Below are 72,089 nucleotides of genomic sequence, written 5' to 3'. Positions count from 1 at the left end.
TTGGCAGTCCCTTAAAAAGTTAAATAGTGTTTCCATATGACTCAGACATCCTATCCCTAGATACTTACCCAAGAGAATTGAAGACATATGTCCACACAAAAACCTGTACACAAATGTTCATAACACCACTACTGATAATAAATCATATCCACACAATGGAATATTATTCACCCATAAAAAGGACTGCAATATTAATAAATGCTATCAGTATTTCTATAAAGAACACTGAACACATAGTGCTAAGTGAAAAAAGCCAATTGCAAAAGGCTATATATTGTATGATTTCAATTTTTATTAAATGGTAATAATAGGCAAATTCACCAGGAAAGAAAGCATATTAGTAGTTGTCTGAAGCTGGGGAAAATAGGGAGTTATTATTAATGAGGTTTCTTATCAAGGGGATAAAAATATTCTGTAATTAGATGGCAGTGACAGTCGCACAATCTACAAACACAATAATAAACCACTGAATTGTACGTTAAAAAAGAACACTTCCATATAGTTTATCATATGTCATGACATATGTTAAAATTTATTTGGAGATTATGGGAAGATAGCAATATGTTGTGTCAGTAAAGACAAAATAATTACTATGTGTAATAAGTTTCTTAATAACATAAATTTCCTTTATCAAAATTATCATAAAATCGTTTTAACCTAAAACACTACTGATGCTGAATTTGCCTTATTGAATGATTTGTTTCATTTTTACCATCTAGACCTCTTCAGAGAACATTTTGGAAAGAATAATTTTCATCTTGAGTTTATCCTTGTTAATTATCTAAGTGCATGTTTGTGTCTATAAGTGTGTATGCTGGCACAGAACTAAAAGAGAGAGAGAGAGAGAAATTCACTCTATTAATATCATCTTTCTATCTTAAAACTTGTCATGTTCACCATTTTTCAGGTATTTATTGAAGTAACTAGCTTGACTTTTAAAAGAAATGCAATCCTTAGACACAGGGTTCCAGGGTTTCCTTTTTCTCAAATAGTTCTACATCACAGAAGAACAATGCTGAGGGTACAGTCTACATCTGGATAGTTTCCTACGTTTAATGCATTCTAACATTTTCATTGATACCCCCTTTTAATCTTGATTATTGTCTGAATTTGAAAACTAAATCTAAGCATATCAGCGCTTTCCCAAAACTCTTGGCAATGAGTTTAGATTCAATATACACTGCCTGAAAGAAGAAAAGAATAGAAAGGAAATGCAGCAATCAGCATTCTTACAGTTAAATGATAAAGAGGAGACAAAATTTATGATTGAGAGGAATAAAGAGAAAGGTACTACTGATGGTCATCAAGTGGTTGTCATTCTCAAATGCTGGCCCACTGAATGACGTTCAATCTACATTGAAAATCTTGAGGGTTTGGGTTCCTCTTCAAAACAATGACATCATCCCACAAGAAGCAAAACGGAAATATCTCCCATGGAATTACAGCCTTTATTGAATAGCCTTAAACAACTCAATATTACTGTGATTATTTTGTTGTAGTTACTAGTATTGCATTTTGACCATGGTGTGTCCAAAACACTTATACATTTATTTAATTTTATGATCACAGTATTATTATTAGGTATTATTAGTATCACTGTCCACATAAATAAATTGAAATACAGACCTAACTTCTTCGTTTTGCAACCTTTCATAGGTTCCCATACCTTTCTTTTCTACAGCCATTTCTTTGTAAAACACCACAGAAACATAAACCAGTGACATGATCTAACCTAGTCCTTAATAAACATTTACCTAATTTCAGACTAACTCCTAAGAACATTTTATACCTATTTGAAATAACAAGAAGAATGCAACAAAACTTTCAGTCCAAATATATTCTGTCACATGCAGTGCCTTGAACATTCAATACCTAATGCTTAAGAAAGTTCAAAAGAAAAGAGTCAGTATTCAGCTCCAGATATGAAAAGTATTTTCTTCAGTTTGTGTGTACACCCACCTCAGAGAATACTGACTGTGTCAGCCATTCTGTACCAGAGATTCCTTGTGCATTTCCTCATGAAAGGGGTCTAAGAAGTGACTAAATGTTGTTGATGCATTTAATAAATTTATAAAGAAATTATTCTAAGGGATCCCTGGGTGGCTCAGTGGTTTGGCGCCTACCTTCAGCCCAGGGTGTGATCCTGGAGTCCCAGGATCGAGTCCCACGTCAGGCTCCCTGCATGGAGCCTGCTTGTCCCTCTGCCTGTGTCTCTGCCTCTCTCTCTCTCTCTCTCTCATAAATAAATAAATAAAATCTTTTTTTAAAAAAAAGAAATTATTCTAAAAATTTTGGAGGATGAGAATAAGAGGGTAATGTTTCAAGTCTCCTTTTAGGATGAATTTTATTAAGGGAACAAATAAACTGTGAATGCATATCATTTTTTTGCAGTTATTATTGTTCACTAAATATTTAATATTGATCTCTATGTATGTATCAAGTTTATCCTTGGCACTGAAGATACAGCTTTAAACAAGAACTTGAAGGTCTTTTCCCTAAAGGAGCTTACATTACAGTAGATGGAAATGGATAATAAGCAAATACAAAAAGTAAAAGACTAATGGAGAATGGACACTTATAGAGAAATAGAACTATTACAGGACAATGCAAGGAAATATTTAAGTAGATATTTTTGATTGGATAGTCAGGGAAGGCTTCTGCTGAAGGTGTTATTTAAGCTAATATTTAAATGTTCAGAAGAAACAAACTGAACAAAGATATGGAAAGAAAACCAAAGTGTCCTAAAATGAAATGAGCTTGTAGCTTTTCTAGAATTAGTCTTTGAGTTACTTTTTTAAGTTAATCTCCTCCCTATCATCTTTTTATGTTTCAACTTTTGTTGAAAGTAATCTATGGCAAAGTTGTACAATTTAAAGATAAATAGGTAAGTTTTTTTTTAAATGGAATAAGCCTGACTTGGTGAAAAACAAAAAGAAGTCCATTGTGGCTAGATAATAGGGGTTACCAGATGGTGTTGGAGAGTAGGTAGGAGCCAGATTACATGGATATTTAAGGATTTATTCATGTACTGAAAGGAAAGGTCTAGCATAGAGGCAGAAATTGATGATGGGCAGAGGAGCATCATAACCTAAAAATATAATACTACTTTTTACTTGCTCCTCTTTTGCTTTATGTGCTGTTTGGGGGTGACTTAAGGGGAGTACGAGTATAATAACCCTATAAAAAAAAAAGTGGTGAAGTCTCCCAGTAAAGATAGCTCCATTAGTTTTGACTTTGATGCAACCTCTCTGCTCTGGACAAAGAGAAATTATACATAAAGATGAAAATAGAAAACAGAAATACACAAACATTTTATCTCAAAATCAAGATGAATATCTCTTGGATGACAAGGGAGAAAAATATAAAGTGGTCAGCTCAGCTGAAGCCATGAGATGTAGACCTCTAGGTTTGAAAAAGACAGTTACAGTCAGCTAGAAAAAAAGAGCCCAGAACTAAGTTATTACTTGGAGCAAGAGGCTTTGATGAAGCTCTCTCCCTTTTTGGACAAAGGACTGAAATAGATTTCCATCAATTGTCTAGAGTAGTGGTTCTACACTGGCGGTACTTTTGTCCCCCAGGGGACATTTAGTAATGTCAGGAAACATTTTGATTGTCAGAATTGGAGATTTAAAGATGCTACTAATGGAGGACTTGAGTGGCTCAGCCAGTTGAGCAGCTGACTCTTGGTTTTGGTGCAGGCCATGATCTTGTGGTCACGAAATCAAGGCCCACATAGGGCTCTGTACTTAGTATGGAGTCTGCTTCAGATTCTCTCTCCCTCTCCCTCCAGCTCATGGTCTCTCTCAAATAAATAGTTAAATTTTTAAAAGAGAAAAAAAAAAAAGATGTTACTCATATGTAATATACAGAGACCAGGGATTTTGTAAAACACTTTACAATTAATACACACACACACACACACACACACAAAGCCCCCCCCCCCCCAAAAAAAAGACAAAGAATTGTTTGGTGCAAAATTTCAATAGTTCCAGTATATAAATAGTGTACTACTGAGTACAGTGAGAAACGTTGGTCTAAAGACCCACTTTTAGTCACTTAAAGTGTGGAGGCAGCAGAAAACACAGGCAAAGTCTTTCAAACAAAAACTAAGCCAAGCTGTCTACTGGCTCAGGGATTGGATCTGTCAGTTGCCCTATATCACTTAGAAGCAGGAGCCACACAATAAATAATGAGGCCTGATTACAAACTGCAGTCCTGAAAAGCAAGCACTAAGCCCACAGTAACAGAAGAGTGGGAACAGAGGAGTGAAGAAACACCAAATCAAAATGACCTTTCCCATGAAAACACCAAAACATGTGAAGAAATACTAAGAAAGACAGAAAACAAAACAACTAGAACATAAATACACTTAGGGTGCCCAGGTGGCTCAGTGGTTGAACATTTGCTTTTGGCTCAGGTCGTGGTCCTGGGGTCCTGGGACTGAGTCCTGCATTGAGCTCCCCACAGGGAGCCTGCTTCTCCCTCTGCTTATGTCCCTGTCTCTCTGTGTCTTCCATGAATAAATAAATAAAATCTTAAAAAAAAAGAATATAAATACACTTAAGATATAATTAGTTTTTAGGAAAACTGATAAAGATTTTTAAAGAGTACTTACAATCATTAACAGGAAATACAAGTATAAATATCAAAAAAGAAACAAAGACAAAATAAAACAAGAAGTTGAAATACAACAAAAATTCCTGAAGTAGATTTTATATGAAACTAGACATAGTCAAAGAGAATTGGGCTAAAAAGGTTGTGGAATTCATTTAGAGCACAGAGAAAGGGAGATAAAAAGAATTAAAAAAATATGAGAAATCACTAAGGAACATAAAGAATAATCTTCAACTTCCAATGTTCATTGTAAAGAATTTCAGAAAAAGATAAAAAGGAAATAGCTGAAAACCAGTATTTATAAAAAAGAGCTAAGAATTTTCCAAGATTGGAGAAAGACACAAATCCTCTAATCAAAACATATTTAAAAATTTCAAGTGAGATAGATAAATATAAACCTATCCATAACTATACAATAGCATATCAAACCTAGAAGGGATATAAAATCTTAAAACCAACAAGATAGTGTACAAAGTAGGTAAATTCATCTATAGCCAATAAAGATAAAATGATGTCTTTCAAATATTTGAGGAAAATGCCTGATAATTTAGAATTTTATACCCACCTGCACTATCTTTTAAGAGCAGAAGTGAAATAAGAGTTTTTTATACATACAAAGACTATAAGAGTTTATCTCCTGTAGATCCTCCCTAAAATAAATACTAAAGGATAGTTTTCTGGAAGAAGAACAAGGAGGAAGATCCTTGAGATCCAGAATGAATGTGGAGTAAAAGTAGAAAGTGCATAATTTTTAAAATAAAAAATGTGGCATTTGTACACATTCATCCCTGCATGATAAATAGGATAGCAGTAAATTGGTACAAGACTGTAGTCTTGTAAACAAATCTAATAACGTAATCAGGGTGAATAATAAGTAGAAAAGTACCATCACAATATCTACCAAAGAATATTATAAGGCAATAAACAAACAAATTCAGGGAAAACATTGAGGGAGGGGAAGAGATGGAAAATGCTCACCGAAGTCTTAAGATCATGTATTTTATGAGTTTTAAATTTATAAATGAGTTCTTCAAATCTACAGCACAAAAGAGATCTATGAGAGTATGAAGAAACTATGACAAGACAACAAAAAGTGAAAATCTGAATTTGCAAAGATCCAAAAATAAGTGGAAGAATAATCATCATACAGTGGCAGTCACATAAAACCACTTGGAAGTAGCTCAAGAATAATATCCATTGCTTAAAACATAGAGAGAGAGAGACATAGAAACATAGAAAACATAGAGTACAGAGAGAACATGACTGAGCCAAGTAGAGAGAATGAAAATAAAACAGAGATAGGCAAATAATATCCAGGATATGGTTAATTGACACTGGGAAGAGGAAGACAAGGAAGATAAGGACACCCAAGATAGAGGAACAAAATACTAGAAGAAAAAATTTTAAAGAAAAAGTTTCACAAATAAAAGACTTCAGTCATAAATTAATGCCTTAGGAAATATTAATCTATAGCAATCAACAGAAAGATATAATCTAGTAAACTGTTGGATTTCAAAAATGAATAATTTTTTCCTTGACCAACAAAAAGTCAAGTCATAAAAAGAGAGATGACAATTTAGATAGGCCTCAGACTTTTTTCCCATAGCAAGTCTTAATATGAGTAGACTACAAAGCAATACCTAAAAGTCTGAAGAAAGTGTGACATAAGACATAACCACACCCACTGTGGCCCAAATATAAAGGCAAGAAACAATTTTTAAAATGAAAAATTAAAATATAGTTCCCAAGAGTAATTTCTATAGAAATTATCAGAGAATGAACAGGAAATCTATGGCACAAGAATGAATGCTGAGTATTGGATCCATTTTATCATAAAAGTAAGACTAACATAATGTGAAGACTATAGTTACAAAAGAGAGTATAATTGTATAACCTTCACTAATAAAGCTCATAGGAGAAGAGGAGAGGCAGTGAATGTGGGTGGATTTCTTCAACTGTTATCACCAAGTATCAAAAGACATTTAGATAAAATAATTCAGCTAACAATGGTATAAATATATTTAAAGATATCAGATAACATTAATAAAAATGAAATATTCAACAAAAATGAGTGGCAAAATAGAGATAAAAATGGAAAATTTAAAATTGTACTAATTCCATCATTGCTTATAGGAAGGAATCAATAAATATAGTTGTTGGTTCACTAACTGGACACAGAGGGTCAGGAGAGATGGAACATAGAGGCAGGCCACTGCAGATTGGCAGGTGGAGGTTTCAGCAAGCAAGGGAACTTATGAGGCTTGTCTACCTTGGGCATCAAGCAATGAGTAGATATGCACATCCACTGCCAGAATCTTCAGAGTTTATACTGAGAGGCCTTAACAGGGTTCAGATGTTCTCAAGGACACATGATTTCCCAAGGCTGTGACCTTGAAAGCGGCTCCCTGCTATAGGAATGGTGGGCAGAGCATGCATCCAAGGAATGGGAGGATTGAAGAGCCTCCAACTGCCAGATTGCCCAGATCTAGTTTGAGGGTCAACCATTGGTCAGGATTTCCTCTATAGCTCATAAATATAAAAAAGAATTATTAAAACAAAAATATAATCCCTGGAAATATATAGACACAGAAACACAAATCTTATCATGAAAGAAAGACTATGGGAACAATAAAATATAACCAAATTAAGGACAAATATATTTCATATCAATAAATATACCACATGTTTTTACACATAGTAAAACATAAGAGTATGTTAAAAGATGGGTATAAAGCAAGATTTAATTCACTGCAAATTGAAAAGACACACTGTCTTAATCTAGGTTTCCCCAAAAAAGGAGCTGATATAGGTAGCTAATTTGGGGAAATAATCCCAAGGATCAGGATGGAGGGTTGGGAGAGGTGAATCAAGGAAAGGGTGTGTCATGGAATCCATTACCACGAGGACCTTCATACATCCCTGTGAATATACCAACCGTCCCTCCAAAACACAGAAAAGGTGAATATTTATTCGTAGTCTCCTGTCTTCCATTAGTCATGCATTTTTGCTGGTATGCAGATGCTTAGCTTCAAGTCACAGAGGAGGCCAGAGGCTTTCAGAACACCCACACACAGAGCCAGCTGCAGCAACAGCTGGGGTAAAAAGTGGGCTCAGGGAATATGACACAGGGCACAAGCCATACATGACACACACCTAGAGGCAGTGGCTCAGATAGGTTGAAAATAAAACAACTCAGCAAAGGCTTATGGAGTATTTACATGGAGGGAAAATTCAGGTAAGATTGAATTTAAGGTAAATATTATTAAAAGGGTACAATTTACAGGGAACACCTAAAAATTACAAATATCTTTGAATCAAACGACACACAGCCATTATCATAAAGCAAAAACTACAGAAAACACAGAAGAAAGAGACTAAAAACAAAATCAAAATAAAATTTCAGGAACAATAGGGAGTCCAAGAAATCAAAGTAAAATAGGAAGAAATTATAGAACATAAAAATTAAATTGAACAAAAGGGAAAAAAAGTGAAGAGTTACTTCAAAAAAATAAGTGGCCCAGGTGCTTTCATCAAGATATTCTACCAAACTTTTTCTTGAGATATAATTGATATATAACATTTTATTACTTTCAGCTGTATAACATAATGATTTGATATGTGTAATTATTGCAAAATGATCACCACAGTAAGTTTATTTAACATCCACAAAACACACATAGTTACAAATTTTTTCTTGTGATAAGAACTTTAAAGATCTACTCCTGGGCAGCCCAGGTGGCTCAGCAGTTTAGCGCTTCCTTCAGCCCAGGGCCTGATCCTGGAGACCCAGGATTGAGTCTCACATCGGGCTCCCTGCAGGGAGCCTGCTTCTCCCTCTACCTGTGTCTGCCTCTCTCTCTCTCTCTCTCTCCCTCTCTCTCTCTCTCCTCTCTGTGTCTCTCATGAATAAATAAAATCTTTAAAAAAAATTTACTCCCTTAGCAACTTTCAAATACAGAATTACTATAACTAAAACTAGTACAATACAGTATTATTAACTATAATCACCATGATATACCTTACATTCCCATGACTTATTTACTAAGAAACAGATAGTCCTAGTACTATTTCAACTCTTCCAAGAAAAAAAGATTTCAAATAATTTTTATGAAAAAAATATAACCACCCTACCAAACCCTAATAAAAACTGAACCCACAAAAAAGGAAACTATAAGCCAATTACCATTACAATTATTGATGTAAATGTCACAAAAATATTGACAAACAGGATACAGGAGAATTTTCTAAAATAATTTATTCAAAGACTATAAAAATAGTTTAAAATTAGGAATCTCTTCATATAATTCACCATATTTATCTTCTACTTCATGAATAGAAAAATCATACAAAACTACACAATTGTTGAAAAGGCATTCCAAATTTTAACAACTATTCTTCAGAAAAAAATTAAAATAAAATACATGGACACTTCTGTGTATGTGGGTCTATATGCATATGTATATTTGACAGGGAAATACAACTAGAAAATCTCTCATTAAAGTCTTAGAGCAGGGCAGCCCCGGTGGCCCAGCGGTTTAGCACTGCCTTCAGCTCAGGGAGTGATCCTGGAGACCCGGGATCAAGTCCCACGTCGGGCTCCCTGCATGGAGCCTGCTTGTCTGTCTGTCTGTCTGTCTCTCTCTCTCTCTCTCTCTTTCTCTCTGTCATGAATAAATAAATAAATAAATAAATAAATAAATAAATAAATAATCTAAAAAAAAGAGTCTTAGAGCAAAACAAGATGCCTTCTTGCATTTATGTTTAATATTGTTCTATAAGAAATAGCAAAAAAAAGAAAAGAAAAGAGGTATAAAAACAGAAAAAATGAAGGTAAGATTTATCCGTATTTGAATGAATTGCTTATTCATGACTGTTATTATTAACTGGAAACTCCAAAAAGAATCAAGTGAAGAGATTTTCAAATAGCAATATAAATTACTAATTTCACTACATAAAAAATAATATATAGAAATCAAGTTTTCATATATAAAAATAAGTTAGCAGACATAATGAAAGAAAAATCAATAGCATCAAAAAAGATAAAATACATAGGAAATGAATTTAACAAGAATTATAGGAAATCCATAGGAAGAAATCTTTAAACTAGTACTAAGGAATCACAAAAAGACAAATATATAAAATTATGTTCTTGAATACATATCAAGATGTCAGTTTTCCCTGTGTTGATCTATATTTAATGGAACTCCCCCTGAAGAATACCAACCATTTATTTTTCACAAGACAAGCTGAATCTGATATTCATATGAAAACATTAACAAACAAGAAAATCCAGAAAAAGTCTGAAAGAGTGATAAAAGGAAAATTGCTCTAGCCTACACTAAACCTCATTATAAAATTACAGTCCTTAGCAATACTGACACTGAGTAGACAGAAAGTTCAAATAGAATTGAAAGTCCAGAAATGAACCCAAAAATAGCCTAATATAAGATAAATGTGATATTTTATTTCAATGAAAAAAAAGATAGATTATTCAATAAATTATTTTGAGATACATGGTTTGATTCCTGGATTCCTACCTCAACCTTACATTAAAAAAAATAAATTTCAGATAGATCAAAGACTCAAATATCAACCTTGTAAGAAAGTACTATCTGAAATTATGGGAGAACTATTTTTCTATATAATTTTGGAAGAATATCTTTCTAGGTAAGACACAAAGCTCAGAAACCCTAGATGTAGAAATCAATAAATTCGACTAATCAAAAGTTTTTTTTTAATTATCTGCTTGGCAAAAATATCATGAATTATTATCAAAAAGATAACTACAGGTTCAGAGAAATATTTGAGTCTCATCTCATTTTACAAAGGCCTAATTTCTAATTTCTTTAATATAACTTGCATGCCTACAATTCCAAAAGAAAATAATTAATAGGGGCACCTGGATGGTTCAGTCAATTAAGCATCTGCCTTGGACTCAAGTCATGATACCAGGGTCTTGGGATCCAACCCTATATCAGGCTCCCTGCTCAGTAGAGTCTGCTTCTCCCTCTCCCTCAGCCCCTCCCCCTGCTCCTGCTATTTCTTTCTTTCTCTCAAATAAATAAATAGAATCTTTTTTTTTTAAAGAAAATAGGTAATGAAAAGGGGAATATATAAAAAATTAAATAGACAAAACATAAAAACAGCTCTTAAATATAAGAAAAATTTCTCAACTCCACTGAAGGGGATCAGAATATGCCATCCTCAAACATGCCACTTTGGCATACTGATTATTTTGGGCTGAAGACAAGTTAGAAATAGCAGGCACAGGAAGAACTTTATGCCCTCTACCTAAAAAGCAGGGTATGAATTTCCTGTATGAAAGGTACCCTCCTTGTTACCAGGAAGAGGACAGTTCTTTTATCACCAGAGACGAGGAGTGGATGATGCTGAGATGAGTTCGCGCAAACAGTCCTCACCAGAATAATCCTGATCTGTGTATTTTCTCCTCATATTTTCCTCATTTATTTCCTGGTCTCCCTCATAGATTTCCCAGTCTTTCCTACAATTCATAGGCCGTAGAAGTACAAACCCTCTTTCTTTCTTTTTTATTTTTAAAAAGATTTTATTTATTTATTCATGAGAGATATAGATCTGTCTCTCATGACACAGGCAGAAGGAGAAGCAGGCTCCACGCAGAGAGCCCGACATGGGACTCAATCCCAGGACCCCAGGATCATGCCCTGGGCCAAAAGCAGGCGCTAAACTGCTGAGCCACCCAGGGATCGCCAACAAAGCTTCTTTCTTTTGTCTACTCACTTCTCCACAGTTTATTGTCCTTTGTTAAAATGATACATCAGCTCCCAAATCTAACTGTTTTTTGGGGGTTTTCATCTCTTTCCTGTAAACCCTCAAACATGTAAAAATATTAACATCAATAAAAACTGTATGATTTTTCTTCTGTTAATCTGTTGTCAGTTTAGTTTGCAGCACCTAGCAACTTAACCTAAGAAAGTAGATGAAAAGGTTTTTTTCCCCTATACCACTCATAAGAAAAAAAATTAATTACAAGGTGCCATTTTTACTTATCATATTGACCAAGATTAAAAATAAAATAAGTTGATAACACAGTGAATTAGTGAAAAAGTAGTAAGTGGGCAGGTCCACGTATTGTTGTTGGTAGGGGTGAATAACTTCAACAAAAATAATTTGGCCATCTCTCTTGAAATTAAAAATGAGAATACCAATTTTCCCAGAAACAATACTCCTAGAAACTGCCCCTATATATGAACATGTACATAATGTAATTAATCATTTGCAAGAAGATTTGCTGAAGTATTTTTTTGCAACAGAATGTTCACTAAGACAGCAAACTAAGTAATTGGAAATCTTCTCATACAATGGAATAAGATAGTCATTTAAAGTTAGCTCAAAATGGACTGATAAGGAGAGATTCTTAGGATAGATTTTAAATGAAAAAAAAAACATCAAAGTTCTGAGTAAGCAAAGAAAGGGATGTAGATATGCGTGCTCGTATATGCACAGGCACAGAGTATCACTGGAAGAGTCCACCAGAACTAGTACAAGTGGTTGCTGCCAATGAGGAAATTGAGTTCCTGGGGATATAGGTGAGATATTTTAAAATTTGAATCATATTTATGCATTTCCTATTTAGAATATATCACATATGCTAATGTGTATTATAAATCTTTATGTGGTGGTTTTGAAATATACTCAGCCATGGAGCCATTTTTTAGTGAATATATAGTGGAAACAGTCACTTTTTCTCCATGTCTTCCCCAGTAAGAAATGATGTCTCTTTTTCTTTGCATTCATCATATAGTATGTGCTCTGGCAGCATTAGAAAGTAGGACTTGTAATTATACTCACCTGTATTCATGTCTGCTTGACCCCCTTTAAATCATAAGTTCCTTGAGTCCATTCCTAGTGCCTTACTCATCTCTGTATTACCAGCATTCATCACAGTGACAACATAGAGGAATTTGTTGAAGCAACACATCCCTCGCCCTTACACTTTGCATTAGAAGAAACACTTCTGTGAGGGAGGGGAAGGGTGCCACAGACAGGGACATATGGTGCAGCCCAGTTAGGCATGAGCTGCCCATCCATCCAGAAGGGATCTAACTGCCCTGTCCCCTTGGTTACCCTGACTGGTCACTTGACTATTCAGCTGCCCTTGTTATTGTAATCCCTCAGATGGCCATCTGCTCTGCTCACGTGGGAGAGCTGGCCCCAGGGAGAAGTGCTCAGCTGCCCTGCATCCTCAAATCAGGTCAATTACACCAGTGCTCCTTAATTGCTCATGACGGCTTGGCTATTGTGTATGAACCATCAGTAATTTCCAGTTCATTGTGGCTAACAATTCTGGACTAATGAAGGTTCCAACCTGTCCCCCAGGGTCCCTGGCACCAGTCCGCTTGTACATGTTGCACAGCATGCTGGATTCCATTTCACACCCTATCAGCCACTGAATTTCAAGCCCAAGTGTCAGTTAAAATAAAACCATACCACAAAGGACAAGGCAAGAAGTGTCATTTAAAGACAATGATTCCTTCCCAGTGGAAAAAAACAGGGAGAGCATAATCCTGACCAGAGCCCTGATCAGTCCTTTGAGCAGCAGCTGCAGCCCTGAGGACAGGCTGTTAAGTGAGTGTGCTGCTGTTTCATCTGAGGAGTGACCAGTCCCACAGGTGAGTGATGCGAATGACTTCCTGGTCCAAATTTAGGTGCTTTTGAAAAATTTCAGAAAAGTTAAATTATCTTCCCTAGACTTCTCATTTGAGAAACTCTGATGTTCATTTTTCATCTTGTCCTGCTATAAATGAATAATCTTCCTGAAAACTCACTACACTTTGAACAGTTGAGTTCCTTTTGTCTGATGGTGAACAAAGAAAAAGTTGATGGAAATGTCCCAGGTGGCATATTTGAAAAGGCCAGATCTGTAACAAAAAACCAACCTCTTCCAGCTGTGTGATACTAAGAAATTCAAACCTTAAAGCTCCTCAATTTTTCTCTCTGTCCCCCTCCTCTCTATATGATTATACATGTGAACATATAAATATTACTCATAATTATTCAGAATTAGTTGCTCATTAGAAATATATTCTCAAGGTCAATGATTTCATTGATACTATATTTGATAAAGTTGGTAACATAGAGTGGATGTCCTGTCAACTTCACTTCCTCCATTTTCAGAAAACTATACTTGGAGTTCATGTTCAAATAGATGCTGCTTCCAACATGGTATCACACTAAGCTAAAAGCCAGCCTTTTGTGTCAACTCACAATATAACAGCTGATTGTTTTAGATCCAACATTCTTTCCTAGAGTCAAGGAATTATCCAACTAAAAGGGAACTTCAAGACTACCTTACCAAAAACCATCTCTTTTAGAAACTAAAGAATCCAAATAAGTTAGATGTGTTTCCAAGTCACATGGCTGAATAGTGGTGAACACAGATCTACAACCCAGGTCTCCTAAATCTTAGGGAAGCAATGTAAGCCTCATGGACCTTCCGCTTACCTAAGAGACCCTCCTCCCTCCCTCCTACCCTACTTCCCTTTCTCTGTTTTTTTTTTTTTCTATCTTTCCCCCACCCACCCACCCCAGGATTTTCTAGCATTTCTATTACCAAATGAAGTTGTACCAATTGAATTAAAATAATCATAATTAGTTCCTTCATTTCTTCATTCAAAAGAATTGTGAAAATCCTATTCCCAGGTCTTAACATGCTAAATGCAGTCAAGAGTTAAAACATGCTTTGCAGAAAATTCAGATGAGTATATTCAAATTCAGTTAGAATCACTGGCTTAGAAAAACTAAATGTCCTTTACAGGTGAGATTACATTTAAATTATCCTCTACAGAAAGGAAGTAAGTATATCCTGATGGATATTCAGAAAGAACTGCCCGCAACCTTCCAGATGACCCATCTCTATAATATTAAGGTGGAGAGAACTCGGAACAAGAAGTTCAGGAGATAGTTTTAGTCCTAGCAATGGTTGCTCCTCACTCAAGGAAAGACTCTGAACAAAGAACTTCCTCACCTGTAAATGAGGGCAGGTCCTTCTAACCCTGCCTTGCTGATTGCTATGGCTGCATGCACTTTACACCTTTATCTTATTTTTTGATGATGCTTTTAGCACTCTCATACATATAGTAGATACATGTCTAAAAATGTAGATTAATAAAGGCTATAGGTTGTGATACTAAAGTAATGAATTCAAAGTCATGTGTTGTTTTATAAAAAAAAATCATTCTAGCAGTTGTCTTTAGGTAAGCATTGAGTTTTACACAATTATCTTAAGAAGCAGTATGGCCTCAAATCAGTCGATACAGCACATGCAAAACTTCACTACATTATCTTAGAGCATCCTTCATTTTTTAACATTAACTGTTTTGCCTACATCATTCAATTTATTTGTCAGATAGGCCATAATTTGTTATTGTTCCTCCAAAGCAGAATATCACTGAAAAATGAAGGTGTGTCATCACTGGGAATACATCAAATTAGTGGCCTCAGGCTTCAAATATACAATTGACCCTGAACAACATGGCTTTGAACTCCATGGGTCCACTTATACATGGATTTTTTTTGATGCAGGGATTTCACATTTGGATATTGGGTGTTCAGAAATTCCAGTTAGAACAAAGATTCAGACTTTCTCACCTAATAATTGTGTTACTGGTTCACCTAGTGGTAAGTGTCAATATTTTTTTCTTAATATTACTCCTCTATGGAACAGGAAAAAAATGTCCCTAGTGGGCAATCCAAGAAATCAGATTGTGCTTCCATTTAAAAATGGCACCTAGCAGATCCTCCAATAACTTCCTCTAAGTCAAATGCTAAAAATATTGATGTAAAAAAGGGGGAACTACTTAAAAGAAAATGTTAAGGTAGATAAACTGCTGCCAGAATTTGGAAGAAAATTCAAAGAACATTATCACCAGGCTTCAGCTCAGAAAACCAACTAACTTGACAAAAAAAGAAAAAAGAAAAAGAAAAGAAAAAAATACAGACTTTTTAAATATCCCATATCCTATGACTCTTTGATTTAAAGACTAATGAAGGGGCACCTGGGTGGCTCAGAGGTTGAGCATCTGCCTTGGCTCATGTCATGATCCCAGGGTTCTGGGATTGAGTCCTGCATTGGGCTCCCTAGAAGGAGCCTGCTTCTCCCTCTGCCTATGTCTGTGCCTCTCTCTGTGTCTCTCAAGAATAAATAAATAAAATCTTAAAAAAAAAAAAGACAAAGGGAACAAAATGATAAACTGAGCAGCCACCCATATACTCAGTAGATGCTGCTTTCATTATAAATATATTTTTTAAATATTTTATTTATTCATTCATGATAGACAGAGAGAGGGTGGGGAGGGAGAGGCAGAGACACAGGCAGAGGGAGAAGCAGGCTCCATGCTGGGAGCCCGATGCGGGACTCGATCCTGGGACTCCAGGATGGCGCCCTGGACCAAAGGCAGGTGCCAAACCCCTGAGCCACCCAGGGATCCCCTATAAATATTTTTCTTAAGGAAACTTTCACATTCCTTTTTGAGGTGATTAAGAAATTCTGAAATTAGAGAGTAGTAATGGTGAATGACATCATGAATGAACTTAATGCAACTGAACTGTGCACCTTAAAATGGTTAAAATGGTAAGTGCTGTGCTATTCTGTCACAAAAATAAATTAATAATTTCACACACAAAAAAAGAAAAGTAAAATAAAGCTCCATAGACCCAACACTGATCTTCAACAATGATTAACCTATAGCCAGTGTTTCATTTAAATTCATATCCCTTCCATTCCACACTGAATTATTTTGAAATGAATCTCAGGCAGCATGTCATTTCATCCATAATTATTTCCATGTGGTTCTCTAAAAGACAATAATACTTTCTTAAAACATAACTGTTATCATGCCTGAAACTAAAAATAATTCATCATCAAATATTCAATCAGAGTTAAAATTTCCCTCACTGGTTCACAATGTTTCTTGATTTGAAACAAGAGTCAAGCAAGATCACATTATATTTAGTCGCTATGTCTCTTTTGTCACTCTCAATGTGTAGATTCCCCATTCCTTTGCAAATTTCTTCACAATTTAATCATTGAATGAACAGGCTTGTTTGTCCCGAAAAGCTCCTTACATTCTCAGTTTTGCCAAATACATCCTCATAGTGTTGTTTTATATGTTCCTACATCCCTTGAGTGCCTTGAGAGCTAATAATTAGATCTAGGGACTTGAGCAGATTCCAGTTGGATATTTTTTGTTCAAACTCTTCAAAGCTGTGTTATAGAATCCCATCAGGAGGCATGTGTGTTTGGCTGTCTCTTTTTTCCATTAAGATGGATCCATGGGTTTAGATGTTATCAGTCATAGCCACTTTAAAAGTTTTCCACAAGCTTTTTTACCTAATAGTCTTAGAAGCCAATGAGAACACTGACTATAACCATTACTTCCTTACAGGTAGCAAAATGACATACTTTAATTCTATCATTCTTTCTTCTTCGATTAGCTGTAATGCATATATAAAGAATTACTTCATCAACTACTAGGATCCATTTAGATGGAGTAATTGGAAAGGGAGGATTACATACTTCATTTCAAGGCAAAAGCAATGTCTCGAAAATCTCCAATCAGACTTGTCAGAGAGTATAAATGAGCCAGCCCCTAAGAATTCCCAGAAATACTCAAGAGGGGATGGGTCTTGGGGTGAAGGGTGGAGGTGGAGGGTGTCACATGAGCAACTGGAATTCCTGCTCAAACAGGAACACATCCCACTGAAATTTAAGTAAGTACTGTTAAAATGACCCAGTTAATATCCATAGGCTCATGAGGCACAGGAATATTCAAGTTACATTAGATTTTAGTACAACAAATTAATGGGAAGAGAAAACTTAACGTATTAGACTGGGACAATTAAAATTATTATTAAAATTATGCATTAAATTAGACTGGGGCAATTACAAAAAATATTTGCAGTTTAAAAAATATACCATCCTTAATTAATGTGTTATACCAAATAGCACCAGGTGAATGAATTAAAAGGCTAAATATAAGAAATTAAACCGAAGAAACATGAACTTCTTGGTTTGACTTTGTACTAAAACTTCTAAGCCTAAGAACAAAGGAAAAAACTACAGTGTAAAAGAAAAAAAGAAAGATTATATTTTATTTCCCATAAATTTTAATATGTTTGTCAACTCTAACATAAAAGGTAAATGACAGTGTGAAAAAAACTACAATATTAATATATAAGAAGCTCTTATTGGTGACTCAATAAGAAAATGGTAAACATTATAGTAAAATAGAAGATACTCATACATCATTCAAGATGAAGAAACACATGCAAATTAAAGCGCAATAAAATTCTATTTTTTTCCTTTAAAATTGAAACCAAATTTTTCTCTAATGTTAAAAACTTGCATTGGAATCAGTACAGGAAAAAGAAAAACCATGCTTTGTGGAGGAAATCGTGTATCAGTAAAATTTTTATGAAGTACAACTTGGTAACATGGATAAAGGGTCTTAAAAATATTCTCACCCTTTGAGCCAAAACAAATTTAGAATTTCTTTTAACAATATAAATACATTCAATATTTGTCACAAAGGAGCTCCTGGTAAATTTGGAAGACAGACACAATTTAGGTAAATAATGCCAAGTTACGAGATGGAAAACTATATAGCTAATAAAAATGTTTTCAAAAATATTTTAAACATGTGAAAATTCTTCAATAGATAAAGTGGAAAAAATAAGGTTCAAAATTATTTACATAATGTAAATCCAATTTCATGCACACACATATATACATACTTAAATATATATACATTATATTTATAAACACAAGTATGTATAAATGTATTTTAAGTCTAAGTATACATATCTATATATAAATACATATTTATGTACTGTGTGTATGTGTGTGTATGTATGAAAGTGAGTGAATAAAGTGCTCACAGTGTTGACTTTATGGGTTTGTTTTGCTTCCGTATAAATTTGGTTATGGTTACATATTTCCTAATGAAGCATTATTTTATAACCAAAATTAATATTATTTTAAAAGAAATATTTTGTTTGACTCAGGTATTCCATCTATGTATATTCATTTCATCACCATCAATTTTGCAAACATTTTCTATTATGTGCCAGGCATTGTCACTCCTGGGATCCATGGCAAAAGGGGCCTGGCAGTTATGAAATGTTGAATAAGCTAGTGACCATTCCCCTATGGGAGTTGTACTCTAGTGAAAAAGACAGATCTTTACAAAACTGAGCATGGTTTTGTCTGAGTCGGTGCTCTAACAGAAGTATAAACTAAGAGCAGACAGCTATTACATAACCCAAACTCTTTTTTTGCCTCAGTAGAAGAAAGGTTGGATTCGAGCAAATATATGATTTCCAAGAACAACTATCTGTGTAACTTAGGCTGCCTAGCAGAATGAAAGTGAAGACTCGGTGTTGTTATTTAACCTGAACAGTGTCATTCACTACTAAGAGACAGAACTATCAATCCCTTCCTTGATACTATATGGTCCTGGTTTTCTCTTGAGTCATCCCTACCTTCTTAGTGCAAAGGGTTGCCACAGTTCAAGATTTTCCCATTAAACATGAGAAACAGTCACCAGCCAGCCATGCTTGTCTTTCTCAGCCTCTCTGCCCTGTTCCACATCAGCTAGCATCAGGTCCTAATCCAAACCAACCTTGGAGGTTTTGCTCCACGGGTTACGCAGGCAGAGTTAATGGAGCTATCACCTGCTCTTGTCTGCAAACAAAGAATGATGGATGGCTGTCTGCTAAATGTATTAAACGTCAGTCCAAGAGAGCTGCTCCTTAGTATGCAAGAGCAGGAGAAAATAAGAATTCTCATTTCTTCATTCACCTCCTACATTCCAGGAAGACTTTGTCCTCTCTTCCCTTCTCATGCTAGTCACCTGTATGACTAACAAGTTCCTCAGCATCAACTCACATACACAGTTTATTTAACACAGCACACTCATTCTTTCATTCTACAAACATTTATTGAGAGCCCATTAAGTGGCAAAGCTCTGTGCTAAAAGCTGGAGATACAAAATGAATAAAACATAGGGCTGGTACTTGGGTCCTTGTGATATAGTGAGAGAGAAAGAGACATTAAAACAAATCATTGAAATAAAGTACTATAGGTGTTCTAATATGCAAAATATGTAGGGTAGTAATTATAAACTCCTTTTATTGAGAACCTGCTATATAGGTTTTATGGTAAATACTTCATATGCATTAAAAGCACTCAATCCTTGAAATATCCCTATGAGATAGCAAGAAGTTAAACTACCAGTTCTTCCCTGACCCTGGCTAGACAATCCCAGGACAGTATTTTCCTGCTTCTGTGCTAAAAATACTGAACCAGGAAAAAAAAAAAAAAGTACTCTTATTCCATGAAATCTTTGCTCCAGTAAGACTGAACTAGTTAAAAACAACTTACTTAATTATTAAGACCAAAGGTGTTCATCAAGGGTTACTTTAAGATCTTTGCCTCCCCATGTCCACCAGTTCCAAGTTATTTTATCATATAACCTGCCCAATCCCATCCAATTTTCTGCCTTGAAAGCCCCACCTTAAAATCACACAGACCAGGCCCTAAAACATCCTCCCCTCGCCCACCCATTGTTCAGAAGCTACTAAAAGTCATACTGGCCTTCTCCCTTACTCAGAAGGCCAATAAGCTTAGCTTTGCTCAACCAGCAGGTTTTCTCTGGGGAGATTCTGAAATATCAATAATCAGCAATTGATATGATGGTCATCATTTCACATTTGTATAAGGATTTATGTGACTCTAAACCTTATAATTCTGTCCATTCTGCCATTTATGTTGGTTTAAAAGAAGTGATATTTTAGTGGGAACTGTATGAAGGAAGGGCACAGTAGACATGCCATTTAAGTTTTAAAAGCCAGATAGGGGCACCTGGGTGGCTCAGTGGGTTAAGCATCTGCCTTCAGCTCAGGTCACTATCCCAGGGTATTGGGCTCAAACCCTGCATCAGGCTCCCTGCTCAGGGGAGAGCCTGCTTCTTTCTCTCCCTCTACCCCTCCCAACTGCTCATGTTCTCTCTCTCTTGCTTGCTCTCACTCTCTATCTCAAATAAACAAAATTAAAAAAAAAAAAAAAGCCAGATAAAGTTAGGCGACTGGGTGGCTCAGTAGGTTAAGTGTCCAATGCTTGACTTCAACTCAGGTCATGATCTCAGGATTGTGAGATCAGCCCCTCAATGAACCCCGCAACAAGCCCTGGGTGTGAAGGCTATTTGGGATTCTCTCTCTCCCTCTCCCTCTGCCCCTCCTGCCTCCACCCCACAAGCACATGTGCATGCTCTCACTCTCTCTCTTCCAATTTCTTAAAAAGAAATTTAAAAATAAGAGCCAGATAAAGTATTCATCTGACTTTCAAGAGAGGAAATCATATTTGTGTGCAAAGAAACAGAGGCATGAATTTGTAAGGTACTTATGAGAATTTAATTACAGAAAGACTACATGGTAGAGTGGAGTGCTAGGAGATGAGGCTGGAAGCATAGGTAGGGCCTGATCACAAAAAGTCCTATTTCCATCCTACAGGTTTTGATTTTACCTTGTAGACAATGGGAAAACATAGAATGATTTTTTATTTTCTAACCACAGTGACATAATCAGTTTTGTGTTTTTATAAAGATTATTCTGGTACTGATTTCAAGGCATAAGTCAGGAAATAGTGAGACTCATTAGGAAGCTATTTCAGTAATCTAGAAGGGATTCTGGTGACTTAGATGATGTTAGAGGTAGAAGAACAAAGAGGATGGGACACATGAAAGAAACCACTGCCATAAGATTTGATCATTAATGAGATGTCCTTAGGGAAAAAGAGCTTGGGGATTACTCCAGGTTTCTAATTTAGGCTAATGAGCATACTTTTAAAAACAGAAAAATCTAAGGGGCACCTGGGTGCTCAGTCAGTCAAGTGTCCAATGGGTTACGATCTCAGGGTCCTGGAATGGAGCCCCAAGTCAAGCTCTGCACTCAGCCAGAAGTCTGCTTGATGATTCTTTCTCTCTCTCCCTCTTCTTCTGCCTATCCCCTGCCTCAGCTCTCATGCTCACTCTCTCTCAAATAAATATATTCTTTTAAAAAAAGAATATTATCTCTAGTGCCTCTACCTTGAGGGTAGGTCAGTCTGATACTTCTCAAAGCACTGAACATGGTGCCTTGAACACTGCAGGATGTGATGAGCATGTACTGAAGGACTCAGAGGCAGGAAAACAGGTAAATAAAGCATGAATTGGTCAGTAAGTGGCAAGAATTTGTTAGTAGCTCTCAGCATTCCAAATTTGGGATGCTTGGCCAAAGTAAACACAGATTCTAAAATCTTTGTAGAGCCCTCACAGCATTAGCTTTTTATAGGACTTCTGCGATGGAAGCACAGTCTGCTTTTTATTTTGCTCCCTGGGATTTGAAACGGCTGAGCAGGAATCATGTGACAGAGGAATAAGAATGAACATTTCGGAGCTTGAGACTCACAAGTGAGCGGAAGAGTCCAGGGAGATATGAAATATGCCAGATTCTCATGGGTCATGAATTTAAAAACCAAACCACATTACCTTTGGTTTAGAGTACACAATGCCTAAAAATAAAAATGAAGACCTGAGGTTTTTATAAATTTTTATTTTCTAATTATAAAGTACACAGAGGTTAACATTTACTTTTTAAAGCATTTGTAAGTGTGCAATTCAGTGGCGTTAAATACATTAACATTGTTGTGCCGTCATCACCACCATCCATCTCTAGAACTTTTTCATTTTCCCAAACTGAAAAACTTAAGTTCAACACTAGATCAAGACATCTGGAGTCTGGATTTTCTCAGATATTATCACAGGGATAGTCTGTGGCCTTATCAGTTCATTAACTCAAGTCACTTGCTGACTCTTCCCAAGTATAACTCAAACATAGCTGACTGCTTAGAAATCATCCAAAAAATGAAATTTTAGAAGACATAATTATTCAATGTGCTAGAACATAAAGGAGACTCAAAGAGTTAAAAGCATTTATCCTGATGGGTAGGTTTTGGGTTGTTTGTTTTCGTGAGTATTGAACAGAATTATCAAGAAATATATTTTATGCAAGCATCTGTTCCTTTTCCATACAAAAAGAAAGAAAAAAAGCTACTCCTCAAATCATTCCCAGTGCCCAGCTATACTCATTTCCTGTTAACAGATGCTCCCATGTGTCCAAAACACAGTCCCAAGAGGGGATTCTGTATCTTCCATCTGAGCATTTCCAGTAACACAATCTTCTTGGCTAACATGGCAATCGCTACAGGGTGTTCCACAAGGGAGCCACTCCTCACCTTGTAATGTCTAACCGCTGGAGTGTCTGTATGGCAAAGATTGATTTACAACCCAAGGTGTCTGGTCCCTGAGGGCCACTCACTTCACTCCAGCCTTCAAGAATCATATTTCACAGTCCCGGATAACCCGCTTGGGTAAACAATCAAACTGAGCACCAGAATTGCTGAGGGAACAGCGGATTTGGCAGCCAGAGAGCCAGGATGGCCGGCTTGAGGCTGAATGGATGTCTCCAGAGGTGGCACTGACACTGAGCCAGGCTTCTTGATTGGCAAGCTCTTGGTTTCTGGCTCCTTGTTTTCCTCAGACAAATCCAGGGGCTGACCACACTCCAGGCTCTGGTCCTCAATCCAGAAAGCCATGTCTATGACACAGAGGGCCAAATTCTGGAAGGAGCGATTTGGAGAACTGTTCAATGGTTTCCAAGTGCGAGGGGTCTGGGGGCAGGTCATGGGCAATTTGCACAGACCCACGGAAGAGAAGAGGTTTCCACGTAGCCCTTGCCCCACGTGCCAACACCTGTAGAAGCTGCACAGACCAGAGTGCCACACCTTTTAAAAATTCACCCCAACCTCAGGGCTGATGGAAGCCAAGCCAAGAAGTGCCTCAGAGCACTCTATAGGCTGCCAAACGAAAGACAGAACTGGTACTAGTCTGCCAGTCAGCCAGTCAGGGTCATAAGCCCTCTTCAATCGAAACAGCTTTATATGTGTGTCACAATGATTAAAGAAGACAATTCAGCTGACACAAATGATCTGTATTTAACACCTCATAAAGTGGGCAGTCTCCATTCCTAAGGGTCCAGAAAACTGCAACATGTAGCAGAAGGCAGGACACTTTTTTAGGGTAAAGAATAAGGGGCAAGGAAGTAAGTATAAAGCCCAGAGTTGGCTTGGCATTTGGGAATTGGATGACTGGAGATACTGCATTTCTGGACAGTCAGAGCTTTTAGAGGAACAGGAAAGTTATCTAAGTTTTGATCTGCTGGTATATATATGTATACACACATACACATATATATACCATATTTTTTTATATTGGAAGAAATCTATACAAGATTTCTTCCTTTTAAAAGGATTCCACTGTTTTAAGAAAAAACAGCAACAACAAAAAAAGCAAACAAAAGCCTCTGAGGACAAAAATAGAGATTTCTAGAGCAAAAAGACTGGGTCAGTATATCCAGACTGAGTGTGGGCCAGTGTTTGGAACAGTGTCCTCACTCCTGGATCACTGCCTTCTCTCCACCCCGCTGCCCGCCTCACTGTGTGCCTTTAACCTCAAAACGCAGAGTGGGTAAGCCATTTACAATATTCTGGTCTCAATTCTCATTCAGTGTGAACAGCAGGAGAAAATGAAACCTTTGAAAGAAGCGAAAAGGATCTGCCTGTGGGCATCCTAAAAATCAATGGCAGACCCAGAACAACTGCAAACATGCTTGTCCCAGGATCCGGTGCTCTGCACCAAACTCATTTTCACCCGCCCATGAGCCCCTCACCTTCTTTCATATTTCTGACTCCTGCTTGCTCAAGAGATACAAGGTGACTGGGGAAATCCTAACACCAGAATCTCTCCCAAATTATCCCTACACCTGGATCTCAAAGAGCTCTGAGATTTCAGTGCCTTCCCAGCTGCTGTTATCTTCAAATGCAGGCTTGTTTTCTCCATATAACTGAGAGGCTAGGCCCCTGAGACAGAGAATGCCTCCCCTCTTAGGTGCTCCCCCGAAAGCCCCAAGTAAACACTCTGCATGATTAGTACTCAATACCATGGTCAATAACTTGGAACAAGGAGACGCTTCATAAGAGTATTGCCCTGTTCTTTCAGAAAAGGAAAAATCCTCACATATTCCCAGGTTTTTGCACCACATTATTCTCACACGTCCCAGTATCTTTTCCCCCCAGATATCTGAGCAGATGCATTGATTAAACCAACCCAGAGGAAGCAAAATATGTCACCCAAAATATTTTTTCTCCCATTTACATGTAAACAATAGAAGGATTCAAAGCACCAGCACACAAAAGCACTCTGAAGATAGTCCAATTCTTTTATTTTTACAGTTGGGTAAGCTCAGAGTCACCCAGAGATTCTAAGTAGCTTGTAATAGAACCCACTTCCCAGTCCTAGATCTTGCCACCAAACTCCCATGACAAGAGAAGGGAGTCCCAGTTTGCCTGGGACCATCTTGGATGATGATACATGTTGACTCAGTATAGTTATTAGCAGTGTCTCTCACTCTTAAAGGTGTTCCAATGAAGACAATAAATTACATGGTCACATCTCCTAACTATATGTATCCATTGGGTTTATAACTAAAATAGATCAAGCCAGTGAAAGGAAGTCAGAGTGTACGGAGCAGTAGCCTGTAGACTGAGTACTCAGAAAAGCCAAACTGTGAACCCAAACCTGGTGTTATGTGTGCTCCTCAAATTCTCAGAGACATCCATGATCTAAAGTAGGTGAACAATCACTGACCCAGTCATGGCCCCACTCCCTGGGCAACCATCCCAGTAGACAACCAACTGGGCAGCTTCCCTGCTTCTCTCCTTCTCACTGCACCAAACCATTCCCATGAAACCCAAACCTTTCCAAATGAGTTTGGCTCTTGTTTTAGTTTTTGTACTAACTCCCTAGGGCCACTAGCTTTGGCAGGATTCTGTTAGGTTTGTCGTGTTTCAGAAGGATAATGATGAAGAATTATAGAGGGCGAGGAGTGGGTGGGGTAGAGAAAGCAGAGGAGGAGGAGGAGGGAAGGGGGGGAGGAGGAGGAGGAAGTATTGTTAACAACAAGACCACTGGGACAATCAGCCATGGGAATGATTTCAGTTTAAGCAACAAAGACTGTTTTGTTTCCTGAGCTCTCAACTGAGCAGCATTTGGCTGCAACAGAAGAAAGGGATCCCTGGGGAAAGGCAGGGGCTGGGCATTCAACTGCCTCTCTTGTCACCACAGGCTGTCATCTTGTCAGGAGAGTAAGCCAGGCAAAACTGGGTTCAGTCCACACCAGGGGGAGGGCCACTGAAGAAGACCTGAGATCCTGCAGGTGTTTGGGGTGATGTTGCTGGGGTCTCTTTCTTCCCTCTGAACCTCCCCTTGGGAGATCTACCCTCTTAGAAATCCCCCTCTTGTCTCCTACAGACATGAAATGAGGTTTTATACTACTTGGGATACTAAATATCCCCAGGCAACTCACAGAGGGTGAGAAAGTAGTAAGAAGAGATGAGCTTTTAACTATGAACCCAGGAGTTCCCATCTTCTTTCCAAGGCAAAGACCATCCACATTCTTCTTCACCCAGCTTCCTTCAAAATGAAAAACAGTGCTCACTTGAGAAATGGGGGCACAGTTTCCCACTGGAAGGGTTGCTCTGAACGTCAGGGACAAGATAACAGAGCTCTCTCATCAAGTGTGACACCGTGCCACTAAATGGCAGCTCTCCTCAGTATTATTAAAGGACCCTGCATTTGGTTCATAAAGAGGTCTGATTTTTTATTTTATTTTTTTTTCAGAAAGAAGTAAATGGCTTCCTAGAAGGAAGCATTACCACTCAGTCACAGGAAGCCTGTTTTTTAAATTATGTGCATTCAGGCAGGTGTCTAAAGGAAGAGTAAGCCTTGGTCTTGCTGAGAGTCCTTCCCAGCATACCCCATTCTGAAAATTTAGCATGTCTGAACTCACAGAATAACCTCTATAATGGAAGTTGGGAAATGGTTGCATGGTGTTGGCCTTGTGTCCACAAACCAGTGTTGTCAGGATGGGCCCATGTACGAACCCCCAGGTGAAAGGGGGATTCTACCTAAAGAAACTCTGACCATGGAGGTGACAGGAGAAATCTAGGGCTGATGAGGCAAACAGCTCCTCTTTGAAATCAGGGTAAGCATGGAACAACTTTTTCTTCCCCTCCCTCTGGCCCATCATTCCTCTCTCTTGTTTTTGAGACCAAGTGCATTCAAACCCCAAAACCAAGAGCTGACATCACACACTGCGTTTCTGGAACACCCTGCTCTCCTTTGCTCTTGGCTAGCAGAACAGATTCGGAGCCACCCTCTCTGGAGCACAATTCATTACTGCTCTGAACAGGCTGGGACTTGCTTTCAAAAGGCAGCTGGGCTTGGGGACCATGTTTCACTTCTTGACACCATTAATTGGGTTATGAGTCAGAGCCATAATGAAGACAAGTTTTGGTGTCTCCTGCAACTGTCCTGGGAAATGCAAACGCACAGGCCCAAAAGCCACAGAGGGAGGGAGAACCGGACAGATTTGCTTTGTTTATCGGGCCCACATGGTCACCAGATAAATGGTCAGTGTCATGGGACTCCTCTGTGGACAGGCCTACACTTTTTTCTGCTACTCCCAAGGCCCTGAGATGTCACAGTCCCTCACCCAGAGCGCCTCATTAGTAACAGGAGGAAGTGGGAGGAGGCACAAGTAGATTCAAAACAAGATACAGAAGGAGACTTAGGGGAGGGCACATTCTGAGAGCCCTACATGGTAAATGAGAGGCAAGATCCAGTGTCCCAGGCAAACCCAGGCCACTGCACTTTAGGAACCAGACCTGCTTCCTCCCTCCATGAGGGCAGCAAAAGGAGAGCAAGAAGTGAGGAGCAAACCTCAGAAGGTCTGAATCAAAATCAAGGGCCTGGGCTGACCAATCTGACACTCACAGAGGGCCAACAGGCATGAAATCCTGAATGTAGCCAGCTAGGCTGCATAAAACATGCAGGCTGACAAGTCCATTGCCACAACTAATTCAAAAGTCCAATTGCATTTATAGGATTGTTGGCCTCTTTCATATATCCATGCATCTCTATCAGACTTCATTTTGTCTCTCTGCCTTTCATGTTATACTTTTGCAGCTCCAGCTGCAATCTCACTAGGATTTTAAAATCCCCTGGTCTGTTGTACTGTTTACAACTAGCAGGAGGCTCATGCACAGTTCTTTAGAGAGGATGCATTATGACATCATCCACGGAAGTTACAACAGACACCATCAACATATTCTCCCCGAAGTCCTGTGCTTCAGAGCAATTTCATAAATCCCAGCATTGTACAAACCAAACAACACAAAGGCACAAGGTCAGATAAAGACTAACTTTCTGAAACACAGACTTGGGAGCCTCCTGCAGGGGCCAGTGTGGGGAAACTGGTGCACTGCTGTTTGTACATGTGCTGGGTCCTGGGGACCCTTGGGGACTGAGAAAGCTGGGGAGGAAGTAGGCAGGTGGGTGAACCAGGCCTAAATGCTGTCCCAGGGGGTGTGGGCAGCAGAGAGAGAGGGGAGGTTTTGTGTCTCTGAAGCTGTATACTTAGCAGTCCCTTCTGAGTATTCTGGGGTCCGATCACCTGGTCCCAATTCAGCTCCATTATCTGTGTTGTTGGGCAAGTTCACCAACTACTCCTGCCTCCTCCTCTTCATTAAAATGGAGAGAATGAAAGCACTTGCCTCACAGGATACTTGTCAAGGCTAGAGGAAGTAAGACATGTGAGGTATGTAGAATGATGCCTGGCACAAAGTAATTGCTCAATACATGTTAGCTCTTATCACTAATATGACTTCTTCAAGCATGTAATCATGTTGACTTTGTTATCTCCAAGGAAATGGAAAGTCGCAGGCTCTGCCCCTTAACAGAACAGAACATTAACCCAAATAGACCAGGCAATCTAACAATCTGGCAGCACCAAAATTGCCTTTTGCCTCCATTTTCTCACTCAACACACTAAATAGAGGCTTTCTTGTTGGAACTTTCAAAGACAACAATGACAGATGAGGCACACTGAGCAGCCTCCCCTTCTGCTGCCAACCTTAGGATCAGATTGGGTGCTTAGGCCTGGACCGTGGGCTCTGACCGGTATTGCCTCTGCTAAGTCCCAGTTAAGCCCTTGCTCAACTTTCCCAAGCAGCAAGCTGCAAAATCTTAACGCATCTTCAGGCAACAAAAAGCTAAGGATTTCCTGTTAACCTTAGTTGCTTATTAACCCTCCCATCTTGAGCACTGCAATCTAGCCTAATAACAGGCTTATTTATCTTCAGCCTGTGGGCCCCTCCTTATTCAGTAACTGGCATCTTTCCACATGAAGTCACCATCCTGGGAACTTCCAGTGCTGAGGCTGAGCCCATGAGATTGCTCAGTCAAGTAACACTCGTGTGAAATCAGCAGATGAAACTCTGAACCCGCCCCACCTTACCCCAGGTGGAGCTGTGACTTAGAAGCTCTTGTCACCAAGTGTCATGTTCGAGTGTTGCTTGTGTTTTCATCTAAGTTGGTCTGAGCTGAGAATATTTCTGGGCTCACTTACTCTTAAAGACAACCCCAGCATTTCACACTGAGATTAACACTCTTTGACACAGCGCACAGCGCCAGAGTGTAACATTTACAAGGAGAAAATAACTTGAAAGTGAAGGAGACCAAAAAGGCATAATTACTCAAGGCAAACTGTTTTGTTCATTCAGTGATTACAGTGGTTTTAAAGCCTTATAATTTATCATAGCTCAGAACAATTTAAATCTCAGTTGTGCTCCTTTGAGAAACCGAGACACTTCCCTTTCTTTATTCCTTCTGACAGGCTATTCTTTTAATATCATCTTAGTTCTAAAATGGCATAGACTGTACCTTCCCTACATCACACACAGAAAAAAAAAAAAAAAAGAAAGAAAAAAACCTGATAGCGACAGACTGCACCTTTGCATTGCATTAGGCTGCAGTGCACAAATAACCAAAGAGTATAACAATTCCAAATGGGTGTAATTTCTTTCAGGTTCAAGTATCAGTTTGCTTGTTTTGCTGCTGCTAATCACCTCTTAAACAAACAATTGCTTTATCTATGTACTGTGCCTCATTTCACTTTCAAATTATGTGTGTGTTTTGCTTCTAACAGCTTATTATGATCTATAATTAACAATTTTGCTGAAAGCAGAGCCGTGTATTGAGGAGAGCCCACATGCTATCTGAGAAGTACTTGAAACAGGAGGCCTTTGTTTTCTTCACAAATTTGGCAAACAGAAGGTACCTCCCTTCTCTGCTGTGCATTGTCTTCTCCAGAAATCCAGAAGTATGCAGGCAGAAAATTAAAAGAAATATTTTGAACTCTGGCAAAATCTCAGTTTGCTGTCTTTGAATCTAAATAGACCAGGGGTTCTTGAAGTTGTCCATAACTGAGAATCACCTGGGGAGCTTTCACCAGAGTGCTCAGACCTAACCTCAGACCTATTATGTCTGAATCTCTGGGGGCCGACCCAAGCCTGAGTACTAGTTCAAGTTCCCAGAGGATTATAGAGTACAGTCAAGAATGAGAAAGACTGTGGCAAATTATATAGTCTACCTACGTAAGCTACCAGGAGCCCAGAGAAAAAGGTAACGCTGGTAAGAATTAAATGGTTAAAAGTTGAATTTACTAGACTGCACTGAAACTTAGATTATTTTCCAAGTACATGAACATCTCCAATCTAAATGACTTGCAGAAGATTCTTTTGACTCACCTCTCAGCTTATTCAAACTCACCAAGCAAGCAGCAAAGTTGCTTAAAAATTCACCCCTGAAAGCAGGTCTTTGAGATAATGGAATGGAAAATCATTTGGGAACAGATTTCCTGGATGTATTCTTGAATAGGCAACCTGCATTTCCCTTGTGGGTCAACCACTTTAGAACTTTCTCTGTGAGGCTTGACGAAGTTATTAAAGACACAGCTCCTAAATTCTTGTGTTGAAAGGTCTGGGTATATGGTTCTCCACTTTCACACAATCTGTTAGATGGGAGGGAAACTAGTTTCTTTTATGCACATCAGAGAAGCTGGGTGCAGGCTTTAGCATGACTGAGCCGTCAGAACTTTTAGACAGAGGTATCTTTTCTCCTTTGTGACGTAGGCATGAAACCCTGCCCGGAGAGTTTCTTCTGGACGCAACACTGAAGTGTGCCAGATCTCTTCCCTGTACTCTTCTCTACCCCCAGTACAACTCTCTCTGGAAACGGCTCCAACCTTTATGTCTTATTCTCTTGGGCTTAGTGTCAGCTAACTTCCTCTATCAACCAGTTCTTGTACAAGCACACTCAAATTCAAAGTGCTAATAAGGAATTCTAAAGGGATGAATTATATATTGCACTGTTTTTTTTGGCAACTTTCTCCTCTCATGCTTCTAAAAACTCTCTCTTTACCAAACATATGCACATACACACATGCACACATACACCCCTCTGTTATCTAATCCAGTGGTTCCCAAACATGGCTGGTCAAAGGACTCAACTAGGGGAGCTTTTTAGTTATAAATTCCTAGACTCCACTCTCTGATTCTGCTTCAACAGGTCTGGAATCAGGTTCAAGAATCTGGATATTTCGAAGCTCCCAAAGGATGCCAATGATCAACCAAATCTGGAAACTAGTAATCTATTCCCTGAGAGCACGCCAGGTCAGATTGAGGGAGAAGGCACAGAGTCACCCAGTAGAGATGCATGGGGAGAGGTATTTAGAAGTAGGTAAGGATTTCTGGCACATCTTCAAGTCCATGGTGCAGTTCTGGCTGACACAGCAACTGTCCAAGCATGTGCTGCAGATGTGACACTGTTCAGAGAGTGAATGGCTCCAGGGTTTGCAATCCATCATCATCACTGTCCAAATAGTTTTGGATATGTCAAGGGACAGAGCTACTTTGGGCCATAATAAAGATTCTCATTTTCCAAAACCTACTCTCCATCCAATAAATGAGGAAGCATATGCTGTATCTGGGGGCCTGCTCCTCCAACAAAAACCTCCATTTAGAAGGTGAAGAGGAGCTGAGGGCCTGGGAGGAAGGGAAAATTGGTTAAGACGGTTTAAGAGAGGGTAAAAAGCATCAAGCACAAAGGAGACCTTACATTCAAAAACAAGTTTAACACGGAAACAGTTTCCCTTTCTTGATGGAGCAAGCAAGGGGTGGGAAGCTTTGCAACTCTGCTCAGTGTCTCTCATTGGCTGGCTTACCTCACAGTTTCTTCATGAAGAAAACACTCTGCAAGGCAAGAAATATGGTGACTTAAATTGCATTCATGAGATTCTCTGATAAAAAAAAAATCAATGTGTCAGATCAATTTTTCTTAAACAAGTTCATCATACTCTAGAGTGATCAATAGGGAATGTTTTTCAGCCGCTTCCCAGCCTTCCCCCTTCAGTAATTGCTAGAATTTCATATCGACAGGCCATAGGATGCTTTGAAGGCTGAATTGATCCATTAGCCTGTGGTGCTACAAAGCTGGGCCACAACAATAACGCGGTGTCCCCCCAGGGACCAGGGCTGAAATCAAACAGGAGGTAAGCCATTACATTATGTGTTTGACCCTGGAGGAGCCAGGCCCCAGCTTCATTTGCAAGCTGGGAAGAAGCAAGAGGAAAAAGAATGGAGGACACAAAAAGAGAAGGGGACCAAGAAGATAAAGCAGCAGAGGTTGGGAAGGAAGTAAATGTGGAGAGATCCACAGTTTGATTATAAATGGTCCCCATCGAAGAGGAAATGCTGTGTGGCCGGGTGAACCACATATGCTGGGCAGCTGTAGTCAAGAGAAAAATAAACTTGAAAGGACTCCAAATGGGAAGCTAAATGATGTTCATCGGTATCATTTTGGTCTTGAACTTTAGCTCATAGCTCTTCTTTAATGGTGATGTGAATAATTACCCTTGCCTGGGGCAAAGGAGAAAAGAAGCCTCTGAGTGCACAGCAAAGGAGAGAGGGGGCAAGGAGGACAGGGAAAAATGGAGAAAACTCTTCTCTTTTGCCAAGAGGTAAAATTATTCATCTTGTAATCATTCCTGGACAGCTGTATGGAGCATTCATACAACCCACTGGCTCAGCAGGTTATCATAATAGGGATTATAATATAAAAAGCATCTCCGAGAAATCAAGGCTTGATTCACCAAAAAGAAGCCTTACCATAGGGGGCCAGGTCACAGTGCCTTTGCAGTACAAAGTCTAACTCTGGCAACAGAAAAATAAAACCCGACAGTCAGAAGGTATGCTAGTAAGAGGTGCTGATTTATCTGTTACAAAGCCGCAGTTAATCTATTAATCACGGAATTGTTCATTAGCTATCCTACACACTACAGTTACGTGGGCTTCCCAGAAACCTGTTGGAAAGCAAGGTCTGTGGAAAGCAAATTTGCACATGAGATGGAAATCACCCACCACATGCTAGCATGGTTAACCTGTAATTTTTATGTGGAAATTAGGTATGCCTTATTAAAACTCAAAGCCAGGGTTTTGCTGCTCTCAAATACAAGCATATGTAGATACCAGTAGCACGAGCATAGTTCTGAGTGACAGGCTGGCATATATTAGTTGCTGGGTCAGACCTCACTAGAGGATAAACTGACGTGTTCCATGCTGTCACACATTGCTTTCTGCATGCACCAGACATCCCAAAGGACGGTGACCTCCTTGGCAACTCACTCATTTTTCAGTTTCCATGCAAACCTTACCTAGTGAGCTCATGTGGGTATTTGCTCAGTATATATCATAATCGGAGTCCAGCCTGTATCTCATGCAAATATAATTAATCTGTCCACTCTGAAGAGACAGCTGTAGCATCACCTATGAGATTTTTTTTCTTATCTAAGAAGTTAAATGTGGGGGAGATGAAATTACAAAAATGATGATTCTGTTTCAATAATAGGTTTGTTGAATATGTTAGTAGATAAACTCATTGACAGAGTTAGATAATATTATGCAATTGGCAATATATTTATTTGAGCAAATCTACAGTGAATTATGGAAAATTAATATCTTGCTTCTAGAAACAATCACGGTGGCCCACAGTGGGCAGAGATAGGGTGACGATACTAACCTGGCTTCTCACTTAGAGTGCTATGAACAAGCCTGCCACCCAAATGTCTGCTATCAAGGCATGGGGCTAATTTCTACACAGGACCAGAGAGTCAGGCCATACTCCAGGCAGGCTTCTGTGCTGTTCCTATCAAAATTTCCACTGGACTGAGTGACAGATAAGACTGTCTCAGGAAATGAACCTCATACACACACTGTCTAGGATCCAACTTTATCCAAATAACTGAGGAGGCTTTATAAAATACGTATCTCCAAGGTCCACTTCCAAAACTTGCAATTTGCTAGCTCTGAGGTGGGTTCTGGAATCTGTACTTTTTAAAGTTCTGTAAGTGACTCTGATGAACAGCCTGGAGCAGAAATCAGTAAGTTCCATGGCCAGCCCTAGTGGCTCAGTGGTTTAGCGCCACCTTTGGCCCAGGGTGAGATCCTGGAGACCCGTGATAGAGTCCCACGTCGGGTTCCCTGCATGGAGCCTGCTTCTCCCTCTGCCTGTGTCTCTGCCTCTCTCTCTCTGTCTCTCATGAATAAATAAATAAATTTTTTTAAAAAAAAGAAATCAGTAAGTTCCATCTGATTCCTTAGGTGCTCTAGGCCTTACCCTGCAAAGCATATATAGACCATTAGCATGTTAAAAATGCCAAATCTCAGGCCCCACTACAGACCTACTGAATCAGAATCTGCATTTAAGCAGGATCTCCAGGTATTTTGTGTGGGCAGTAAGGTTCAAGGAGCACTTCTCTTTAATTTGCATATCTATTAAGTCACTTTGAAATTATCTACCTAGTGCTCACGGATTGCTACCACCTTGCTTCATGATACAAAGAAATGCCTTCACCAAATTATGCCATCGGATGTCAATAAGTCTCATGAAGAATGTTCTGGTTTTTTGGTAAAACCATTGTTTAAGGCATCATATATTGCTTAAGGCTGTCAAGTGCCTCTTGCTTGAAAGACTTATGGAGGAAAACAATTTTTTTAATGAAAAAGAGAAAGCCCTAAAGTAATAAATGTTTGCATGAGAAAGTATAAACAAACAAAGGCAAGCAAATAAAGATGATCTATTATTCCACTATCCAAATAAAGATATTGTTGATATTTTGTTATAGTGTATACATATTCCAGGTGTATCATCATAAACATTTTCACAGAATGAAAGATAATCATTTTCAACATGGTTTCTTTTGCCGTCATAAGATTATATGAATGCATACTACTTTATGAAACAGTGGCATGGAATATTATTATATCTCTATTCCCTCAGTGCTTACTTCTAGTTACTTTTTTGCTGCTATAAACAATATTACAGCATTTGGATTTGTATATCCCTGAAAATATCTTTAAAAGGTAAATTGCACACCAATAAAAAATAAATTTATTAAAAAAAAAAGACTGCAAAAAAAAAATAGTATCTAAAATATTTACTAGCTCTCCTAAGGAACTGCTAAGCTAACATTTTTCCAGATGACTATTACAGTAAATCGAGTTGCCCTTTTTGCTTTCATTGTCAGAAAAGTCAGAACTAAATGTAATGCTCAATTACACTAATTATACTAACCTGGATTCATAGATATACATATTGTATAATTACATATAATATATACATATTATATATGTATCACATATTTTTATAGATTTGAAAATACGTATCTTCAGTAAAACACATTAAATCTTTTAGGGCAGTAAGGTACTTATCAATTTAAATCAAGGTAATTAGTGGTTTCAAAAGAAAAGATTCCAAAATTGGCAGGGTTCCTTTTAATGCGTGTTAACAAAATTGCAGTTAAGTTAGCAAACACACTGTTACTTAAATACCAACAGAAATTTTCCTCCTGATTCTGTTTTTAGGGACTTACTTTTTTAGACCTTCAAGCACTCCCCAATAAAATGCCTAAATCCATGTTAAATGAAGGACACATTAAATTCAGAGCAAATTGCAGCAAAGGGGAAAGAAGTGAGTATAGGAAGATGAAAAGGAGCTAAAAGAAGAAACAAAAATGGCCCCAGGGAGGTTTTGCCCAGACTGAGCATCTACTTTGCCAGTCTCATAGAGTGGGTTATAATACCATGACTTCAGACTGAAATCAAGCTTTAATTCACTATAAATATAGATTACCGGGATCCCTGGGTGGCGCAGCGGTTTGGCGCCTGCCTTTGGCCCAGGGCGCGATCCTGGAGACCCGGGATCGAATCCCACGTCGGGCTTCCAGTGCATGGAGCCTGCTTCTCCCTCTGCCTGTGTCTCTGCCTCTCTCTCTCTCTCTCTCTCTCTCTCTGTGACTATCATAAATAAAAAAAAAAAAATATATAGATTACCACACAGCTGGGTGGATTTCTACTGCAAAGGGAAGTTTAGGTTCACTCATATTTAAATGCAAATAAGAGATGAGGTGAAGGGAGGGAAAGGAAGAAAGTAAGAATTACTTTATTCATTGCAAGAATCTAAGATATGCATGTGAGACACCATCGGACAGATACTTGTCTGCCCAGATTCAAAATGATGAAGAGGAAGGAAGCAGGAAAACAGTAGACAAGCAAGCAGTTCCCATATCAACTCTGGACAGTTCCTAAGAGATTTGACCAAAAACCTTGTCTCACCAATAACTGACTTAAGACCAGAGTATAGAAACTGAAGCCTTCTGTAGCATTCTCTGCATTCTCAGGCCCTTCTCGCAGTTTATTAATGCTAGAAAAATTTCTAACTCAAGAATGGAAACCATAAAACCGTAAAATAAACATGAGACAGACTATTTGATGTAAATGAGAATATGGACCTTCTAAGCCTCAAAGCTCATGTTACTTCACTACTGAGCTAGATCTGGCCTCATGGCAGAAAATAGCTTTAGATGCAGGCTTTCATTGAGTCCATCCAGTTTAGAAGAGAGAAAATGGCTTTTATTTGGGGAACAACTTAACTCCCGAGCAAATTATTTTTGTAGTAGAGTTCAACCAATGGAAGGAATTAATGTAAAAATGTGTAAGCCTTAGTCCATTTTCAAAGAAGTAAGAACAATGCTGCTGCATAGCTATCTCAGAACTGCAATTTCATAGCTGAGTAAAATGGAATAATAGCTGGTTCTCAGTGAGGGAACCCTGATGTGGTGGTAGGCAGACTAATGCTCCCCCAAAAGATGTCAATGTCCTAATTCCCAGAACCTGTGAATAAGCTATTTCATGGCAAGGGGATATTAGAATTGCAGATGAAACTAAGGTTGCTAATCAGATGACCTTAAAACAGAGAGATTACCCTTCATTATCTGGGTAGGACCAATGTAATTACAAGTGTCCTTTACCCTAGAAGAGGGAAGCAGTAGAGAGGTCAGTCAGAGAGAGATTTAAAGGAGCTACATTGTTGACTTTGAAGATGAAGGGGCCACATGCCAAGGAATTCAAGGAGCTTCTAGAAGCTAGAAAAGGCAAAGAAATACATTCTTCTCTAGAACTTCCAGAAAGAACAAAGTTCTGCCAACACCTTAATTTTGGCTCACTGAAACCCACTTCAAACTTCAGGTCTCCAGAACTATAAAACAATAAACTTGTGTGGGTTTAAGCCACTAGGTTTATTACAGTAGCAATTGGAAACTAACTGATCTGGGAACTTATTAGATACGCAAATTCTCTCGCTCCATCCCAAACTTCCTGAATCAGAAATTCTTGAGGGTGGAGTTCAACAATGACCATTTCATAAACAATGTTAACGATCACATTAAAGTTTGAGAACTACTGAACTTGTTCAATTCCACTTGAGGCCCAAAATAGTGAAGCGATTTGATAATATTGAGAGCCTCATTAGTGGCAGAACTAGAACTAGACCTAGATCCCCTAGGTTCTTAAAAATACTTCAGTTATTATTATGCCCTTTTATGCATGTACTATTTAGTCTAGACTCAGGTTTTTCATCAGGAAAGAGAGACTAAGTCTGTTTAACCCCTCATAGCGCTATTGTCAGCAAAAATTTAGGTAATATTCAAGTAAAAATGCTTTGAACAGAATAAATTGTTGTTCAGAAAAAGGTATTCTTACTGCATGTAATATTATAATGGAATTTACAGTCCTCTGTAAATTTTGTGTACCCAGCAAGGTATTCTATGCCTTCTTGTGCTGATATAACCACTCATACAAATATGGGCACATGACCCATGCCTAGCCAAATAATACCCTATTCCCCTGCGCTGTGTTATGGGAGGATCAGATGACCTAACAGGGCCAGACAGTGTCCCTCCACTGAACCGTATATGCATGATTGGCCAAAGAAGCCTTTCTCACTGTGTTTGCTAAACCATGCCACTTAGAAAAATACTATCTGCAGAACAAAGTCAAGTATAGAGATGAGAGATGGATGGATGGATGGATGGATGGATGGATGGATAAACAGATGCATATGTGGACAGATGAGTAGACAGATGAAGATGATGGAAAGAGGTAGAGAAAGAAACCTGAAGTCAACTGCTTGGTGCTAGTTCTTGAGGCCCTGGATCCTATGCTACAACTTCAGTTTTATAAGCTGTACTCCATTTCCTTCCAAGTTTTGTAAGCCTTTTTGCATAAACTATCAAATTTGAGTTTCTGTCACTTGTGGCCCAAAGAGCTGTGAATAAATGTAGCATTCTTCTTAAATACAATAATATTCTTCAACAACACAATATTGTCTTTCACACTGACAATTCTCTTCATCAGCACTTAGCAGAAGTTTCAAATATGAACTTCCACCACCCTTGGAAGGCAATTCTCTGAGGAACAATTTCCAAGCTTCTGGGCATCTTGTAGGAGACTTGTACTTACCACTCCCACTCCCCATGTTCTCACTAATCTTCCCTTTACTAAAACTGCATCATGAATTTCACTATCCAGCAGCCCAATGGTATGGGACCAAGCCTTGCAAAACATTTTTCCCTATCTCTTTATGACTTTCACATATGAACAATTCTATAATCCCCAGCAATATCTATAAGTGTATCTATAAATACTCCTTGAAAACTCACTTAGCATCCTATCCTCATAAAGTTACCTCGGGCCTCCTAGATTAAGAGAAGTATTAGTAAGAATCACAGCTTTCCTCTATCATTCATTAGTTGACTCAAGCCAGAGGATACCCAAAACAAGCCATGATAATGCTTGGATGAGCTTCTCTAGTGTGTATGAAATGAAATTACAGTTTAGGGGATGATGCCCAGTTGGGCAAGTGCTCATGCCATAAAGGTCAATAGGAAGCCTCTTGACTGATAGGGAGCAAGCTGAGTTTAGAAATAATTTTCCTATTGACTCAAAGGATGTATCTAGTGGAAAGAAAAAAGGAATGTAGGGAGCAAAGGAGGGAGGGAGGCAAGGAGGAAGGAAGAAGGGATGGAAGGAAGGGAGGAAGGCAGGAAGGAAGGAAGCCAAACAAAGGGAATGAAGAAGGTTGATTTTTTATTGTAGATCCTGAATAAAAGAAAACAGCCTTATAGACATGAACATTTTCGAGGATAATAAGGAGTTTCACATTTTAAGGTAGATACTAGTGAAGGTTAAATCCACCAAGAATTTAAAAATATGCCATATATAATGGTGTAGGATGATGATACACTTACCTTCCAAACTGAAACAAGCATTTGTCTTAATTAGCCAAGATCATGCCATAGAGAAAGAAATTCCTATTGATCTATCTCCCTTTATAACCCATGTTCTAGAAGGCAATAATAGCTTTCCAAAATCTAAGGAAAACACAGGGCTTTTTTTATACAATATACATTTCCCCAACATGCTCCTTGGACCTAATGAAAAACTGTGCCTGCCACATGTCTGGGTTCACCTCAGCAGGCTGCATCATCAAGAAGGCTTCTTCCATTACAAGCCTGTCTTTAAAATATGGTTTCTAAGGCCTGTGGGCTAATTAAGCACAGCTGGGTCTACATCAGCCCCACTCAAGTGTGACGATTAAGCTGGCAAGAAAAAATCAATCATCATTAATCACTAAATCCATGTAGTGACTTTTAAAGGTGCTAAATGGGTTGAGCAGGGCGATGGTGATGCTTTTCACTGAGCGACCAAATGGTTAAAGTGAGAAAGAGCATGCATTCCTCCCAGAATGGGTGGGAATGTCAGAGACTCATGTGTTTACAGAACAGGAAAATCTAGTTAAATGGGAATAAAGTGCTTATAATTTCCTGTACATTGCACTCCCTCCAATTTTGGCTCTCTGTTAGGGCCAGGGGAAATGCATATAGCTATTGCCACCACTTGTTATCACCTGAATGGTACCTCTGTTAGAGTTTAAGATATCTCTTTTAGTGTGAATATATATATTCACTTGTAAAGTGTTTTCATTGAGCAGACTTTTTTCCTTTTATTGGACTATTCCCTACAGCCCTTTGCCTTATGATGCATTGAGAGTTTATGTCTTCTCTGAATATACTCTTTACTGAAGCATTCAGTGTATAAGGAGTCTGGTTTATGCCAAGCCCATTTAATTTAGCAAAACCATCCTCCTCTTTAAGGAAGGTGGCATGGAGGTTTCAGATCTCCACATGGAGAACAATTAGCATTAACATTATTATTGCTTCATATAATATTTTGTTTTAGGTTTGTTTTCCTGTGTTTAATTCCCTTCTATTTCACTGGCCAAGTAGGCTGACTTTGGAAGCTGTGGAAATATTTTATTGCACTCACAACAAGAATCACTTATCAAAGAAAGGAGCCTAGTCTTTTGTTTCATCACTAGACATTAGTTTAGAAACCATCTGTCCTGTGTCCTGTGAAAAAGAACACAAGTCAGGGTATGCCTATTTCCCAATAGCAAAGCAAGTCCTCAATTATTTCTGGTGCAAAATGAGTACAGGGATTACTTTAGGCAACAACAAATTGCACACTGCCTCTCCCATATGCCAGCTAATGACAAGTATCTGTGTTGGGAACTCATTTGCAGGCCAGTTTGAAAAGCAAGAGGTACTATAACAGAAAACAGCCATAAGCAGATGAGGCAATTTTCACATCTGCCTCCTGAAACTCAAGGGTCTGTGTCTACTGTAAACTCACCATGTGCTTTGTTCTGACCTTGGGTTGCTCTTTGAGGATTGTTGGAGAACTAGCCTGGGAGGAGGTAGGCTATAAATTCCACTTCCTGTCACAAACCCTCTGTACCTACCTTCTTTTCTTTCTCTTAAAGATTTATTTATTCTAGAGAGAGAGCACACATAAGCGGGGGCGGGGGGGGGGGACAAAGGGAGAGAGAATCTCAAGCAGACCCTGCACTGAGTATGGAGCTCCATGTAGGGCTCAATCTCAGGGCCCTGAGATCATGACCAAGCCAAAACCAAGAGTCAGATGCTTTACCAACTAAGCTACCCAGGTGCCCCTGCACCCTCTTTATTTCAATCCTAGTGCATAATCACTCTCCTCAATGGAGAGTAAAAATTGGAATTTGGAACTGCTTGCAGGGTGAAAAAAAAGCCTAACATCTAAAATCAAATTTCCTTCTCTTCTTTTGAAGTTTGAATAGCATATGGAGAAAATGAATGGTGTGACTCTTTTAGGTCTCCATTCCCCTTTACCCTTCTGGAAGTTTAGAGACACGAAGCATAATGGGAAAGGGGGTGGTGAAGAACCAGACTGAGAAGGAAGAAGAGCAGTGCCAAGAAGAGATGGAGACGAGGAGGGGAGGAAAGGAGCCAGGAGGCTGGAGGCTGGAAAACAGACATAAGGGGGAAAGGCCTGGACTAAATCATGAAGGAAGCCAAGGTGGTCTACAGTTCCTCCATTCTCTATATGTACCTCTCATTGCTCTCAGCAATGCTTAGGTGCCCAGCAATCTCCTCCTACCCATCCATTCCTACTGTGTGGGACACCACGGCCCCTTGCTCTCAGAGACCCCATGCACATCACCAGACTGAATTCTTATGGTCTATCTGACCTCTCTGTGAGCTCCAGAGCCTCTAGCACAGTGAAGACATAGCAAGTATTTAAAAATACTTACTGGAAAAAAAAAAAAACAAACACAACTAGACAATGAGAACTGGTATGGATTATTACTATGTCCCTTTAGAAGATATAATATGAGAATTTTTATACCCTCCTGACCCAAATTGACTGATTTCCTGTTAGAAATTCATAGGTATTTGACAAGCCCTACAATAGACATGATAGTTGTCAGTCTTTAGGAAAACCTGCCATTTCTACCAAGGCAATGATCTACTCACCAGCTCTAGAGGAGAGAAGGCAAGGGAATAAAAGTTCAACTTACATAATAGGTGGCTAATTCTGGGCTGGGACGAACACACACACACACACACACCATCCAGTTCTCACCTATCACACTGTATTAATGTCATAAATTTGAAAGCCCTTGTTACTAAATGTTTTGAACACCCTGGGACTACTAACATCTAAACTGTCAGTCATATAGTGTGAATGGTTTTGATAAAGAGGAGGGAAAAGGAAGGCAGGTACTGCCAATCTAATTGGGAGTTAAAGAGTAAGAGGTTAGGACTCGGATAGGAAAAGAATAATGTTCAGATGCCCTTTCAGACAAGCTACGCAGGCATGATCTTCTAGACCAGGAAACCACTGGCTGGTTAAAGCAGATACTCACCCAAAACCTGTGAGGCTGACACTCAGTCAATCACTTGGAACGGCTGTTTTAAGTCTCGTGAACAAGATGCCTCTGTGTTTCTGGCAATGCAGGTGACTCACATGAAGAGGGCCAGCTGTGTCAAAAAGCCACTTCACCATCTGAACCCATGTTCTCCAAGAGCAGGTTTTGCCAACAAGCTCATCTCCCAGGGCCTAAGCCTGGCACAACGTAAGCAGACACTGAGAAGAAAGAAGTGTAGGCAATGGGTAAGCAAAAACAAGAAAGAAGGATCATGGATATTGGCCAGACTGGGTTTCTTGAATGAAATACCACCACACCAAGCTCCCAACATCCAAAAGAGGGAAACAGATGAAAAAAAGATACACACACAGAATAAGAAATGCTCAGGAATAAAAATGAGCACAGGTCGCCAAAAGGAAAGTCGACTGAGGAGCCCTCCAGAGATGTGCAATAAGCCACCAGATCTGACCACTAAAAACTCCAGCTCTGGGCAGCCCGGGTGGCTCAGTGATTTAGCGCCACCTTCAGCCCAGGGTGTGATCCTGGAGACCTGGGATCCAGTCCCATGTCAGGCTCCCTGCATGGAGCCTGCTTCTCCACAGCCTGGTTCTACCATACCACCTGTCCCTTAGGGGAAGAGGTGATGAATGCTGCCTCTTCTCCACATTCTAAGGAGAGAATTTGCAAGGCCTTGCTTCAGAGAGCTTTGAAATGGATTGCTTGTCACTGAAACTCATAAAGAATTGATGTCTGATTCATTCACCAGAAAGACAAAGCAGACTGGACTGTGGCCTGACCCCAGCCCACAATACCAATACCAAATAAAACGGTAAGGGAAGAGGGAACTGTTTTGATGGCAAGGCCAGAAATACACAGCAACACATATCCATATACAACTTGTGCTCATTGTCATGGGTGCAGGGGGAGGGAGTGGTGAGCAACACATGTTTCTTGTGAGCCATTCAAGAGAGCAAGCTCACACAGGAACTCAGAATAAGAAAGCATCCGTCTAGGCCAAAAGGGCTATGGAAGAAAAGGACAGCAAAAAACCTCCAAAGTCCCTGCAAAATGCCCCTAACAGAGCCCACTTGGACCCTCTGCAGGCCCAGAAGGCAGAAGACACCAGCCAAGTAAGAACCATCCTACTTTTTACATCTTCTTCCTTCTACCCTCCTACCTTCTATCCCTCAGCAAACCTTCTATCCCTTCTCCCCCTCACCCCCAGCAAAACCACAGCTAGCTAGCACGAAAAGGTGAACCTGAAGAGAAGAAAAGGATAAGCTAAGAGGCTCCCCTTCATCCTTGAAGGCCTGGCAGGGGAAAGAGAGATTTAAAACTGTATTTGTTTGCTACTGCTGTGTAACAAATTACTACAATCTTAGCAGCTTAAAACAATATCCACTTATTACCTCACGGTTCTATAGGTCAAAAGTCTAGCATGGCTCAGCTAGTTTCTCTACTTAGGGTCTGACAAGGCTGAAATCAAGTGTTGGCTGGCTACGTTCTTATCTTGAGGCTCTGAAAAGGAATCCACTTCTAAACTCATTAGGTGACTGGCAGAAATTAGTTCTATGTGGCTATAAGTCAGAGGTCTTTATTTCTAGGGTGCCTGGGTGGCTCAGTCAGCTAAGCACCTGCCTTGGGTTCGGGTCATGATCCCAGGGTCCTGGGACTGAGCCTTACAATGGGGCTCTTGCTTGGCAGGGAGCCAGCTTCTCCCTCTCCTCCTGCCTCTCCCCCTGCTCCTGCTCTCTCTCTCTCTCTCTCTCTGTCAAAAAAAAAAAAAAAAAAAAAAAAAAAAAACCTAAGGTCTCCATTTCCTAGCTACTGGCTGGTAAGTACTCTCAGCTCCTTATGGCTCTGTGAGAGTCCTAGTATGTGGCCCCAAAAGTCAACAGAAGCACATGTTATCCCTCTCAAGTTTAGAATCTCTCTGGCTTCCCCTTCTACTACCAGCAAGAGAAAACTTTGCTTTTAAAGGTATCATGTGATTAGATTTGACCCACCAGGATAATCTCCCTTTTGACCCACAAAATAACACAATCATAAGAGTGATATTTCATCAATTCCCAGACCTCACCTGCCCTCAAAAGGAAAAGTATTCTATAATACTCAAGGTCACTGGAGGTCATTCTGAGAATCTGTCTACCACAAACAAGTCAGATTGGAAGTTATGATTGCTCCTTAGGTCTGAACACTCAAATTACTAAGTCAAGGGTCTGTTTGCAACACCAAGGAACTGTCAATTAATGAAGAATAAACAGAAAGGTCAATGGTTTGTGTAGTTTTCATCAGGGGGAAAAGAGATAAGACAGACACATCATCACCAATGAATAAATGTTAAGGACAGTCGGATAAAGTATTGTTTTGTTTTCATCCTAAGTTGTAAGTGCTGGACATACAGTTTACCCAAGGATCATAATCCCAATCCTGGAGAAACGCTGGGATGAATCAAACCAAAAATAACATGTACCAATGATGTTAAGACCAGAGAGGTACAGAAAAAGTAGAAGTAAAGTGAAGTTCTCTGCTACAAAGAGAAGATCCCAATTACTAGAAAAAGAATTTTGGGTGAATCTTTGTATACCACAGGGGAAACCATAGTTATGTCAAAGGAGCCCTGGAGCACATGCCACCAGACTGAATCTCGATCCCAGTTCTACCCTATCATTTAGATTATAAGCTTGGACAAGACTCTATCTCCCCAGACCTCAGGGTCCTACCAGGAGAATATCGTAAGAATGTATGGAATAGGGTGGCATAAACTTGAAAACAGTGTGCAAACCAGAGGCCCATATGTTCTGACAGCCCCACAGATGTGTTTTGTTTGGCCCATGCAGTGTTTTAAAAAAATATAATATTATTTAATGCCAACATTTTTTTAAAAAACAACAGTAGACTTCCCATTAAAAAAAAAGAAAATTCCAGGTTTCAGCTTCTCTTGAAAAACCAAAAGATCTGGAAACACTGGGCCTACATTCTGTGTGATGGTAATTGTGAATTCTCTGTAGCTCTGTATCAGCTCCCTCCTCAGACTCAGGGATGGGTGCTGTAGTTCCCCACAGTCCCCACCAGGCAAGCTTCACTTCAGTCCTCTGAGAGGCCTCCCTGGGCCCTGTTGGCATTACACAAGTGTTAGCTGTTATTACCTGTAAAATGAGGTCACTGGAATGGATGATCTACTTCCGCTCTGAGAAGCTGTAATTCTAATCCATAAGATGGGTTCATCCGTCACTTTTTCCGAAAAGGGGTAAAATGATTACCCCAAACCAAGGGTGGTCCATGTCCCCTGTGTGTGGTAAAGGCCATAAAATGCTCTGAAAATCAGGCATTTGTAGTGGGAGTTGCAGAAAGACTTCAATAAACTGCATATGTAGCTTTCCACTGGGCAATATCTAGGCACTGACTTCTTTAAAAGCAAATAGAAAGTGGAGATGAGGCAAGGACAAAGTTACCACGGACTCTGAGAGACAGAGGCAGGCCTCTAGGAGAGGAGGGGATTTAGGAAAAATAAACATTCACCATAAGAGAGTTAATACCAAATGGTTTGTCCAGAGAAACGAGCCAAGAATTTATAGTACTTTGGGGTTTGTTTTATTTATCCCCCACCCCCCATCCAACAAGATATAAATCAATCTATTTAGATAGGGACGGTTGAGAGAACACATTTTATTGCAATGGATAATTTCCCAAGAGAGAGGATCATTGTGTTTCATTTCTTTTTTTTTTTTTTTTTCTCTTTGGGTTGTGTGAAAGCCCACAAGTTTACAAAAAGTTGTCCAGATGAGGACACAGAACTTAGCAAACCATTCCCATTTTTAATTCTCATAAAAGTGGAAACACATACCCATGCTCAGGCACACACACAGCACTAGAAACCCGGAAAACTAATTGAGTGCCAAGCACTTCTGGTACCCTAAGGATATATATATATTTTGGTAGCCTGAGGCTGCCAGAAACTTTGCCTGCTGAATGAATTATAGAACAGGAAGCAGATGGGCTGTGTATATGAAACAACCACTATCTGGCATGATGTGCTGTGCAATTTGGCTGCAAAGATTAAATTGAGCTATTGAATGTTTAATACACTATGCATAACAAATACAGCCAGAGCCACAAAACAGCATAAATTACAGAATTGGTATTCACACGGCCTTTCCCAGGAATCAATACACTGCCACCGCTCATAAGAGTCTGTTGTTTAATACACATAAAGAAGAGAAGAATTCTTCTATTAAAATGAGTTATCTGGGCTATTTACCAAAGGCAGTGATTTAGCAGTGGTAAAGTCTATGTAGTGCTGTTGAATGCAGATGATAATACTTCTTGTCCTTGTCTGCCTGTTTCATTGCGCCTATCAGTTGCTGGGGCTTGGAGTCCCTTGGGTACATTAGCAGTCAGCCCAGGAAGTGTGTTTAAGTAATGGACATAATGTTCACATTTGCTAGACCAGCCTTCTCCCTAATCATGAATTATTCTTCCCCAAGGCTCAATTGGAACATTACTTTAGAAGCAGAAGATTTAATCCTTTTCAGCTGATTGGAGGGAATGATTACAGTATTATTTTCTTGTACAGGCTGTCTCCAGTGAAGGTGCCTTTTTCTGTCCCCATCTTTAATAGGCAGCAATCTTTATTTCCCTGGAGGGAAATGGCAATGAATTCGAAATGGGATAAATCTTCAGGAATGCAAGGTGCTGAAGCTGTAGATCACTGCTGGTTAGTTAATTAGCTTAGCCCTCACTTGCTTCATCTCCAAGATAGAACACCTTGTAACAAGGGGAAACAGTAGGTGGGTGGGTGGGTGGGTGGGTAGGTGGGTGGAGTGGGAGAGTGGAGGAACCAGCTGTAGGTGGATAAATAATCAGATGCCTTAAAGCAACAACGCCCCTGTAGATTTCCTTCTGTGTAAATGTTCAGTTCTGGATCTTTGATTCTCACTTGCTACAATCACTAAAATAAGCAATACTTGCCCATTCTGACTTTTAAGGGCAATTTAAGTCACTGAAAGGGATTGCATCTTTATCTAGTAGAGACATTTAAAGCAGAGTAAGGCAGAACAGTGCAGAAGATGGGGCTGAAGAAGATTGGAGTTGTCGCCCTATATTGTTATTTATATACAGGGCTGGCCCCAGACTAAGTCCTGGGAGGAAAAAAAAAATGTGTTTGAGCATTCCTGGTGAGTGTTCTTTAAACACCGCTGCACAGAGAAGCGATAAATAACAATTGACTCAGGGTGTTTTTTGTTTTTTGTTTTTAATTTTCATGATCAATGTTTGCAGAGAAAGGAAAAAATGTGGCTTAGAAATTAATTACCTTGGGTTGAAAGATCTAAGCCTTGGACATGATGTTGTCTTCCTGCCCCAGCCCCTTCTAATGGAAAGGCCACACTGATCAACTTTCCATTCCCTTGAAGTTTGGTGTCATGGGGAGCCCCTACCACATTTCCTTCACCCACCACCAATTTTCTGTTTTCTTCTTATACAAATAACTAAGAAAGAAACAGATCAAACCTAAAGAGATCAACTGAATCATAACGAAGTCCTTGACGGCTAACATGTCTTGCATCTGATTTAAAGCAGGAAGCCCCCATGTCTAGCTGCCTCTGATCCATTTAGAATAAAACAAGGTCATGCTGCCTTGGCCCTGATTATAAATATATTACGTTTACGTGATGAATGCCACATTCACGAGGAGCAGGAGATCAAAAGTGCCTGAGGCTGGCGCATTTCAATCTCTCCTCAGTGCCGAGTCAGAGACTTAAAATAAACATGCTGTTAAATGAATGTTACAAGACCCATGTACAGAGGCACAGGGATGACTTTGTTTCTAAGGCAGAACATAATGGGAGAGGAGAGGCCATGCTAGAGCTTCTCAGAGAATAGGAAGAAAATCTCCCTCTTTTGGCTTTACCCAGGCCCCCTCTGTCCCCCTCAGTTTATTATTCTAAGCCATCAAGAGAGGCAGGAAAGGTCACATTTCTTCATATCAAAGGGAAAGATGGCATGATGTGCCTGTTTTCTATAGACGTGCTCAATCCTTGAATTCTTCCATTTTCCATGAACAGTGACACTAGCTCCCCACCGCTCCACAGATCCTAGAATAACAGGGCTGGTGCAGGAACTCCAGAAACAGTCACTGCGATCAGCCCTCTTGTTTAAAGAGGACAAGAAGCTATTTTAAGGGCACACAGCTGGGAAACAACCTATCTGGGAGTGTGACCCACCAATGCCAGTGCCACATCTATCTATAGGAGACAAGTTGCCCGCCTACCCTCATAATCACCTCATTTGAGGCACCCTTAAGATCTACTCTTAGGACCCCTAACTCTTCTGAATTCAAAAAGCCCCAAGCCTTGATAAAGGACCACTAGCGATTCCTCTCCTTCCTATATTATCACTTTCAATTTATTGATCAAGTCAATGTTGATTGAGTACCCATGTACCTTTTTCAATAGCTGAGTTCCACGTGGAATTGTACTTCTTGTCCCAGATTCCTTCCATTGTCTGACCCACTTTTTTTTCCCACTTTTCTTCCATCAGTTTCTGGCTCAGGAAATTAGTATTTTCCCCAAACCAACATTTACATATAATATCATATGTTTCTATTCTGCTATGGCAGGGATAGGAGCAATTATACGCTATATAACAATGGAAGTAGCTAATGCTGACACCTTTCGGCTTTTCTTCCTCTCCCTCTCCTTCCAGAAGACAACACGGTTCAGAGAAATGGCCAGTCGCAGAAAGCAAGGGGTGCCAGGAAAACACGGGCAGCTGCGTTAAGAGGAATGACCTCAAAGTAAAGGAGTCAGTAGAAATGGATCCTAATTCAGTTGTAGCCAAGATCAGTTGCTTGACCTTGGGTGAGCTTCTCAAACCGCTCTAGGCCTTGAGTTCTTTTAATGTGAAATACTAGGGGTTGAACTTAGGTTCCTGACTGCTCTATATCTCTATGGTCCTTGTTGCTCCCAAAACATTAATTGGATTTTACATCATTTGATTTCATTTCTGGACATTTACAATTCTCTGAGTAATGGGTAACATTCACAGCCCAATTACTTTCCCAAGCTCATCGAAATTTAATTTGCAGCGTGCAGTGACACACAGCCTGAGTTTGACTAGGAAATCAGCAAAGCCACACCAGTGATTTACGCAAGGATCCTTGCCTACAAAATTTACCATCAGGGATGTCTAATGAAATTTTTTTCTCATGTAAACATACAGCTTTCACATCTACTGGAGTTGGAGTAGATGAGCTTCCCAAGACAATGTACTAGACAATACGCTCCTTTTCACATAATGAGCTCAGGAAATTCTGCTGTGAAATGAAGGGTCTTGGAGTTATTGTAATGCTTCATAAATGAAAACTCTATCTCTTTCAGGACTTCACAATGCTATTTGCATGTTAAAAACACCTGACCCTGGGAGGCTGCATTTATTCCACTACACCTTAAGAATACTGTGACCTCTACATTTACATTTAAATGCTGATACCTATGCATTTTTCACCTCAATCTACTGTGCAGTTTTGGGGAAGAGGGCATTTTGACATAAAATTAATGTGATTTTTAGAAGGCAGGAAATATTATTGGAACTTAGAAGTCACCAATGCGACCATCATTAAATCGCTGGATCAAAACCATTGTCTCTTTCCTGGCATCGTTTTTAAAATTATACTCTATATCCACACTGCCCAATGTGGTAGCCACTAGTCACATGTGATTATGGAGCACCTGAAATGGTGCTAGTCCAAAATGAGATGTGCCATCAATGCAAAATGCACAAAGACTTCTAGAAAATTTTAAATTACATAGGCTGCTCACATATCTCCATTGAACAACCCTACTCTAAATGTCTAGAAGTTCTATATCATGCTTCATAGACCAAGCAAGTGCAATGTTCATTTCATCTCCAAACCATTATTCTGGGTTTACTAAGTGCCATGCTCTGGGCTTGATGGAAAGAACTGCAAGATGAACAAGCTCTTGTTTTTAAGGATCTAGCATTTTAGAAATAGACTTTACACAATATTCACTACTTCCCAGTCAGAGGCTTGACTTTACCATCAGGGATACATTGTGGATGCACATGCAGTCTCTTGTGCAGCTCTGTTACCCTTATGATGAAATCTCAGGCCTGATTTATATGTCCTGGAGTAGATCCAGATTTTTGTGGAGCTTAAAGAGTATGGAAGCAGATTCGGTATAAAAGGATGTGAACGACAATGACAAAATTAGGTAAACACTCTGCATACTACTATAGACACTATAACTGAAGTGTGAATACTGAAGTCAAATGAAGGTGAGAATGATTAATTCTCTGAGTGGTTCAGAGGTGTCTCCAGAAGATACTGACTTAGGTCTTGCCAGGTGAGTAAGAATTTGGTTAGGAGGTTGGGACATAAGGAAAGAGCCTCAGTAAGGGTACAGAGTGCTTTTGGCAGGAATGTAGAAGGAGCCAGTAAGGACAATGAGGATGGACAAAAGGTGGGTACGGGACAGATTATGCCAGAGCTTACATGCCAGGCAAGAGTATGACAATTCTCTTCTAGAATACCAGAACTGGGAACCATTGAAAGATCTGGCGCAACCACTCCACTGTGGTTATGTTTTTGAAAGACCACTGAAAGAAGTGGGGAAACTGGGCCAGACACTTCTGACTCAATGTGTGGATCTATCTCTCTCCATGGAAGGTGGCATTTTGGATTTGAGTAATCATATCAGAGTGTCCCAGCACAATCCCATGTGCCTAAATTACAGAATGCCCTTTCCCTGAAAACACCCAAGTAGTTCCCTTAGTTGACGAGTATTCATTGAGTCCGTCTTACCTCCTACCTTTTCCACTGACTCCAGAACTCAGGCACTGCCCTCTACCATCCATCAGAAGCTGCTGCTTCTGAATAAGTTCCACATTGCCAACTTAGAGACCTGGTGTGACAGCCAACTCTGGGAAAAGGCCTTTACACACAGCAAAAGCTTGCATCTGAATAAATACAGCTGCCACACGGGCCTGCAAAATGAAGGGATAATGGCACTCCTCTCCATCTACATCATCCAGTGGTGCCCCAGACCAACCCAGGCCTGCCACCTAGAGACACAACTCCTCAGTTCCTCACACAGCCAGTCTCTACATCCCAACCTGCCATCTGAGGGACTTGCTCAAATGAGTCCTGGCCCCACTGCCTCACAGACTCAAAATCATCATTTTTTCTTGATGATGCTACTTGGAATAGGGTCCAGGCCATCATTCTCTCTTCTTTATATTCTCTGGGTGACCTCATCTCAGGGACTAATGGGCCTTGGTCAGGATCATCTTAGTTTACACTTAACTGGCAAACCATAACTATGCATTTTGGGAACTCATGGGCTACTTATGCCAATCAGCTTACCCATTTCCATGCAAACTTCTAGCTCTACCTATCCATAGCTTCTCTGGCAAAAGTAAATAAATTGAACTTCCAGCTTGCTAAACATGCAGCCACTAGTTGTAGTCATAGAAAGGACCCAGAACTTAATGAATGTCCACTCAAATTGCTTACTTTATCTTATTCCTAAAGTGAATCCCTATCATAGACCTATATATCACAGGACAGTAAATACCTATGATTCCTTCAGATGGGGTCTGATTATCAGTCTAGCACCCGAACAGCAATATCTACCTTTCACCTCATAACAAAAAAAAAAAAAAAAAAAAAAAGAAGAGGAAAAAAAAAGAAAAAAAGAAAGAAAAGAAAAAGGATAGAAACTCCTTTCAACACAGAAGTATTCAGAACCAGGCATAATAGGGTTGACTGCACAGAGCTAAATCCCAACTTTTAGAATATTGTGTCTACCATCATTGAGGCTAAAAGCTAACCTGCAAACATCTTCAAGAATGTTCAAGTCCATGCTTGGTACTGTAGCCAAAGTCCTCACCTAAATGCAAGCCTTAAAAATATCTTAAAGGGTATTAAGGACTGAATTGTGTCCCCTAAAAATTATATGTTAAACCCTAGTCCCCAGTGTATTTGAAATACGGCCCTTAAAGAGGTAATTAAGATTAAATGAGGTCATATGCATGGGGCCTATTCCAATAAGACCAGTATCCTTATAAGAGAAAAACGACATGCCAGAGATGAGTGCACAAAGAGAAAAGGCCATGTGAGGACATAGCAATAAGGTGACCACCTGCATGCCAAGGAGAGAGGCTTTAGGAGAACTCAAACCTGCCAACACCTTGATCTTGGACTTCCAGCTACCAGAACTGTTAGAAAATTAATTTCCATTGTTTAAACTACCTAGTCTGTGGTACTTTGCTATGGCATCTTCTCACAAACTAATATGACAGGTATGTGAACAGAAGAAGTCAACTCATGCTGTTTCCCAGACATTAGGAAGAAACCAGGTTTCCTTTTTTCCCAAAGGAACTGTGATTTGATGACAAGGTGATGTGATGGGGTTGTAGAGAAATTTTTTTTTAATTTTTATTTATTTATGATAGTCACAGAGAGAGAGAGAGAGAGAGGCAGAGACACAGGCAGAGGGAGAAGCAGGCTCCATGCACCGGGAGCCCGACATGGGACTCGATCCTGGGTCTCCAGGATCACGCCCTGGGCCAAAGGCAGGCGCCAAACCTCTGCGCCACCCAGGGATCCCGTAGAGGAATTTTTTAATGCTTTCTATATACCAGGAGCTACTCTAAATGTCTTGGATATATTGACCCACTTGAACGTCAAGAGCTTGGAAGTAAATGTTATTACCCTCATGTTGCTGAGGAGGAAAGGAAAGCTAAGATAGCCAACACCACTGTGAGGTATAGAAACATGAAATCACTCATCTGTGTGATCAGGCAGGAAGTACAAGATGGAAGGCCAAAAATAGGCATTAGAATTCATATCTTATAACTTACTTCTTCTTGATCTTTGGCTCTTCATGGTAGAGATCTCTGTCACTGTGGTGGTATAATTGTTTTTCATTATTGGTATCATGTGAGTTTACCCTCCAATGCAATGGGGGTGAAAAGTTTCCCTCTAGAAATTACCACACCCCAGGGGAAAAAGAGAAAGAGTTCCTGAGCAAACCCAATGTAACCCATTTCCTTATGAACTCAAATCATTACCACGTTGTCTGATTTCTATGTTCCCTGATCCCTAGATCTGTCTACTTTGTGTGATAATGTAGACTTGAAGACAAATATTTTTCAGTCATAATCATCACCTCAAAGTACATGTAAAGTCACAGGAAAGTCAATATTTCATTTTTCATATTCTGTGTTTCTCGATTATGTTTACATCATGCTCTTTTAAAAATAAATGCTAAACGATTCTGCTACATTATTTTTCTAATCCATTAATTAGTCAGTTCCAAATGACTGGTGGTTGAGCAACAGAAAGCTTACAGTTTCACATACTTTAACCCAAAGATTAGATCACAATTTTTTTATAACTGAGGATTCTAAAAGAGATACCTTCAAAAATCAAACTTTAAAGTAAGCACACAACTTCTAGCACTCTGAAAGCAAAAGCAACACATATATGCCACATGAGGATTAAAAATCTGTAATGTCACACACATTTCAACTGTAGAGTTTAGGTCCATGCTATATAGGTTAAATGACTTTTGTTTTGTTTTAGGTTTGCCACGTAAGTTTTTCTTTGTTTCTGATGTACATCACACTCTTTAATTTACCCACAAGGCTTGCTTCCAGAAATCTCCCAACAATTGGAGAAAGTAAGGATAAAAATAACAATGTCAATACTGGAGAAATGTGAACACACAGAGAGAACAAATGGAATAACAACAATAAAACACAGATGAGCCAGAGGAACTGTGTACATTAAAGGGGTGTGGGCAAAGAATGGTCATCACTAGGGAGAGCCAAAATGGCTGGCTGCCAAGAGATCTCAGAAGGGGGTATCTCAACCCAGAAATGGGGCTTCAGTTTTAAAGGCTCATAGAAATTGGAATCTGTGATTATCCCAAACAGAAATTCATTTCTCAAAAGCAGAACATAATTCAAATTCATAAGAGACTAATATAACAGCCGGAATGTTGCTCAGTATATTCTTCCCTGTGGTGAAATCTACATGGGAAGCCAAATTCTGAGGAAGAGATTGTACAATTCACATGTGTTCTAGCATCAGAATATAGCTGATGCTTCTAGGAAGCCCAAAGGCCTCTCTTAGGTAGCAACAGATTCACATGGACAAAGTTTTCTCCCAGTTTTGTATGGTTTTCTCAAGAGCAGCTTGAGGAACATGAAGATAGCCAAACAATTTCATCCATCTCTATGTTGGTTAGAGCTCAGAGGCAAAACACACAAGCAAAAAGCATCTCCAAACCTTCAGCACTCATAGATAGGCAGATGCCACTTAACATTACCCTCTTATACAGAGGGAAATTTCCTTTAGACTTTAATGAGCCTATTTAAAATTTGGTTTGCCATATCATGATTTTTGTATGTTTTTAAAGTGTGTTTTAAAGTGATTTAAAATCACTTTAGTTCTATCTGCCCTCCTCGAGAAATCACTAATCAGCACCATCATCCGCCAACAACAAAAAAATAAAATAAAATAAAATAATGCATACATTTATCAAACAGCAATATAGAATGCTTTTTCTTTTTAAATCCACTAATATTCCTAACAGAATTAAGATTTAGCCCATGCTGGACAAGCCTTTTTTTACATTCTTTTCATTCTACATGTCACACAATAGGTGCATCAGAGACTGAAAATGAAACACACACAAAAGAAAAACAAAACACTATCCAAGAATATAAAACTGTGTCCTACTATATAACACTGATTTCTCCCTCAGTGTCCAAAGATCAAGATACAGCCAGCATTAGGACAAGATACTTACATGTGAGAAAATTATAGAAGATACAGCATAATGAATAGAGAGAATGAAGAAGTAGAATCATTGAAGAGGTACCTGGGCTCAAATTCAGGGTTGCCATTTATAAGCTATTACATCATCCCATCTTCAAAATGGGGTTGATAATAACTAAAGTGCATGGTCGTTTTTTGAGTTAAATAAGCTAATGTAATGTGTTTGGCATGTAGATAATAAATAGTAACTATCCTCATTGCTGTCATTTTAGAGACACTTCATTTTTTTGAGCACTTCCTTTCTCTTCTCCAAAGCAACCACACATCCCTTCAGTCAAATGGAGTTTAAAAAAATATCTTCCTAACCCTCAGCATGTGTCTACAGAAAATTGACAAGAGTGTCTACATTCTTAACTTTTCCTGAAGCTCCTTTTGCATGGAAGTAAAGAACCAATCAGGTGAGCTTGTTTTAATGAGGGAACTAGAGTCACACCAGCCTCTATATGGAGGTCACAATGAAAAAGTATATCCTAAAACTAGAGATTATCACATAGTTCAGAGGTTGGTTTGGCTCCACTTCCTAGTTCTATTTTCTTTCTGTGATTGCCCTTACATTTTTAACTTGTGTTTTTATTTATTTCTTATTTTTTTTAAGATTTTATTTATTTATTCATGAGAGACAGAGAGAGAGAGGCAGAGACACAAGCAGAGGGAGAAGCAGGCTCCATGCAGGGAGCCCGACGTGGGACTCCATCCTGGGTGTCCAGGGTCTAGTCCTGGACTGAAGGCGGCGCTAAACCGCTGAGCCACTGGGACTGCCCTTAACTTGTGTTTTTAGCAAATCCTGTTTTTAATCAAAATCTTGATTTGTCCAAACAGAAAAGAACCTTTGCATGGCTCTGACTCAAACGGCCCCCTCCTTCATTTTGTTGTTGAAGGGTTCCAGGAGCAGAGTCAGTCCTCCTTTGCATTTACCAGCATGTTTTCTCCTTTTATTTGCCTCCCACTTTTTCCTTTGATTCAATCTACTTCTTAGTGAAGTAAAATATATCAGCAGTTCTTTCAGCAGAGAGAATAATAAATGAATAATACACTCAATAAATAATAAACTCTCAGTCATTGTATATCTATGTTTGCCTATATTTTACACTCTTTCTTGACCAACATTTTGGCCGAGAATAGAATCCCAGCTCGTGCTTCCACAGGACCTTGAAAAAATTATTTAATTAATCTCTGGCAGTCTACTTTTTGCCGTGAGAAGTCTGTCATCAGTAAAATTATCTGGAAAAGAATAACAATCTGGGTTCTTTTTTTAGGTCATTTTAAGATTTTCTAGGTATGGACTTGTTTGTCAAATCCTGCTTGCAACTTAATGTTGCTTGCTATATTTGAAAAACCTTGTCTTTCAATTCTCAAAAAATGTTCAGTGATAATCTCTTCAAATATTAACCCTTTCCTATTCTCTTTCTCTTCTAGAACTCATTAGATCAATGTGGGAGCTTATCATTCTTTCCTCTATGCCTCTTAATTTCTCTTCCACTTCTCCCACCTCTTTGTCTCTCTGAACAATTTTTGCAATTCAGGAAAATCTTGTCTTGTGAGGTCTAATTACTAATTAACCTATTTATTGAATTTCACTGAATTCTGAATCTAAGCATTATACACAAAAACTAATTCCTTGAATATACCAAGGAGAGGAAGATGCATATTCTTATGCAAATGTTCTTTTTGTGTGAGATGTTTCTGGAGATGCTCCTGATTCATATTCTGTATAAATAGAATCTCACCATTTGAGTCTTATCATAGTGACATATTGGACACTCGTGGTAAAATGAAGCCAGGAAACATTTCTAATATATATGCAGACATATATTTTTCCAGTTAATTATCTATCCTATTTTAAAGCATGCTTATTTTTAAAGTGTCAAAATGTACTAATCCATACTGCAATTGTTTAGAAAACTTCATGAACAAGTGTATTTCAGCTAGGAAAGACATTTGATGCCAGCCAAATTCTCTTTTTTTCTGTCACTATAAATGGCTTTCCTATTTTCAACAGTTTTCAAAATCAAAGTCATATCTAAGCTGACAACTTCTCTGGCAAGTTTCAGCTAGATGTAATTTGAAACAGTCAAGGAAGCAAAGCCTAAACAATAAGGTTTTTAATGGGAACGGTGACAGATCCTTAACTACTGTCATGCTGTGTCTGACACAAGAAGACTTGAGAGGAAATTCGTTAAATAAATACTTGCAGTTAAAAGAATACACCTGCATTCAGAGTATGTGTCCTGTGTCATGAAAATATGTAAGATCTGAGAACTCAGTGATGTTGAACACTTCACAGAAACATACCCAAAAAATTCCCCCAAGGAATTTCTCACTTTAACCTCCAGAATATTCTTTAGCTGTAATTGGCATCCAAAGGTCATTAAAAGGTCACAAGGGATAAAAAAAATCAGAGCTCTTCTCCTTTTGTCCTCAGATTAGTTCTATACAAAGCAAGGTTGTTTACTTTCTAAGGGAGAAGGAAGTTCTAATGCGACCTTTTAGTCACTAGTACTTATACACATACACACATATGGCTGGCTTTTACTAGAATGAGATATTTTTACTATTAATACTACATTAATATTCATGCATCCAGAATACATGTATATTCTGTTTTAGGAACTTTACAAATAAGCTAAATCACAAGGAAAACCAAATGAGTCCATAATTGGTAGTTGGTTTAATTATAACAATTTTCTCAACTAAAATCTCCTAAATTTGGTTTCAGATAACAATTAGTATCTTTGTTCAGGCTTTTTAATATCTTAACAGGTCAAATATCATTTCTGATGTTTAAAACTGTTTAAATGAAAATAATAGGCAACATGAATGAAAATCATGTTTTTGTCTATTTTTTAGTACACAATTAAACCCCCAAACCCCACAGATGTTTACACAGCTATCATAGACAAAAGGAACCCAGAAGGTGACTCCAGGAAGATGAGGCTTGATTCTAACTCTCTCCTCCCCCGCACCAACTTCAATCTATATTTCTGCATCAAATAGCTGTTCAGCCGTAGGAGCCACCAGGAGCAAATAAACACTTGGGTTTTGTGGACTTCCTAACAGAGGACTAGATGCAGGATGTCTCCCTCTTATACTAGTTAAGCACCTGACACTAGACCCAAGGGTGAATGTCATAAAGTGGTGGACTCTAAAGAGACAGTTGGACTGCAGAGATATGTGTATTCCTAGGAAAGGTCAAGATCAACCTTCAGGAAAGAGCCTGACTTCTTCAGTCCTAAGAGGCCAAGAAGGAGCACATGGATGGACCCAGTCTTTCCTTTTCTCCACCCTGGCAAAACATAAAGAATCTTAGTACTCAGAGGCTTCTTCCCTTCAGGTGCCTCAACAGTGAACTCATATCTGCTTGCCTCAATGCCAATAATGCTCAAGAGAGACTGCTTCTTCCTAAACATATATGAGGCCTGTCACAACACCCAGCATACCTCAATCATACCTCTGTCCCAGGAATCCAAAAAACAGAGGCCAGCTGGAAGACAGGCAAAGACCAGTTTAAACAGAAAGTATTCAGGCACAGAAAACAGAGCTGCTGGGAGAGACAAATGATAAATTCAACATAAATAAAAAAGACAATTCAAGTACAGCATTAAAAAAGATGATTGGGGGAGAAAATAGATATTCCTACTAAACAACCCAGACATCACTGAGACTAAAGTTAGGCCATGAGAGATCAAATGAAAGAAACATCTTAAAATATAAAGGGGTAAAAATAATGAAATCATGAAAATTCTGAGGAAAACGATAAGGAGACATAAGGTGCTAACAGTAGATTCAGAAAGTGAAGACACAAATTGAAACAAGGACATAATTTAACAGATGACAGACCTCTTCCCTAAGGTAAAAAAAGGATCAATCTAGAGTTCATGAATTCCAAGTCAGCTTGTCAAGAAAAAACACACTTGGGATAGGCTAGATTAATTCTGGACCTCTGAGGAATGTCTCATACTCCCTTACTAAGCAAATAAACAAAGAGTATTTTTTCTATATGTTAGTAATGGACAATTGGAAACTTAACATTTTAAAAATATCATTTATAATAGCTACAAAAGATGAAATACATAGGCATAAATCTTTAAAAAATGCACAGGATTTGTATGATGAAACTACATAATTCTGATGAAAGAAATAAAAGAAGACCTAAACATAGAGGCATAGTATACGCATAAATTGGAAGGTTCAAAACACTAAAGATGTCAATTCTCCCCAAACTGATATATAGATTTAACACAATTCCATTCAAACTCTTAGTCAGTTTTTTTTTGTAGCTACAGATAAGCTAATTTTAAGTTTTACATAAAGGCAAGAAGGGGCTCCCCGGGTGGCTCAGTGGTTTGAGTGTCTGCCTTTCACTCAGGTCGTGATCCCGGGGTCCTGGGATTGAGTCCTGCCTCCCCACTGGGAGCCTGCTTCTCCTTCTGCTTAGGTCTCTGCCTTTCTCTCTGTCTTTCTCATGAATAAATAAATAAAATATTTTTTTAAAAAGAGGCAAAGGAATCAGAAAAGCCAAACATTTTTAAAAAAAGGACTAACCCACCCCAATTTTAAGGCATGCTATAAAACAACATTAACCAAAACACTGTGTTCTCACAATGGGACAGACACATAGATCAATGGACTAGAACAGAGTATCAATAGACCCATGTGAGTATGGTCAATTGATTTTTGACCGCAGTGCAAAACCAATGTAGTTGAGAAAGGATAGTCTTTTTATCAAACGGTATTGAAACAACTGGACATATATATGCAAAAAAGTAAACCTCAGCCCAATTCAAAATTTAATTATATTTTATATAACATATACTCATAGATCTTTTAAATCATGGACCTGAATGTCAAGAAGAAATAAAATAAAAAAAAAAAACTGTGCAGAAAAGGCATTTGACAAAGTACAACATCCATTCATGATAAAAACCCACTGTAAAGTAGGTCTAGAGGTAACACATCTCAACATAATATAGTACTTATATGAAAAAGCCAGAGCCAGCATCATCCTCAATGGTGAAAAACCGAGAGCTTTTCCTCAAAGGTCAGAATAAAGACAAGGATGTCCAGTGTCACCACTTTTATTCAACATAGTTTTTAAAAAAGGCACCCGGGGATCCCTGGGTGGCGCAGCGGTTTGGCGCCTGCCTTTGGCCCAGGGCACGATCCTGGAGACCCGGGATCGAATCCCATGTCGGGCTTCTGGTACATGGAGCCTGCTTCTCCCTCTGCCTGTGTCTCTGCCTCTCTCTCTCTCTCTCTGCGTGACTATCATAAATAAATAAAAAAATAAATTAAAAAATTTTTAAAAAGGCACCCAAATTGATAAGGAAGAAGTAAAACTCTCACTATATCTACTAATATAGAAAACCCTGAAGACTCCACCAAAAACTACTACATGAATTCAGTAGAGTTGAATCATTCAGATACATAAATTCAGAAAAGTTGCAGGAACACAAAATCAAGGTACAGAAATCTGTTGCATTGCTATACACTAATAATGAAGCAGCAGAAAGTGAAATTAAGAATCCCATTTACAATTACACCAAAAATAATATATCTAGGAATAAACTTAAAGAGGTAAAAGACCTATACTCTGAAAACTATAAAACACTGATGAAATAAATTCAGGATGACACAAAGAAATGGAAATACATTCCATGCTCATGAGTTAGAAAAACAAATATTGTTAAAATGTCTATACTACCCAAAGCAGTCAACAGATTTAATGCAATCCCTATCAAAATACTAATAGCATTTTTCACAGAACTAGAACAAACAATCCTAAAATATGTATGGAACCACCAAAGACCTCGACTAGCCAAAGCAAATCTTGAAAATGAAAACCAAAACTGGAGGTATCACAGTTCCAGATTTCAGGTTATATTACAAAGTGGTAGTATTTAAAACTGTATGGTATTGATACACAGATCAATGGAATAGAACAGAAAACCCAGAAACAAATCCACAACTATATGGTCAATTGAACTTCTACAAAGGAGGAATGAATATACAACGGGAAAAAGTCTCTTCAACAAAAGGTGTTGGGAAAACTAGATAATCACATGCAAAAAAAAAAAAAAAAGAAAAGAAAAGAAAAAGAAACCGGACTCCTTTTAGCATACACAAAAATAAACTCAAAATGGATTAAAGATCTAAATATGAGACCTGAAATTAAAAAAAAAAAAATCTTTCAAGAGAGTACAGGCAATAACGTCTCTGACATTGTCCATAGCAACATTTTCTAGATATATCTCAGAAGGCAAGGAAAATAAAAGCAAAAATAAACTATTGGGACTACATCGAAATAAAAAGTTTCTGCACAGCAGACAAAACAGTCAACAAAGCTAAAAGGCAAATTACTGAATGGGAGGACATATTTGCAAATGACAGATCCAATGAAGGGTTATTATCCCAAATATATAAGGAACTGATACAATTCAACACCCCAAAACCAAATAATCCAATGAAAAATGGGCAGAAGACATGAACAGACATTTAAAAAAAAAAAACATACAGATCAAAAGATACTCAATATCATTGATTATCCGGGAAATGCAAATGAAAGCTACAATGAGGTATTTACCTCACACCTGTCAGGGAAGAAAGAAAGGAGGGGGAGAAAGAGGAACCCTTTTACACTGTTAGTGGGAGTGCAAATTGGTGCAGCCACTGTGGAAAACAGTACGGAAGTTCCTCAAAAAGTTAAAAATAAAACTATCCTATGATCTAGGAATCTCACTACTGGCTATTTACCCCCAAAATATAAAAATGCTAATTTAGAGGGGTATAAGCACTCCTATTAACTGCAGCATTATTTACAACAGCCAAACTATGGAAGCAGCCAAGTGTCTGTTGATTGATGAAAGGATAATGAATGGATAAAGAAGATGTGACAGGGTACCTGGCTGCTCATTCAGTAAGACATGTGACTTTGGATCTCAGGGCCATGAGTTCAAGCCCCATGTTGGGCATGGAGCCTACTTTTTTAAAAATGTGGTGTATGTATATACAATGGGGTATTATTTATTGGTATAAAAGAATGAAATCTTGCCATTTGCAATGACATCGATAGAACTAGAGAGTATTATGCTAATCAAAACAAGTCACTCAGATACTACATGATATCACTCACATGTGGAATTTAAGAAACAAAGCCAATGAGCAAAGGGGAAAAAAAAAAAAAGAGAGAGAGACAAATCAAGAAACAGACTCAACAGACTCAACTATAGAGAGCAAATGATAGTTACCAGAGGGGAGGCAGGTTGGGGGACAGGGGAACTGAGGATGTGAGTAAGTGAGGATACACTTACCATGACAAAAGAAAAGAGTAACATCTTCCTATACACAGCTTCATATACTGTGGGAGACAGGGTACAATAGCAGTAAGGGAAATACTTGAGACTAAAATTAGGACAGAATCACTAAGAAAATCTTCAGAGATGTTCTTAAAAAAGAGGGAGAACTCAGGAAGGCCACATGGATTTAGGAGTAGGGAGAATGTGGGACACCTGGCTGGCTCAGCAGTTGAGTGTCTGCTTTTGGCTCAGGTCCTGATCCCATCAGGCTCCCTGCAGGGAGCCAGCTTCTCCCTCTGCTGGTGTCTCTGCCTCTCTCTCTGTCTCTCATGAATAAATAAATAAAATCCTAAAAAAAAAAAAAAAAAAAAAAGGGAATAGGGAGAATGTAACAGCACAGGCTTTTCAAAAGTTTTATGTGCAGGGAAATCACATGAAAGTCCTGATAAAAAGCAAATTCTTATCTAGTAGTTTGGGGTGGAGTCTGAGAATCAAATTATGAAAAAAAAAACTATAAAACTTTTAGGATAGAACAAAACAGAAAATAAATATGATGTGGAGTTAAGAGTTCATGAATACGACACCAAAAGTACATCCAAAAAATTAAAAGCTGATAAATCAGACTTTGTCAAAATCAAAACTTTTGCTTTTAGAACAATATTATGTTAGGAGACTAAAAAGACAAGTCATAGGGATAAAATGTTGGCAAATTACTCATCCAAAAAGTACTTTTAACCAAAATGTATAAAGAACTCTAAAAACTCAACAGAAGAAAACAACCCAATTCTAAAATGGGCAAAAGACTTAAACAGACACAACTAAAGAGGATATATGGATGACAAGTCCATGAAAAGATATTAAAGTCATTAGCCATTAGGGAAATACAAATTAAAATTATGATGAGATTCTACTGCATACTGTGAGAATAACTAAAATTAAAAATACCAAGAATATCAAGTCCTGGCAAGGATGCTGAAAAACAGGAGCTCTCATACATAGCTATGGGAATGCAAACTGACATAGCCCATCTAGAAGACAGTTTCTCAGTGTTTAACTTTATAGTTACACATACACTTCCCTTACAACCCTGCTGTCTCAGACTTAGGTATTTCTCCAAGAGAAATTAAAACTTAAATTCACACAAAAAACCTGTATAGGAATGTTTACAGCAGCTCTATTCATAATCACCAACAACTGGAAACAACCCAAAAGTCCTTCAATAGCTGAATGAATAAACAAGCAAACTATTGATTCACACAACAACATGGATGAATTTCAAAGGCATTATGCTGAGTTAAAGAAGCCAGTCTCAGAGAAGCCAGTCTCAAAAGATTATATATTCTGATTCCATTTATATGACATCCTTGAAAACACTCCACTTATAGTGACAGAGAACAATCATTGTTTACCAGGGGCTAGCAGTTGGGCTAGCAGATGGAGAACAATCAGTGTTTACTAAGGGCTAGCAGGGGTTAGCAGAAGGATTTGCAAGAGAGTTTTTCGAGTGATGAAATTGTTCCATGTCCTAATTGTAGTTGTGGTTACATGAATTACATGTGCTACAATTCATAGAACTCTACACCAAAACTTAAGTTCACTACATGTTAAGTTTTTTAAACAAAATAATGTTAATTCAACTAATCCAGGTCACAGAAAAATAAAGTTCTTCCAGTTTGTTTTACAAATCCTGTGTAACTTTTACTTCAAAATAAGGTAAAGATAGCACAAAAAAAAGAAAACATTCTTCTCAATATAAATGCATAATTTCCAAATGAAATATTATCAAAAAGAATCCAGATTTTTAGAAAATGAATAATCCACTATGTCCAAAAAAGGTTTATTTCAAAAATGCATGGGCAGATCATTGTCAGGGAATGCAGATCAACATAATTAATTGCACTAATTATTAAAGGAGGAAAAGCAAAGAGTCATATCAAGTATGCTGAAAATTGATTTCCTAAAATTCGAATGCCATTCCTATTAAGAATTTCAAGCAAAATGGGAATTAAAGGACACCACTTAAAAGTAACAAAGACTACTATCAAAAATCAACAGAGAGCATTATCATAGATTAAATATATAAAATATACAACATACATAATATTATAGATTATATATACAAATACATGCATGCACACAAACCACACATATATACACATGTACACACATATATAAACACATAATTTAAGGGGTTTTTTGGAATTGGATTAAAATTATCTTAAAATTTCCATAGAAGAAATAAATCCCAGAAAATAAGCAAGTTTTTAAAATGGAAGAATGGCTAGGGAAGACCTGCTTTACATGATATTACATGATTCTACAATTGGATTCTATGAAGCCAATTGTAATTGAGTCTATATGATATTGGCCTAGGAATAGACAAAAGATCATTGGTATGGAGTAAAGAACCAAAATTGGTGCCAACATATTTGATACTTTAATGGCACAGATATATATTTTAATTCAATGAAAAAGGAGACTGTTTTTAAAATATTAGTTTTATTGGAGCACCTGGGTGGCTCAGTGGTTGAGCATCTACCCCAGGGTGCTGGGATCAAGTCTCACACCAGGCTCCCTGTGGGGAGCCTGCTCTCCATCTGCTTGTGTCTCTGCCTCTTTCTGTGTCTCTCATGAATAAATAAAATCTTAAAGAATAACACTAGTTTTATTAAGAATTTAAGGGCAAAAAAATAAAACAAGTAGAGATTTATAAGAAAATATAGCTACTGGGGTGCCAGGGTGGCTCAGTAGTTTAAGTAAGCATCTGCTTTTGGCTCAGGTCATGATCTCAGGGTCCTGGGATCGAGTCCTGAGTGCCCATGTTGATTTCCTGGCTCAGTGAGGAGTCTTCTTCTCCCTCTCCCTCTTCCCCAGCTTGGGTGTGCATTCTCTCTAAATAAATAAATAAATAAATAAATAAATAAATAAATAAAATCTTTAAAAAAGGAAAAAATATAGCTATTTACAGGCTATACAATCTAGGTGGAGGAAACCCTTTTAGTTGAGATTAGACATTAAGAAACTATAAAAAACAGAGAACCCTATTTGGCTCCATGTTTTTCAAGTGTGTAAGAAAACAGCAAAACATCTATTAAATAAAAAACCAATGTGAAAAAACCACAAACAATGGAGGAAACAGAGCATTTATATCTATAATATACTTATTGCCTTCCAAATTTACAACATAAGAAAAATAACCCAATAGAAATATAGGCAAGATGGGAAGCACAGGCAATTCAGAGAAAAAGCAAAACCAAGAAATATATTACAATAAACTAGCAGTCTGGAAAATTAAAATTAAAATAACAAGAAGATACTAGACAGGCAAAAATGAAAAAGTCTGATAAAACATATTGCTGCTAGGGATATGGGGGGAAAGTACTTCCCCCATATGGCTGCTGAGAATATGAATGAAATATTAAAGAATTTGAGGAAAACAACCTGGCAATATCTATATTTAAATTAAGAATCATCAGCGCATCTGGGTGACTGTCAGTTAAGCATTAGCCTTCAGCTTAGGTTATGATCTTAGAGGCCTGGGATCGAGTTCTGCATTGGGCTCCCTGTTCAGCAGAGTCTGCTTCTCCTTCTCCCTCTGCCCCTCCCCCTGCTTGTGTGCATGTGCGCTCTCTCTCTCTCTCAAATAAATTAAATCTTCTATAAAAAGAAAGAATCCTTACTTATTTTTTTTAAGATTTTATTTATTCATGACAGACACAGAGAGAGAGGCAGAGACATAGGCAGAGGAAGAAGCAGGCTCCTTGCAGGGAGCCTGATGTGGGACCCCGGGGATCATGACCTGAGCCAAAGGCAGACGCTCAACATTAAGCCACCCAGGCATCCCTCCTTACATATTTCAACAGAGCCAAGTTACTCCTAGGGATCCACCCTATGTGAATGAAAGTATCAATACCTGAGTATCAGGAAATATGAGGAAAAGAGGAGCAAGATTGTTGCAACACTGTCAAAACAGGAAACAAAGTGAATGTCCATCCACAGGGTAGCTTTCATTTATCCATACAACAAAACTATTATATAGCCATTAAGAAGAAATACATGGTAACTTACAAAGCAAAATGCATAAAAGTGTATATAATACAATATTTTTAAAAGAAAGTGAAATATTAACCAAAAACTCTATTATATTTATATATGGTTATATGAGCATATGTAATGAGTATGTGTGCAGCATATATTTCTCTGTAATCATACAGCATAAAGACACACAAGACATACAAGGCTGTTGGCCTGGGCTCTCAAGGGATATAGGGAGTGATATGAGTAAATTACTTAGGGTAGGGGCAGAATAGAGGGAGACAGAAGCCAAGTCAAAGGGGAGAGAAAGGAAGGAAGGTGGGGGGGGAGAGACAGAGAGAGAGAGAGAGGGAAGGAGGAAGAGGGAGGAAGAGAGGGAGGGAGGAAGGGAGGGAGAGAAGGAAGGAGAAAAGTGAAAGAAAGAAAATGTTCCCCAAAACCATAACAAAGCAGTATATATGATAATGTCACATTTACGCATTTCTATAAAATATTATACATAAGAGTAGTAATAAAAATTCAATTAAAGGGAAAAAAGAAAGTGCACAGAAGAGGAACCAGATGCATTTAACACAGGAAACAACCACATTACCAGGGAGGGATTTTCCAAAATTTCCATCCTAAATTTGTTGCTTGAAACTTGGATCCCATCTGCCCAAACACAAATACATACAGATTCTCACATAATTTCTTTTTTACTCCAGGATATCCCCAGACCATAGAGTACAATGAATTCTGTAGAACCTCTTCAACAGGATATCTAAGTTCCATCTAGGAATGCCAGGCCACGTCCTCAAGTTGTAGCAGGGACACTGGTCACAGATAGGCCCTTTCAATACCTCCCTGCCACCAAGGAAACCAGAAGTGAGAACAGGGCCAGGTGTTTTGTACACTCTAGGAAAACCCATTCACACTGTATTCTATATGAGGGCTGCCTCCTGCAATTGTGCAGTGCAGTGGTCCTGGTCAGGACTTCTAGTTCCAACCTACTGACAGGAAGGAATTCCTGTAACTAGAAGCAGGGATTCCCACACCTGATGGGGGAGGGGGCTGAAGAATGAGAGGTTAGAACTGGGACAGAGGACTTGGACAGCAGAGTGAGAGGAGATGGAGCTGCGTAGGGAAGAAGGTTGGACAAGCATGTAATAGTCATGACCAACAGGTTTCATAAATGCACAGTATCCCTTTACATAGCACCTGATGAAAACATGAAATTTAAATATCATCATATGGCAATAATACAAGCCTATATCTTCCCCCAACATTTAGTTCTCGTATTCCAAATAGTGACCTTTAATTGAGCAGGTAAATAATGAGGATGCAAGAACATGCAAAAAAAAAAATTTTTTTTATTTTTTAATAATAAATTTATTTTTTATTGGTGTTCAATTTGCCAACATACAGAATAACACCCAGTGCTCATCCCGTCAAGTGCCCCCCTCAGTGCCCATCACCCATTCACCCCCACCCCTCTCCCTCCTCCCCTTCCACCACCCCTAGTTCATTTCCCAGAGTTAGGAGTCTTTATGTTCTGTCTCCCTTTCTGATATTTCCTACCTATTTCTTCTCCTTTCCCTTCTATTCCCTTTCACTATTATTTATATTCCCCAAATGAATGAGAACATAGAATGTTTGTCCTTCTCCGATGGACTTATTTCACTCAGCATAATACCCTCCAGTTCCATCCACATTGAAGCAAATGGTGACTATTTGTCATTCTAATGGCTGAGTAATATTCCATTGTATACATAAACCACATCATCTTTATCCATTCATCTTTCGATGGACACTGAGGCTCCTTCCACAGTTTGGCTATTGTGGACATTGCTGCTAGAAATATCGGGGTGCAGGTGTCCCGGCGTTTCATTGCATCTGTATCTTTGTGGTAAATCCCCAGTAGTGTAATTGCTGGGTCGTAGGGCAGGTCTATTTTTAACTCTTTGAGGAACCTCCACACAGTTTTCCAGAGTGGCTGCACCAGTTCACATTCCCACCAATAGTGCAAGAGGGTTCCCTTTTCTCCGCATCCTCTCCAACATTTGTGGTTTCCTGCCTTGTTAATTTGCCCCATTCTCACTGGTGTGAGGTGGTATCTCATTGTGGTTTTGATTTGTATTTCCCTGATGGCAAGTGATGCAGAGCATTTTCTCATGTGCATGTTGGCCATGTCTATGTCTTCCTCTGTGAGATTTCTGTTCATGTCTTTTGCCCATTTCATGATTGGATTGTTTGTTTCTTTGGTGTTGAGTTTAATAAGTTCTTTATAGATCCTGGAAACTAGCCCTTTATCTGATATGTCATTTGCAAATACCTTCTCCCATTCTGTAGGTTGTCTTTTAGTTTTGTTGACTGTATCCTTTGCTGTGCAAAAGCTTCTTATCTTGATGAAGTCCCAATAGTTCATTTTTGCTTTTGTTTCTTTTGCCTTCGTGGATGTATCTTGCAAGAAGTTACTGTGGCCGAGTTCAAAAAGGGTGTTGCCTGTGTTCTCCTCTAGGATTTTGATGGAATCTTGTCTCACATTTAGATCTTTCATCCATTTTGAGTTTATCTTTGTGTATGGTGAAAGAGAGTGGTCTAGTTTCATTCTTCTGCATGTGGATGTCCAATTTTCCCAGCACCATTTATTGAAGAGACTGTCTTTCTTCCAAAGGATAGTCTTTCCTCCTTTATCGAATATTAGTTGACCATAAAGTTCAGGGTCCACTTCTGGATTCTCTGTTCTGTTCCATTGATCTATGTGTCTGTTTTTGTGCCAGTACCACACTGTCTTGATGACCACAGCTTTGTAGTACAACCTGAAATCTGGCATTGTGATGCCCCCAGCTATGTTTTTCTTTTTTAAAATTCCCCTGGCTATTTGGGGTCTTTTCTGATTCCACACAAATTTTAAAATAATTTGTTCTAACTCTCTGAAGAAAGCCTATGGTATTTTGATAGGGATTGCATTAAACGTGTAAATACATGCAAAAAATTTTAAAAGTTAGCTGTTGATTTTTATTCTCTATTGTGACCTGGATTAAAGTCTTAATAGTCATTTTTTGAAGTCACGTCTATATTTTAGCAACATATTGGATGCTTCAGGCATCTAATCAGGTCCAAATATTTTCCTCTTGCAAATGGAACCATAGTCTATAATTACAGCTTACCACAAGCCACCCAATTATTCAGTGCTTATTCAATTGTGTTGTAAAAAAGAAAGATACAATGTCTGCGGTCTGATATCTACCCTCATCCACAAAGCCTGAAAGCCTCCAAAAATAGTTGGGAATCAGGACTACACCAGAACTTTTTTTTTTCTTTTAAAAACACATACATACCACATTTCACTGTACATCTCTTCTTGCTCTTCCTTCTCTAACATGAACTCCTTTACACGGACGGAGTGTCATATAATAAAACCCTGACTTAAGGGGCTTTCGAGAGTATTCATACTCAACATAGTTTCCACAGTGAATCCTCTCCTGGAATTTAATTGCTAAGCTCTATCTAAGCCCACAGCTGACACACATAACAAGCCTAGACTCTCATCAGTGCAGAACATCCTGTGGCCTAAACAGGCGGTCATGTCACCTTCAGTGAAACTTGAGACCATCAAGCAGAACTCCTCTTGTATCAAGGGGTTTAGAGGTAGGCTCATGATTCTATGTTGACAGCAAGGCTTGCACATCAGCCAAGAGTCTGACCTAAAAGAAGGACTCAAGTATGAGCCAAGGGTTATTTACAGCCTTCTAGCACTCTTCAGGCAGCCTGGCAAAGACCACTAGTAGAGTAATAGACATTTTCACTTGTTTCTGATTCTGTCCAACCAGCAGATGAGTCACAGAGCTACAGCCAAGATTACCTGATCATATTTCCCCCTTGACATAAGTTAATCAGGACAGTGACAGCAGAAAGGGCCAGGAGAAGGAACAACCCAAATATCCAATTGCCAAACATGGTAAGGAGCATAATTAGTGGACAGAGTTGAAAGTAGAATCAGCCCCCCTCCTGCAGGAGTAGAGAAAAACAAGTAGTTTATAGTTACAACTTCCTTTTAAAGCTAGTTAGGATTGTCTGCTTCAACAGTTAACAAGAAGAATTGGCTAACTTCCATCTAAAAAGAAACTCTATCAGCACAGCCAATTGATTTGGCTGTCAAAATGGACATGTCTTAGCCAGTATATTGGTTGAAAGTTTATTATTGTGGATCTTAAGGAGGCAGAAATAAACAAAGTTCAAAATGTTAGCCTGGTATATCCACCCTGTCAAAGATCATCAGCTTCAATCCCTCTAAGAAGCTTCGTCCACCCTATATCCTGCTTCTTCCTAACCAATTGCTATAAAGCCTTCTTGAAAAACTGCTTTTCTTGAAAATTGACATTTCTCTAACTTAAGTTGATATTATTTAGACTTTAAATTCTAAAAGGTAGCACCAGCAATTAGCCCTAACCAAGAAAACAATTCAAAATTTAAGATGCCCTGATCCCTAGAGAAGAGTAAGTTACACATTTCAAGCAACTGTAATACTGTCTTATTTGGGAAATTATCAACTGTTGCTTCATAAACGTATTTAGGAACCACAGGGGTTTTTCAGTTGGTCAGGACATTTTCCTATTTAAACATTGACTTAGAAACTTTGCCAAGTGTACCAGGAAATCAAGAGAGCAAAATTATGCAGTACATAAAGAAAGCAGCTGCATTTCTCCAATCCTAGTAATTTAACCAGTCATTTCTTTAAACAAAAATGAAGGGGCGGGGGGAAGAAAATCTGGCAGCACTAATCTCATTTCATTATCCTGGCAAACCAAAATATCAGTCATCAAACATATTTGATGGAAAACACTTGTCCATTGTGTTGGTGTTCTTAAAAAGTGAAACGTACAATATAGTATAGGAATTTAATATCAAATTACATTTGAAGGGCCATTTCAGTAATTAAGTGAGAAAATGATTTCTAGCAAATACCATTCAGCTTAAAAGCATACCCCAGGCAAAATTCCCCAGCATCAAGAAAGATCAAGACTGCCAAGAGATTCAGAAACCTCATCTATATACACACACAAAGGCCAGGATAGAAAATGTGCTCCTTGAACAATGAAATACAATATATATGAAGATGCACATTATAAGATACAGATAAGCAAGCAGGTTAAGTCTTCCTCTAGCTTGTCATACAATAAGAAAAAATGAGAGAGAGAGAGATCCTTGCCCAAAAATTTATTATATGACTTTCATGATGCTACAGGGTAGGTACTGGCCCCATGCTTAAGATTTCAAATTACACAGATGAAATTTTGTGGATATTTACTTAGTCTCCTATTTAAGCCCAAATGGTAACTAGCCAAAACCTGGGGAGAAAATGTGCTTAGAATCATTATACTCCTTCCAATTAATATTATTCCTTCACCCAAATTTTTGCAGATGACAGAGAAATGCACACAAATAATGGTCAAACAGGTTTGGCTCTTTAATAAACTGAACATCAGTGAACAGGAAAGAGAAGAAATTATGATATTATTGCTGTGGAAAGAGTTACCCATTCCATCCACAATCTGACCAGGTTACATAGAAGGGATACTCAAATCTTGAGAAAGAAAGAGAAGATAAATACAATACTTATGGCCC

General features: G+C 38.7%; 1 long non-coding RNA gene across 1 annotated transcript; it reads left to right on the top strand.

Annotated features, from left to right (window-relative positions):
* Window positions 1-27,876: 27,876 nt before the first annotated feature.
* Window positions 27,877-30,013, top strand: LOC144318657 (uncharacterized). Its single transcript, XR_013384717.1, has 2 exons — window positions 27,877-27,993; window positions 29,794-30,013. It is a non-coding gene; the product is annotated as an uncharacterized LOC144318657 (long non-coding RNA).
* Window positions 30,014-72,089: the final 42,076 nt, after the last annotated feature.

Source organism: Canis aureus, chromosome 1 (assembly GCF_053574225.1).
Source record: "Canis aureus isolate CA01 chromosome 1, VMU_Caureus_v.1.0, whole genome shotgun sequence".
In the NCBI taxonomy this organism is placed as follows: domain Eukaryota; kingdom Metazoa; phylum Chordata; class Mammalia; order Carnivora; family Canidae; genus Canis; species Canis aureus.
This window is presented reverse-complemented; position numbering and strand designations above follow the sequence as displayed.